The 72089-nt window shown below is 47.8% G+C and overlaps 1 protein-coding gene across 1 annotated transcript; it reads right to left on the bottom strand.

Annotated features, from left to right (window-relative positions):
* Positions 1-41079: 41079 nt before the first annotated feature.
* Positions 41080-44447, bottom strand: LOC147668915 (uncharacterized). Its single transcript, XM_086948346.1, has one exon. The coding sequence runs from the start codon at positions 44176-44178 to the stop codon at positions 43123-43125; it is 1056 nt and encodes a 351-aa protein (XP_086804472.1). The 5' UTR covers positions 44179-44447; the 3' UTR covers positions 41080-43122.
* Between the last annotated feature and the right edge of the window lie 27642 nt (positions 44448-72089).

Genomic DNA, 72089 nt, shown 5'->3' with positions numbered 1-72089 from the left:
TGGGTCAGGATGAAGGGCGATATCAGGAGGAATGTCAAATTACTCCGCCTCCTTCTTCACAACCTATGGTGTGCCTCCCAGCATCAATAGTGACGGACCTGCAATTTCTCATAGCGGACTACAAGCAACGGTTTCCGCCCACTCCGCCTCCTCCAGTAAAGCAACCTACACCTGGAATACCTCACCAACTTCCTCGCCCTAGACCACCTCCACTGGTCATTCGTCAAGATCCTGTCACTTTACCACCTCTACCTTCTTCTGATGAAGAAGAGGAAGTAGTAGAAGAAGAGGAGGGACAGCAAGAGGAAGGAGAAATACAGGACGATGAATGGAATAACTATGTCATTCAGGATCTGGCATCCCCTGACTAGGCACAGGCGGATTCACCCCCAGAGGATATTGGGGGGGGTTTATAATATTGTGGAAAGGGCTGCGGCAAGATTTAAAATCCAAATGACCACTCAAACCCAGGATTGCTTCCTGTATGGCTTTAAAGAGCCATTCAAGAAGGCTGTGCGATCCATCCCTATTATTGATTACATCTGGAATCAGGGGGTAAAGATAATGAATAACCCCTCATTTCTGCTTCCAGTTCTGCCCAGGCTCGACAAGAAATATAAGGCCCCAGACACGGCTCCGGCATGCCTTGTAGGCCAAACGAAACCGGACTGTTATTACGCAGGCTGCACAGCGTAAATCTAGTAATCCGTCGACCGCGCTGACTGCGCCACCAGATAAGGAAGGCCGTAAACTTGATAATATTGGTAAAAAGTTTTCGTCCATGTCAGCCCTTTCTATCTGGGTGGCAAACTCACTGGCCCTCTTAGGACGATACAATCGCCAGATGTGGGCGGATATTGCCCCATATTTAGGAGCAATACCAGAAGAACAAAAATAGGAGGCAAAGAAGATACTCCTTGAGGGCGAGCGATCCGCCTCGGAAATGATAGATGTGGCGATGGATATCGCCTCTATAGGATTTAGACAGATGGCAGGGGCAGCAGTCCTAAGGCGACAGGGGTGGCTTAAAGCCACATCGTCCGGCCTGAGGTACAGACCAAGGTACTGGACATGCTGTTCGATGGAGTACTGCTCTTTGGGGAGCATATAGATGAGATGCTGCAGGGTATCAAAAAGGATACAGAGACCGCGAAAGCCCTGGGTACCCTCCAGTATAAAAATACTTCCTTTCGGGGCGCCAGAAGAAGAGGACAACAAGACAAGAGGTGGCTATCGGGGATACAAAACCTCCTATGGCTCATCACAGCAATACAAGCCGCAATACCAGTAGAGACAGCAACAAGGCCTCTCATCGTACAACAAGTCTTCCTTTCGAGGACGAGGAGGAAAATAGGACAAAGCCTGAAGGCAAGGATCTCTTTCTCCCACAGGCCTCCACTTTTTCTCCGCATTACGCAGTTGGAGGGAAAATATCGAACTTCCTCCACAATTGGCAAAAAATCACAACGGATCGTTAGGTTCTCTAGCTGGTTCGGTTCGGACATACTTTGGAGTTCGTAGAGACTCCTCCTCCGAACCCCCCACGTCCTATGCAGCACAAGAATCTGCATCTCCTTCAAAAAGAACTCTCACTAATGCTCCAGAAAAGAGCCGTAGAAAGAGTTCCCCGAGGTCAGAGGGGGAAGGGATTCTACTCCTGATTCTTCCTAATACGAAAAAAGGAGAAAAAATGGAGACCTATATTGGACCTAAGAAGCCTCAACAGATACCTCAAGAAACAATCGTTCCGTATGGGATCCATTTAAGAGGTGTTACAGATACTCAATTCCAAAGATTTCATGGTGTCCTTAGACCTCCAGGACACCTACTTTCACATACTGATCCACAAGAGTCACCGACAATTCCTGAGATTTGTGGTGGCAGGAAGGCACTACCAATTCAGAGTGTTGCCATTTGGCCTGAAGTCGGCACCACGCATTTTTACAAAATGCCTGTCTCCTGTGGCAGCGTACCTTCGCCAACTCCATCACCAGTTTTTCCCCTACTTGGACGACTGGCTCGTCAAGGCTCCTACTCTGGTAGGCGTAACCAGATCTTCCAACGCCTGTCTTCAACTCTTCCAGAGCCTAGGACTTACTCTCAACCAGGAAAAGTCTGTCCTTCAACCATCGCAACGTCTCACCTTCCTGGGAGCAACTCTAGACACACGCCAGGGAAAGGCCTTCCCTTCACAGGAGCGCCAAATCAAACTAAGATCTCTGGCAAGCCGAGTTCGGACCAAAAAGACCATCAAGGTGCGACTCTTCAAATCATTGTTGGGGATGATGTCCTCCAATATCCTACTAATTCCACACTGCCGCCTCCATATGCGCCCATTACAGGAAGCGTTGTCATCTCAGTGGATCCAGTGCTTAGGGTCCTTCGACGATCTGATCAAGATCACGCCAGTCATGAAGCAGGTCCTGCACTGGTGGCTTCAAACAAAAAATCTGAACCAGGGCCTTCCATTCCTGCTTCCAATCTCACCTCACGTAAAATAACAACAGATGCCTCTCTGGAAGGATGGGGTGCGTTCCTGCAGGAGCTCCGGATCAACGGCCAATGGTCACTGGCAGAAAAGCAGCTGCACATCAACATGCTCGAGTTGAGGGCAGTATACCTGGCACTTCGAGCATTCCTGCCTCGGATCAGGAACTCCCCAGGGCTTGTGAGAACCGACAACACCACCACAATGCACTATTTGAACAAACAAGTGGGTACTCGATCGATGACGTTGTCTCAAGAATCTCAACAAATTTGGAAATGGCTACTCCAACACAACATTTCTCTTCAAGCCGAGTATGTCCCAGGGGCAGACAATACCCTGGCGGACACTCTAAGCAAATGAAAACACTCTCTAAGCAGACAATGCTCCATTTGCCACGAGTGGGAGCTCGACCAACATGCTCTCATCGCAATGTTCTCCAGCTGATGCACACCTCACCTGGACCTGTTTGCGATGGAAATCAACGCACAATGCCAACATTATGCAAGCTGGCTTTCCCAGACAGGATCTCTCGGGGATGCATTTTCGATCGCATGGTGCAACGTCTTTGCTTACGCATTTCCTCCATTTCCCCTGATTCCCAGGGTTCTCCGGAAACTGAAAACAGATCATTGCACCCTGATCCTGGTAGCCCCAGTGTGGCCGCGCCAACACTGGTTTACAGAACTCCACCTTCTATCGCTGGAGCCGCCGATTCCATTCAGGCCATACCCGAATCTCCTAACTATGAACCAGGGGCAAGTCCAGCATCCAGATCCGGCATCTCTCAGATTATCGGCTTGGCTCCTGAGTTTAGAGAGTTCCAGGACTTAGATATTCCTCAAGGGTGCAGAGCAGTCTTGGCCCGGGCTGACAGTACCAACAAGACGTAGTCCCTTAAGTGGAAGAGGATCTGTATGTGGTGTAAACCTAACAAACTGCATCCATTTTCGTCATCCCCGGCGCAAATATTGCCTTACTTACTTCACCTGGCTAACTCGGGATTGGCCCACGCCTCAATAAAGGTCCACCTGGCGGCCATCTCTCGATTTAGGCGCTCTTCGTCTGGAATGTCACTATGGTCCAATAGATTGGTCAAGCAATTTCTGAAGGGGTTATTCAGAATATTCCCTCCAGTGAGACAGTTACCACCTACTTGGCAACTCAACATTGTCTTGGCTCAGTTGATGAAACATCCCTTTGAGCCAACTCATAAAGCAGATATCAAATACTTGTCATGGAAGACGGCTCTCTTATTGGCTCTCACGTCAGCAAGGAGAGTAAGTGAGCTTCAGGCTTTATCTATTCAGGACCCGTTCCTTCAGTTCAAACAGGACAGAGTCATCTTAAGGACCAATCCTAAGTTCATACCAAAGGTTCCGTCTACTTTTCATCTCATTGAACCTATTGTTCTAAAATCTTTCTTTCCGAATCCATCCACGGCAGCGGAGAGATCTCTCCACTCCTTAGACCTGAAGAGATTTCTGAAGTTCTACATCCATAGGACAGAACAGTTTCGAAAATCCAACCAATTATTCATTGCCTTTAGCAGGCCCAGGAAAGGTAATCCGTTGACAAAGCAGAGTATTTCAAGATGGATCTCTGCGGCCATCGCCTTCTGCCACCAACAAGCGGGACATCCTCTGCCTTTCAAAGTTCGCGCTCATTCCGCAAGAACAGTCTCCACTTCCATGGCACTCTTTGCTGGGGTGCCCATTGTCGACTTTTGTAGAGCGGCGACATGGAAGACACCGCATACGTTCACCAGGCACTATTGCTTGGACTCAGAACTTATGAAGGATGCATCAGTGGGACAAGCGGTGCTCCGTCATCTATTTCATTAGAGGTGAGCCTTCTTCCTCTCATCCCACCTTCCTATTGCCTTCTTGCACATTTCTTCCTCCTGATAATGTTTCCAGGTTCATGGTATTGCACTAATGATAAGGTATTATTAAGTGTCTTACATGGTGTATTATACGAAATGTGCTGCCTATTGCTTGCTACTCTGATTCAGGCATGTGAATCTATGAAAGATACCCATAATACTGGATAAGAAATGCGTTACTTACCTGTAACTGCCGTTATCCAGTATTGGTATCTTTCATTGATTCACATGCAACCCACTCGCCTCCCCTGGAAGGGCTCACCTTGGTCCTCTCAGTAGGTACTACTTAGCACTGTGCTTACGAAAATCTGAGGGCTTAGGGCTCCTTCCACGAAGGTTCTAGAGGGTAGTAGCTGATTGGCTCCTGGCCAAAGTTTGGTCCTTTTTCCAAAAGGACTTAGATAGGTTACTAATGTGAGGCCTCTGGCCTATTAGTATGTATATGTCTATATGACATTACTATTGTTATGTTCCGGGGACTTCCACCCCGACGACGGGGAATGATTCAGGCATGTGAATCTATGAAAGATACCAATACTGGATAACTGCAGTTACAGGTAAGTAACGCATTTCTTTCACTTGTTTACCACAGGCAGCCAGTGGAGCTGTTTAGGAGGAGGAGTGAAGCTGTTCTGTGTGGGGCATCAAGGTTAAACGAGCTGCCATGTTTTGTACTACCTGAATGCGGTTCTGGGAGGACTCATTGGGACTGCTGGGATTTGAACCTGTGAACATAAGGTCAAACGCAGACCCCTACAGTGGGTGCCCTAGTCTGCTAGTCACTACACCTGCGTCGGAATTCGATGCAGGGAACTAATGCTTTTGTATTTCTGCAGCAAGGATTTGCCATGCATGTGGTGCTCCATCCTACCAAATAATAATCTGCACTGGCACGTTGAAAAGGAAGTGGGTATTGCCTGCACAATACTGTTGAGCTGGGCTCTAATGCAGGGGGGGACTTGCGTTGCAATCTGCAGGTTCAAGCTTGGATTCTCCCGATGGCACCAATGGTCAACATACCTGCTGCACAGTGCTCCCCCTTGCTGCTGGGTCATCTTGGCCAATTGAAGTGCACTTTGAAAGACTTTGGAAAATGTAATCACACTCTAATCTATAAGTTGTTGTTTGTTTGCACGTAGCTCCTGGTGACAAACAATAGCACATTTGCTATGTTAGGCTTATAGGGCCAGATTCACAAAAGTAATCTGAGACAAAATCCTAACTTTACGATTTTCGGTATTCACAAAGTGCATTTAGGAATCCTAACTTTACTACAAAATGCCCTTTGTGAATACCAAAAGTAATAAAGTTAGAATTTTGTCTCAGTTAAACTTAGGTTTTGGTTTTAAGTTACCAAAACTTACGTTTAACTGAGACAAAATCCTAACTTTGCAACTTTCGGCATTCACGAAGGGCATTTGGGAGTAGTAAAGTTAGAATTTCTCCTAAATGCACTTTGTGAATACCGAAAGTCATAAAGTTAGGATTTTGTATTAGATCATATTTGTGAATCAGGTCCATAGATTTTTACTTATACGCAGCCATACAAAAATACCTCTCAGACCAGCAGAGTAACCCAATGACCTATTCACATTATTTGCGCTTGCGATCTAGCTAGCAACAGGAAAGCCGGCTCCATTTACCCAGCATGCTGCAAAACTCCAACTACTCGCCCCCACATCTGATGCTCTGCTGCCTTTCCCAGCTCCCAGGTTGTCTTTCATTCCCCTTGTGTTTAACAGCAGCTGTGTGTTGCAGATGTTCGATCTGAGATACAGGTTATGAAGACCTCTACGTGTTCCCTTGCGCTTTTGAATCTATATCTCTTTGTTATGCAGATGATGATGCTTTTCCACGCTCTTTCACATATGAAAAGCGCCTCGTGACACTGGAGTTCCAATCACTCTAGCAGCAGTGACTTGTGTTCCAGCACAACCCTCCAGCCACCGCTCACTGGGTCCACACACTGAGCAAAACTAGACAACATGCAATGCAATCACACTGGACTATATACCTACAACCAGCCGCGACTCCCGAGAACAGAGGCTCCCTGCCAGCAACAGAATGAATGAATGAATAGTTTATTGTGTCAATTAATAAAATTGTTAGAAAAAATTCGGATAAAATCTCCCCAGGACTTACTTACTTCGTTACAATTGGTACGTACCTAGTGAGTTTTTGATATATTGTATATACTAAAACAAACAAAAATTATCTTTACAAACGGCACTTAAAAACAGAAAAAATCAATGAACTGGTATTAAACCAATAAATCAATTCAATATTGAAGGGTCCTTCCCCCTGTGTGTAAACTTTGCGAGTCTTGCGGGAAAGGGTTGGAGCCTCCGAGTTATAAAGTGCATTCATAACAGTCTTAAAAAGGTTCAAACCATATTTTAAGTAAACGATTCAATGTTATTGTAAAGTGCATGAGTCCGACAATGGCATGTATAAACCGAGTACTAAGTATACTCAGGCGATTCCATTTCAATAGAGTGCAAAATGTACAATCCTAAACGAAGAATGGGTTCCTCTTACCAAGTAATTTCATTTTAAAAAGGTGCGATGTTCGTGGCTTTACTTAACTTCTTTAGCCTTTTGTGCAAACCTTGGCAATTCCATTGGAGTCTCCAGATTAAAAAGGAGTTTCATAGCTTCAGTACAGGTCTTCACCCCATGTTTTAAGAACAAAGGTTTCAATAAAGTGTGTTGTGCGTGTGACAAACAATGACTTATACAAACCAAATGGGCCAAGTATTCCTCGTATTGGTGGCAAAGTCTACAGGTTGTTATTGCCGCTAAGGCTTTCCAGCGCCTGTTGATTTCTTTAATTAGCAAAACCATAAGTCTCACCATAAACATTTGCTTTAAAATCGACCTATTTAACGCAGTGTCAAGCTATGGCTACTACAGGCGTTCTTAATAGGAACTTGCAAGTATCCCAATATTGCTACTGGAAGAATTCAGTTCCTTTATGTCCTCTTCCTTTGATAATAGTCTAACTTGTTTTTTCAGTATAGACATTAGGATGCCAGGCTGGTGAATAAGATACTGCAGTTTGGTCAGGTCGAGGTGCAATTCAGTACAGGCAGTGTGCAGACCTTCACTCCACGGATTACTTTATTTCATAAATATTATCTTTAAAATTGACTTCATTGTGTGCGGGGACTGCACAAACCCCTCGATGGAGCCGCACCATTGAGGCCCAATGCTCGTAGCTCTGTATTCAGCCCAAATTCCAATCTCACTAGAGCATTTCGGGCATGAGTGGGAATTCTAAAGATTCGCTTATATGCATGACAGTTGACATGTTCCATGATATTAATGAAAGCCGCTGGGAATGCTATCTGACCGTAAGTAATTGACGGAAGCAGTTTGGCATTTATAACCTTTCTGATTGGTTTGGGCGACGGGCTGCTTAACTTGGAGTACAGTTTGCACAGAGCAAATGTCACTGCTTTGGCTTTTGTTTCAACGGAAGCGATATGAGCTGTGGGTAAAATACCTCAAAGTCCTTTTCCTCAACCGCTCCCCCCCCCCAAAGGGATAGCCTCTGCCGCTTCAACGCAAATCTCTACTCGTCATTTCTCCCTGACATTGCATCACAAATACCTGCTCCCTGACCACATCCTGATCCTCCCCCTCCCTAAGGGTCCATCCCAAGACAAAGTGAACTAATCAAGGCTATCTCAGGTGACACGTACTACCTCAACACTGCATAGCCAAATTGGACTTCTCTATCCTATATGTATAACTGCTTTCTAACCTCCTCTTCCTGTTCCTCCCCCTCCCCCTTAAAGATTAATCCCAAGACAAAATGCACCAATCGACGTTATCTCAGGACTCACGGACGAGGTATAACACTGCTCTACTATATGACTCTTGCGAAAAACTGCTGTGGTTCAACCCAAGACTACGTGCACTAATCAGTGCTATCTCAGGACTCATGTACTACCTCAATACTGCACAGCACACTTGGACTTCCGAACCAATATGTATAACAAGATAACAGGCTCTATTATATGGCTCTTAAACTGCTGTAATATGCTCCGATATCCCGGGGTCCGGCCAGCGCTATATAAAACTCCTTAAATAAATAAATAGCCCCACTGGGCACATGAGATGGGGCAACTGAGCTCCCGTGCGCGAGGCAGGCCGGGCCTTGCCAGTACTGACCTTCTCTTGAGGAATGAATAGGCCACTAAGTGCAGGCACTGCTGCCTGACACCGGAGGCCAGCATCTCTGCCCTTTGCCCTGTCCCTTTGGGGAAGTGGAGTAGATTTTCTGCACGACCGGGGCCAGCAGAAGAACGCTTGGGCCTGAAGCCCGGACCTACTGGATACAGCCTATCTCAAACCGAGGCCATGGAGACAGGGTGCCATTGGGCGGGGGACTCTGCTGTGGGCAAGGGGAGCCCTTTTCCACCTTCCCACATCCTGAACGCTTTACCAGACCATGCAGAGGCGCACCTCGAGGTCTGTGTCTACTGGACTCAACTGCTTGCCTTCCTCTAGGAGCAGGGCTTTAAGTTGGATGAAAAAACTGGGGGGGGGGGGGGTCTCCCATAGGGACGTGGCCGATGTAATTAAGGGCGTGACTTAAAATACTTACGCTAAAAATTTGTACTTAGCATAGCCTGCTGCCCCACTGGTATTTTTCTGCTTCTGACCATTCATCCAGATATATACCAAAAGTAAGATTATACCTACAACAAGCCAGGGCTATTGGCTTTGTAAATGGTTGTAAATTGCATAGCAAAACTATGACATTGTTGTATATAATATTGAAAATGCTTCCGTTGTTGTGGGCGAGAGCTACTAAACTGAGAAAGCAGGTTTGAGCCTCATATCGGCTCAACATACTGTGATTCAAAACATGAATATGTCCTTGTTAATGTAACTGGTGCTCATGTTTGCGCTATATAAAACTGAAAAGAGTCTCTTTGAAGTTACGTCCGAAACAAACTACCTGTTACATATAGACGTTATTTTATTTTTTTATTAGTCCTCATACGCCAAAAGATATTCTCGAAGTACATTCACCATTACCAACCACTCACAACAAATGTGCCCGATATAGACGTTATGTATCAATCTCTGTAATGCATGACTGAAATGCAAAATGTCATTATGATGCTAATTGTAAGCAGCTGGATTTTGTGTAAGGTGTTATGTGAAATGTAAATGTAAATGTATAGGCATTTATATAGCGCACTACTTACCCGGAGGGTCCCAAGGCGCTTCGACCGCTGCGAAACCCTTCCTGGCTTCCCTGAGAGATGGTCCCTTAATGGGTATCTCCAGGGTGAGTCCAGGCATCCCCGGCGGTCTGGTGGGGCTGTTAGTGAAGATGAGGCAAGCTAATGCCCAGAGTTGCCGAGTGTGATCGCTGATCAGAGTGGGCACCGAAGCGAGAGAATTATCGAGTCCGCTGACCCTGGTCCAGAAACCTGCCGCGCCGGGAATCGAACCCTGGTCCCGGGCCGTCCTCTGCTCTCGGGTCTGCTGCCTCTAACCAGTGAGCCACACTACTCCACAAGGTGTTGTGGAGTTCAGCAATACAAGAAATGAGGAAATATGAGAAAAGAAAAATAAAGATATTTAAACAAAAAATGAACCTCTTTGAAGTTACATCAAAAGCAGTGACTGGTGGTACTATTGCAGAACTAACCTTTTTTTTCCCCCACCCTGAAGTTAAAACGGAGAGCCCGGTAGGGACCCATCTCGGCACCTGCTTTTAAGAATTGACTGTGCTGAGCACCAGCAGGACCTGGCACACTTAAAGCAGTGTCTAGGAGAGATACCTCTCTGGTTGCTGGGAGGCAGCGGTCACCCTTCTACCAGACCTGCTCTTCTGGCCATTTAAGGGCTCATGAGGGGGAGCACAAACTCAGGGTACCTGGTAAATTACTCTAGCCCATGACGGAGGACCTAGCAGAGTATTGAACTGTGCAGCACCCCGCTGGCACCACAGCTGGCGTCCCACCTTATACAGCGCCCCCCTCCCACGGGCTGGCCTGTGAATTTCACTGCTGCTGACCTACTCAGGAGCGCCTTTTCTCCTGCTTGGCTACCATCCACTCCAGAGGTGGACATAGAGGAACTTAATAGAGCTGTGTGCCATCAGCTCGTGCAAGTCCCTTCATTGCATGTACCCAGGGATTGGAAGAGTGCAGGAAGGCCCGCACTCAGATGCTCAATAATTCACACCTATCAGTTGAACTGTATTGGCACTCCAATGGCGCTGTGACCTCAAAGAAGAAGTCTCCAAAACCACTTGATGACAGCAGCTAACCCACCAGTAACCTGAGGGCAAAAAAGACAATAACTGGCCCTTGAACAAACTTAAAATGAACAGGAATGTGCACCACCAGGAAGAAAGGAAGCTTGGCTCTCTGGGTATGGAGAATGGTTGCCCCTCAGCTGATGAGGATTGCCCCACCTCTACTACAAGCTGGAAATAAAATGCTAAGAGCAATCACTTACACCAGAAATGCCTTGGAGGATAAAACTGAGTCCATGGTGACTGCCTTAAGCCACCTTAGAGAGGATCAAAGAAAGCTCTCCAAAAGAATTGGTCAAACCTCCTAACCAGGACAGGTGAACTTCAACAAAGGGTGGAAGATCTGACCGAGAAGAACAGATTTCTGGAAGTTAGAGCCAAAGACGCCGAGGGAAGAGCTTGCTACAACAATTTTGAAAAAATTGGGATTCCAGAGGAGAGAGAGGAAGCTAGGACTCTACAAGATTCAATGTAGATTCATTTAAAATAGTGGTATCACCATAGAATCGTTCTCAGTGGTTTATCGTGGCAAAAATACAAAGGGTCCTAACCAGGCGTTCTCCCCTGGGAGATCTCCCAAGTCCAATCATCGCAAAGATCCTGTTTGTTTGAGACAGGGAAGCAAAGTTACAGGCATTAAGGCAGGCCGGCCACATGAATGTGTAGAGACACAAACAACGATATTACCAGATACGCTTTGGCGGTCCAGAAAAGGTGCGTCTCTTTCATGGGGTGAAGCTCAAACTAAAAGATATCGGAATAAAATATACTTTGCTGTTTCCTACAAAACTAAAGATCATGCACAAAAAATAACTTGTTCTTGCTGAGGCCACTAGATACCCCCAGTATGTTGTTCAGAGAGGACCAGGACCTGGCCTGGCATCTTGTGGTGGCCTGTTCCAATTGGAGCAGGGTCAAGACCGTTGTGCATACAGCCGAGTCCAAACTGAGGTGGCTGATGTGTAAAATAACAGTTTACTGGGATGCGGCCCCAAGTGATTACCAGTGGCAGAGATTAATTCAAGCATTCCATTCATCACTTTTTTGTATGCCCTTCTGAAAGAGGTAATATTACTGTTGCTTAAACTATGGACCCTTCTCGACACTTATTATTACAGACCCCTTGCTATACTAAACAACGATTACACAATATTTAGCTACACTCTTTCCATTAGCCTCTAAGTGATTCTATCCAATCTGATCTATCTAGATGAAAATGGGTTACACCTGGCAGGAACAGCTCTCTTTACATAAGAACGCTTGTTTATGTATTAGATTATGTACCCGTAGACAGGTCCAACTCAGCACTCCTTGTTTTGGGCCTTGAGAAGGCCTTTGGCACTAGAAGATGGCAGTACATATTTGAGGCCTTGTGGTTTGGCTAGAGAAATATAATACTAGGTTTAGGACTGATAGATTTATTTTGGAAGCAAATAAAGGCACTCAGCAGGGGTTCTCAATGTCCCACCTTCTTATGCCTTGGCCACAGTGATGACTCATGCGGTGTTGCATTATGCTGAGGACATGATGCTATATATTGAGGACCTACCTGCTGCAACAAGCAATATGGCCAATACACTAAGTACATTCAAAAGACTAAGGTTTAACTGGACCAAATCATGCAATTTCCTCTTACACCCCTCTTGTACTGAACACAGAACGGATAGTGGGAGACTTAATTAAACGGGAGCCAACAACCTTTAGTTAAGTGGGAACACAAATATACCACTTAGAACAGGACCCGATGGTAATCTTACGATCCCTAGGATCCCAAATCGAAATTCTGTAAGACAATGTCAGTATATACAATTGGCAGTCGCCCTCACAAAGATGACTATGCTTCCCAGACTGCTGTATTATTTTGTAAACCTGCCTTTACACCGCCCATAAAATTCTTCCATACCCTAGAATAGATGTTGGGTGACATTCTGTGGCGCTTCAACAGATGCAGAGTTTCCCTGGCCAACCTACAACTACTGATAGACCAGGGTGGCCTGGGGCCCCCGATCTTGAGCAGTGCTACCTCAGAGCTCAACTTTATTGGGCCTCCCATTGGCTGGCAGCTCCCTTATCGACTGTGACAAATTCAAAAGAGACTCCTTGTAATCCAACTTATTCAGCAGAATAATTTTTTTCATGAAGCAAACTATGTATGGGCTCTCCCTGACTGCTTTATGTTGCTTAGAGCAACTGTAGAAGGGGCCTGTCATATTCTCGATTCCATGGTCATACCGCTCTATATTATACCCAACGTTACACAGGCACACTTCAAACTCGCCCTTAAAAACCGAGAAGATTCAGGCAATTTGACACTATGAGGTTTGCTTCAGGATAGCTTCTTGATCCTACTTGACATCCTAAAAGAATAAAACTAGATTCATAAAGATCAATTTTTGACTACTGGAGGTTCGTCAAAGCAATACACAGTACTGAAACATAGCTGACATGGAACCCGACCACATATCATAATACAAACATAACACACGATGGGCAAGGGCAAAAAGTGTATTTTGTAGAATAGAAAAGCACACCAATGCCAATCTAGCACCCCGCTGATCAACTTGCGAGAACGCTGAGAAGCTGACATGGCTGTTAATGACAAAGAATGCAAGAGATGGTTGGCTTACCCTCACAAGGTATCGTGTAACACAGGGTTCAAACACATCCAATTCCATATACACTACATAGGGCTTACCTTACTCTGGAAAGAGTCATACGCAATGGGACCAACCGAGAATGATCCAGAGGCCATGCCACCACTACTGGCTTAAAGCACATGGTGTGGGGCTGTCCATAAATACAAGATCACCGGGGCAAGATCACTGACAGCCTAACTACCAATACACATAAAAGCAGTTCCTGACTCTTTGATGACAAACCTGCTTCAAAGTGTTTTATTTTATTTATATTAACTTTAATGACCAGCCATTCCTTTTGTCAACACTTTGGGTAGCCAGTTAGATAGTGGTTTATTTTCTATTAAAGCTGCTGTTATGAAGGGTTTATATCTGTGTGCAATGTGATTGCTTATTTAAGTGATAATATATTCGTGTCTCCTTCGCAAATAAATAAATACATGACACAGCTAAAAAGCTTTTCATTTTTAGGTCTCGCACCTGGCGATGCAGCGCGAAGCGCTGTCGCCAGCGAGACCTATAGTCGTCGGCTATGCTTTCAAGGGCTTAAAGGGAGACAGGAGATGGGCACGTGCACGCTGCAGGCCGGACTGGGGCACGTGCAGGCTGCAGGCCGGACTGGGAATGTGGACGCGCGTGTAGCGCGACGTGCCTGTCCCCTGTCCCCCTTCTGTCCTCACCAGGCTCTCGTAATTTCTTTGTTTTAAAAAAGCGCACGCGCGCTCTAAATGTACATCACAACCTACTTACTAACTCATGTGGGGACAGTGCGTTGGTCTCGTGTCTTCAGCGGCTTACTGCACCACTGCGCGAGGCTCAGTCTTGATCACAGGAGCCCCGGAAGAAATCCTACTTTGGCCGCAGCATGCGGCATTCACGAAGGCGGGTTAGGCTCTTGACGGACTTCTGCTTTGTTTTTCCTTGGGCGCTTTGGCGGCCCCCTCCCTCGTCCACATGGTCCGCGCCGCACTCACTAAAGTGCAGCGGCTTTCCATGTCCGCATGCGCAGCCACCAGGCATGAGCTGCCCGCAGAACACGCGAAAGATCCACGTACAGCGGACAGCCCTCGCTCTCCCAGGTCTCCTCCCGACCCGGAAGCTTTCTATTTCGTTTTTTTTAAGAGTGCGATGTTGCGCTTTAGTAGACCCCCTTTCTACCTTGGGAAGCAAGCGCGTGGGGTGTAGTGTGTTGTGGCACAGCTGTTAACAGGACGCGCCCCTCCCTGCACACAGCCTAAATACACATAGCAACTCTCTACACAACAGCCAGACCCTGCGGGTGAATAACTTCCTCCATGCTGCTCTTCAGGAGTGACGCGATCCTGTCTCTGTGGACACGGTGTAGTGTCGGCGTGCAGTAAGTGCGGAGTTGTAGTTTTTTTTTATTTATTTCATTTATTTATTGTATGCGTTTTTATATAGCGCAGACTTTACCCAAAGGTGTTGGAGCGCTTCACAATAGGAACAGTACTGATACATGAACAGAACATTACAAGTGAACAAATTACAAAAGCAAACGTTATGTTACATGAGGCAAAGGTGACAATTGTGAGAAAACAAAATTGTGAGCACTATTTTATTTATCCAGTTTCTCTTACTGCAGGCGCAGCGTGCTTTGGTGCCTTCTTTACAACATCACCCTCCCTGCCATTATCCGTGCCTTCTTTACCCCCATTCCACCGAGCCTCACCCCCCTCCCTCCCTCCTGTTTTCCTTTGAGAGGTTTTAAAACCTAAATCATGAAATCAACACCTGTAGCTTTTGCTCTGGTGAAATAATCTTTTGAACTGTTAAAAATACACAACACAATGGAATTTATGTGTCTTCTTATTTATTAGAAGTTCATACTTTCTATTATCTACCGCCTACGATGAAAATCTGCAGGCCTGCTGTGAAAAAAAGTGGTGTATGTGGTTGGAGGGGGTGTTAATGCACAATTTATGGTGGCCTCTGCACAGAGTATGGTGGCCTCTGCACACAAGACTCTTCACAAGCTCACCGCCCTACCTTACCGGGACTTGTTCGTTCCTCTTGTGACCCCACTGTCACTGCCATGCGCTGACTTCTCACACATCAAGGGGCCCCCAACACAACATTCTACTTGCCTATGTTGGTAGCGCTGCCCTGTAGCAGTGTAATGCAAAACGATGTGCCCCCCGTAGAATGTAATCAGCCCCCTCACCCCTGAGTCTTGGAGATCTGACAGATATGCACAGGTGGCCCTAGACTGGTGGCCCTCTGAAGGGTTGCCCCTCCCTTCCTGCTGCAGTGCAGGGGATGGCAGTACGTCCCAGCTGCTAGCTATAGCCTTTGCAAGACTACCGTTAAGCACTGTAGGCCCACGGTGATGTACAAGCTCTTCCCACTGCGGTGTGCCGGGCACGTGACTACTGTGGGATGGGAAGGTTGGCATGCTGGCCAAAGCGAGGTGGCCTATGGATACAAAAGGAACCGTGGGGGCTAGAAGACGCTCCTGTATACCTTGCAGTAACATCAGCCATACCAGCATCACCTACTGGGTTCGAAAAATTCTCAGTCACTGAAAAATCGCTTAGATCATATTCCACTCCACTGTTGTTTGTTTGTTTACACATTGTGCACTCCAGACTGAGCAACTAGATGTAAATCAATCTTGAACCTGCTCCAGTATGAACAATTAAACTGCCAGGAAACTGCTCCCCTGACGGGCAACATAAGCAATCCCAGACAGACTCTAGAAACGCCATTTACTCAGTTACTGTCTTCAGTGGCACAAAACAACAAGCATTTACAATGCAATGGTCTCGGCTTTATTAAAGTTAGAGCTATTGGCATTGCAAATGGCATTTTTTTTTCATTTTCCGTTTTTTTAAAAACATAAATAAATGGTATTGTCATTTACAATGGCAATAGGCAGAGCTTTAAATGGGAAAAAATAAGTGCAGGTACTCATTAAAATTAGCTAGATGTGTGGCAAGTGGGCGGGGCTAGGGGTGGGGCTAAGGGCAAGACAGGATGTACATAATGACTTCTATACCAGTTGCAGCGCTTATTAAAACACGGGAAATGTGTTTAAGTAAACAAAACAGGTTAACTCATTACACAAAATGAAAGCTAAACAGGATGATATTTTAACATTTCCTTGTATATAAATATATACCTTAACAAGAAATACAGCAGAGTTTCAATTTTACACACATTTGTGTAAAAATGCAATTTCTAAGCCCCGATTTCAGAACTGAACAAATATCTGGTATTTTTATTCTGAAAAAGTGTCGACCTTAACTTCACCTGTCACCTCACTCACTTTCGTGCATTCCCCCTACCCCATCCTTCAATGCTCACCTTGTTTTTCCACAAACCAGACCCCCTGACAGTTGTCACAGGAGCTCGTTCCTGGGGTGCAGCAGCGTTTCCTCCCATTCATTGCTCCTTGGTTGGGGCTACCTTCACACCCATGGATCCCTCCTTGTGATGTAAATGCAGCCATTAGTGCTGAGGGGCACACAAAGGGAAGCAGCTCCAGCGCTGAAGAAAACAAAAATGAAAAGAAACACGGCTTTGGGGAAGGTGTAGGATTGTGCTGCACTGCTGCTCGCTTTAGTAAGGCCAGTGCAATACCCTAAATAGGACTGGATTACTGACCACAGCCCCAGCCCAGGCCATTTCATGCAGGAGAGGTCTGGGGGCGGGTGGAGGAGGGGAAGGGGTTAAAGCACTTGCACCTGAATGGTCGTTGTTCGCCTAATTAACAGTGCAGGGTCTGCCTGCTCATCACAGTGTGATCCAAGCAATCTCAAACCCCTGCAGTGTGAGGAAATTCAAAGTGCACCTCGGACTTTAGTAGCGTCGGTTTAAAAGTCTACTACAGAGGAGGCTCAGTGCAATTGTGAGATCCGGAAGCAGAGCGGCATCTGTTCTGCGTTGGAGGAGATACCGAACACGAGCGTGCCGTGACATCATTCAGGGTACCGGTACTCTCCCTGACTACAGAAAAGTGCTGGTACTGTCGGCTAGAAAATTTAGAAGTGCCGGTACTCAGTACCGGTGAGGACCGGTCCATTTAAAGCACTGGCCTTATCTGTCCGGCACTGAATTGGTGAAAGCCCCTGCTGCTCTCACCGGGGGTTACACAGCTCAAGTGATGGCTGCCTGCCACTGCTGAGATCTGCTAGTCCAGGTCAGATCGGCGACTGTGCCGGCCAGCTGAAGTATTCATTGCCTCACGTATATAGTAGTTAGTGTCAAGTCTGTTTCGTCACTGAACTTCTTTACTCATGTCGCAACGCTTCACCAGCACGTCCACCCCCTCTGACAGTTCTGAATGCACTTGTTACCTCTCTACTCCTAGGCCCATAAACACTCGAAGGAGGGGGTCCTCTTTGGAAAGAACAGGTTTCACCAGAACATGTAGGGTCTCAAAGAGGGTGAAATATGATCCACTCCTTTATGGCGGCGCATTCGTATTTGCTCCCTACATGTGTACTCATGTAGACCGCAGGAGGCATTATATAAATAAAGACGCATAGTACTGCTTCCATTTCAGGGGGGAGGAGGGCAAGGCAGCCCGTGAGCACGAGCCCCTGCTAAGGGTCGCAGGTGACAGAAAGTCACACATGCTTCCAGAAAAGTGACAGAAAGAGCATCCTACGAGTCCCACTCTCTATCACCCAACCGCGGCCTAGTTGTCCCAGGGGATCGCCACCCCCGCATGACCCAGCACCCGTCTCCCTCGGTGGATATATGCCAAGCCTGTCCACAGAGTTGATCATTGTCAGTTATAATTATTCAAAATAGAACGTGATGTTGGCCATTTGGGGGATAGCATTAAAGTCAAAGGGGTAACACAGGGTCCCTCACAACCTGGGTATAAACAATAAAAAAAAAAATATATATATATTTTTATATTAATAAATTCTGTCGGGGAGAAATAAAATTGCTAAGCAAGCAAGACTGGATTAAAAGGATAACGCCAGCTGCGTTGTTATTATAATAGAGGGCGTGGCTGAAATTAATGTGCCAAAAAAAAAAGAAAAAAGGGGGGGTGCTTAGCTTAGTTTGGTGCATGACTTGTATTTTGTGTCTGTCATTGCACCTATATACATGTCACAAGAAGTAGCAGCATACTGACAAGAAGTCGGGTCATGGACTTTGTCAATGGTGGTTAGTTGCATTAGATAAATAAGCAGCAACTAAGGCTTGAGCTAAAGTATGTGGCAGGGTTGAAAAATTATGCGGCAAAATAAATAAATACATTAAAAATAAATAAAATAATAATAATTAATTATGCAGTATAAGGCAGCACATTTGGGGCATGTGGAGACTAAAGAGGTGAAAGCTGCCGAAAGATAGTTGGAGCACAAGTCAGAACTACAGGTGAAATGTAAAGGGACAAGGGGATGAAGGCACTGGGAGAGGATATTGCTCACTGGCTAGGGCAATAAAATAATGTACACGGGTAACAACGTATGATGCTAGGCAAAATAAATAAATACATTCAAAAAAATTCAACCAAAAAAAATTTAAATAAATAGCCGCTACACCCGAACGAACGGTGTAAAAAAAAACAGCGAAAGAAAAATAAATACATTATTTAAAAAAATAAAAAAAATAAAATATATATATATATATATTAAAAAAACATACATATATTCAACAGGACAAATCTCTTTTACTAAGGATGGAGCTACTAAGGCTACCATAGCGTTAAGGCATGTTGGTCAAGAAATAAGGCAGGCATGCATGAATGGGGGAAGTGATAATGCATATGCAGACTCCCTTTTACAGCACGGTATGTTAACAGAGTTGTTAAGGTATCTCTGCTGTCTAGCCAAAAAAAAAAGAGCTTGGGTAACTTTCCATGGACAGGGTTGTCCCTCGTTACAGGTCACTACAAGGAGGTGTAAAGTAGATAGTTCCCTTCGGAATATTGGCACAGGGGAGGCATATGGCACCAAGAACTTACAAAATAACTCTGTAGCCGGTCACATCAAAAAAATGTCAGGACAGACATTAGCAGATGCCAGGCAGGAGGAGCGGGCTGAACAGTGCCTGCTAGGGACATTTGTAAGTGGTATGGCACAAAAATTCAGAATGAGGTGCCTGTGGCGAGTGTACGGGATAGACGGCCATCATAAGGGGGACTCGGCGACAGGTTGGACAAATAGTACATTTTCAAGCGCTGAGAGGGCCGCATCGCTGCTGTCTGGCTGAGGGAGGATCAGGGGGTCAGGATAGGGAATACTGATCATGGCGCCAATTGGGAAGGCAGAAACATAATCCGAGTTCGAATGAGCTGGTGTAGTAGGCCCTTAAGTAATGTAAGCACTGTAAAGATCAGTATTTTCTTATTCGAAAGGCCAGGAGCTAGGAGCAATAACACAACGTAATACACTTCTTCAACAAATACAACTGTTAATGCAAGGGCTTATGACACTAAGGGCAGATTTAATCTGCTTTCCAGTCCTTCATTACAGATGTAAGGGCAGTGGCAGTACGTTTCTCCCACAGGAAGTGTCCTTCGTGTTGAAGTCGCACTACCCATGTTCATGTAGAATTGTGGTCACTGCTCGTTAGCGAGTCGACAGGAAGTGACAGAGCTACATATTAGGGGGGCTCCTGGCAATAAAATTGGGGGGTGTTGTGGTGAGGGAGGACCTGGGTCCAAACTACTGAGGTAGCAGGGTGTGTAAAAGAATGAGTTTGGTATATGGTCCAACAAATGAATGAATTTAAGTATTCCATTGATCGCTTTGTATACTTAGTAATAGAAATGGTAGTATTCAAACATAACAATACGAAAAGAGTCTCTGATTTAAGAACTAGGAATTCACTAAGATTTACCATCCCTGCCAAAATATGTTTTTGTGGTTTGTTTTCCTAGCCTCAAGGGTAGTTATTTTCAAAATTAGGTGCATGGATTGCATGACAGGTGGTGGTGCGGGATTACTAGCTGTGGTGAAATGGGAAATGCGACTCCACCCCGGCCTTGGGGAGAGGGGCAAGGCTCATGCCGGGGGTTTGGGGTGGGGGATGTTGGGAGAATGATGAGCTTCTAACACCCTCTGCCCCCCTCCCCAGCAGCCTCCATCAATATCGGAGGGGGGGGGGGGGGAGTACAAGGGTGACATGAATTTGGTAAAGGGTCAGTGAAGAGGATAGAGCGTTCTTGGTAGGTCACACGCTGTGTGGAGAAGTGTGGCTCAGGGGTTAGTGGCGGCAGACCCGGAAGCTGAGATCGGCCCTGGACCAGGCTTCAATTCCCCGCCTCGGCGGGTCTTGGGCTAAAAATTCAACGGACTCGATAATTCTCGCTCCGGTGCCTTCTCGTCTCACGGGTTCACACTCTGCGACTCTGGGCAATAGCTTGCTTAATCTCCACAACGGCCCCTCGCGGCGGGATGCTTGGCTTTCACCTTGTAGATACCCTGCCGGGGTTATCTCACAGGGGAATACCAGGACGGGTTCCCTAAGCAAGCGCCGGGAAACCCACTGCGGGTAGCTGTGCGCTATATAAGCTCAAATACATTTACATTTACATTACACGCTGAGAAGTAGTCCACATGTGTTTGGGGTAACAACATAGGGAATGTACGGCGCACAAGGGTTGTGAATAAGAGATTAGGTACTGGTGGTATATTACAGTGAGAGTTATGCTACCATCAATAGACACGCCTGGGGCTCAACACTAGGGGGGTGCCTATAAGGGGACAACGGCCCCCCCAAAAAAATGTGCATGTACGGTTAACAAGGGCGTGTACGACGAAGTCTGGGCACAGGTGGTGCGAATAAGAGGGCTAATATGTTGGTTTTAATTGGGATTATAAGTAAAGGAGCAGTGCATTCGGACAGAGAAAGGGGTCAGTAGTGGTGGAGATCATGGACTGGGCAAAATATATATATATATATATATATATATATATATATATATATATATAAATTGCAGCACATATCAACTTGATAAAGTCGAAAAACGGCAAGCACACAGGTATCCGATTTGATGGAATTTTAATTGCAAACCCCCCTCACCCCAGACAGACGCGTTTCGATATCAAAGCTTCGTCAGTGTCAGTTAGTGTTGAAACATGATCGCCATTTTAAACCCCACCATTCATTACTCTATTCATCAACATAGAAGATGGTAAATCATGATGAAAGCGGTGGCCATCTTTGAGTATATGTATCCACATATAATACAATTGTTAAACCTGGCGAATAATAAAGTGTTCAAGTGCAAAATATTAAAAAACATAAAAACAACACACATTTCATCATTTATGTACATACTGTTAGTTTTGTTCCTAAGGAAACGTGACCGGATCCTACATAGTGTTGTTAGGATATCACAGAATTAAAATTTTAAAAGAAAAAAAAAAAAATATATATATATATATATATATATATATATATAGCGAAAAATGTCAATGGTAGGGCTAAATACTTGTGCTTCCAAAAGAAAAAGGCACCAATGTGAGATGTCTAGTCGAGCTTGCCGGTACAACGTCTTAGTTTGAGGCTAACTACGATGCAGGAGAGAGTATAAATAGATAATTATGCAAAAGAAACACACAGGGAGGGGAGAAACGTATAATTTGCACATAATACTATAGAAGGTATATGGGAAGGCGTAAAAGGTCCAGGTTTATACAACAGAAGAAATTTCGCATGGAAGGAGTGTCGAGTTGACAATGTGGTTATCAAAAAGGGCAAACACGATAGCTGAGAAAATGTTAAGAAAAAGGAGTTTCCTCTACAGGTTCTTCAATGTTCACATGTTAGGAAAGTAAAAAAAAAAAAAAACAACGATTTAGCCTTTAGTTTGTAGGGAAAGAAAGGGCATGCAGCCCGGAGGCAATTAGCTTCTGCCCGGTGAAAAGTGTGAACAGCTGAAGTATGAATTAATTGGTATGGAAATGAGTTAATTCGGACCACACAACATAGCCTTTTCATTAAGCCATATAAAAGAGATCAAATGAGCAAGTAACTCTGAATAACTGTATATAGCGTACTGGTGGATGGCCAGCATTTCCCAGTTAGGCTCCTGGCTGGGTACAGGTAATAACAGGCAGGAGTCCTTTATTAGAGTACATCCTAACTCAGAAATATGGGATACCAGAAGCAAGGGAAAGATTGTGTGGACATCGGTGCAAGAAGTCAAAAGAAAAAAAAATGTAATGCTTAAGCGGTATATGAAAGTAATTCCTAAGAGATTATTAGTCACCATTGCTGTGTTTTTGTTCTACTTCAATGAGTGCAGAGCAGTGTTGGGCGATCAAGTACAGTGACCTTTCCAGGGCTACAGACAGAGCTGGCGGCAATAAAGGGGGAATTCAGCATTGCTTTTCAACGGTCAAGTGTGCACTGCTTGAAGATTAAATAATGCCGCAACTAGTCAACAAATGCTAATGTGATTATTGAGTTCTGTAGGAAATAACTTCCCATCTAAAGGGGCAACTTCTTTCTCGTTATAAAGATATACATCCGAACTAGGAAGGAGCATGTATTACACAAAGTGGGGTACTCTGAGAGTATGCCCTGGAGGTCCCTGGAGGGGGCTCAATGCCAAGGAGGGAGCTATACGGTGGTCGGTTAAAAAAAAAAAAAAAGTACGGCCAAATGTTCTACCGAACATATAGGCAATATTTAATACAAAATGTGGTAGGTGTATTAGTAGAATTCCACACCTGTGTGAAGGACCCGAGTGTTTTAATAAGTCACCTAGGGGGATATGACTTTCCAGGGATGGGGCGGGGGGGAACTACTTCACATGTAAAAGAAGGATCTCACCAATTTAGCTAGGATCATGGACACCACTAAAGTTGTATGGTCCGAAAGAATTCCTAGAAGGGGATAGGCTGGTGCGCACTCCCAAAACGGCAGGGAGATGTCAAGGAAGAGGCTGAACAGCCTCATGGCCAAATTTTTAAAGGGGGTAGGTTAAGGTAGCATCAGGCACACCCTGATTAACTTGCAGCAGCCGCACTATTACAGAGCAGATGGTGTGTACCTATCGGACACGGGAACAGATGTCCTTCTACGGAATATGCTAGCAGCATTGAATGCAAGGGGCTGTTGGTAGTTCGTAAGAATGGGGCCGCAGAAATGGCATGGGGGGGCCAATGGAGAGGATTGGCGGGAGATAAGGGAAGGGAGACAAGGAAGGAGACAGAGTGGGCCACCCAATAATAGGGCTGGGCCAGCTTAGTTGTAAATCTAGGGTTAGGAATGTGGTAGGGAGATAGGGAGATAGGGGTATTTAAAGGTGGGCACCGGGCACAAGGCCCTCTTTCTCTGGGGAATTTTGTCAGGAAAAGACCCGCCCACCCACCCGCTGAGGAACAAGATTTCAGGGGGGGCTTGGAGAAGGAGGTGAGATTTGTCGCAGAGGCATAGTGGACTTGCAAGAGGACCTTTGGTTCGGAAGAAGGGACAGCAGGCGGTACGTACAAAGCGATCCAAGAATAGTACAAAAAGCAGGTTGCGAAGCGGGCACAGACCGCAAACGGGCAGTCAGGACCCAGGGGGTCACTGGCAAGCTCCCCGAGCCCTCTGTGTTCAGGTGAACCGGAAGTAAACAATTACACAACAGAGGGCAGAGCCTGAGACATGGAGGAAGTTGGGGTACCGGTTACAGGGGCACCTCGCAGAGATAGGTGGGGGAACAGCCAACCAGGTTTGGCGGGTGCGAAGCACTTCGGCTTGCCCAGGTAACAAGAGGGTACGCACTGGAAGGGAAGAGGCCCCGGGCTGGGATGGGAGCAAACGCTTACCCGGAAGGAAATGTGTGGACACCGGAAGTGAAAGGTCACCCGGTCGGGTGGGAACCGGCTGGTTACCCGGGAGTGAGTGGGCACCGGAAGCGAAAAGGGCCATCCGGTTGGGTTAAAGCAGACGCTTACCCAAGGAGTGCGTGGCAACCGGAGGTAAAAGGTTACCCGGTCGGGCTGGAAGCACAAGCTTGCCCGGAGTGAAAGGAAAGGGTGCGTCCCCAGGTGATGGGTTTACCTTGGCAAAGAAAGCTGCACTGAATGTAGGGCACAGTGCAGAGAGGATGGTGTAAGGGCACAGGCTCGCCAGACAAAAAATAATGGTGTGTAAAGGATCGCTTGTAAGTTGGAAATGCCTAATAAACTGCGGCCTCAATTCTTCCATAAAAAGAAACTTGTGTGGTCTGAATTTATTGCGTTTCGGTTGGTGCGACCATGTGGGGGGTGCCTCTGCTGTGATACAAGTCATACTTTGGCATGAAGTGACGCGGCAGAGGGCTGGAGAAGAGTGTTTTGTGTCCAGTTCAACACATCGCAAAGTGCTCGCAGTGAAATGTAAAGGCCACTCAGGAGCCGCTGGGATCACTGCAAGTTGAGCTCGGTGGCACAAGCCAGAGGGTATCCCCGGGTGGGAATGGAAGGCCTCCGCCCGCCATGGGCCAATCAGTGAAAATCATTGTGGGTGAAGCTCGCGATCCGTGCTCGGATGTCCCCTTACTTCCGCTGCTGGCAGCCTGCCCGTGTCTCTGGGCGTGGCACCCTCCTTGGGTCACCCCGGAGTTGGCAGTGCCCGCTGGACTGGTCTGAACAGATCGGGTGTGGGACGGTTTTTCAGCAGTTCGTGGGCCTCTTTTTATGGCCAGGTGGGCCGGTTTTTACTGTTAATTTCCTTGATATTACCATATTACTATAAGCATTGCATGCAGCAAACTAATCCATGCAGCCGTCCATACCGTGTAAAACAGCTATTCAGGGTGGCTTTAAAACTTTAAAATAGGCTTGATTTGCAAATGTGGGACATTTTTTTAGCTCCCTGGTGACCCAGGCATATTTTTTGTCCCAGTCCGACCCTGCAGTCGACCTTTAATTCTGCTTAATTCAACCTGCCTGTGCCGGGCTACAGTAACTGTGACGTAAGTCAGTGTACCTGTATGTGTAATAATCTCAAGTTAACCATGCTAGATCCTCGCCAGGTAGTCACAAAAGCCAAAGTTGATGGAAAGGTCAGTGCTTAATTTGAGCCTGTGGTTTCCAGTGCTCAGCGCTGTTCCTTAATTATTACCAGTGCTTTTTATGAGCACCAATTTTGGGAACATTAATTTATGGGGCGATTAAGTGGCTTGCCCAGAATCACAGAATGTTGAGCCAACGCTAAGATTCAGACCTGGTTCCCCAGCTCCAAAGTCGGCAGCTGTGGCCATTATGCCACATACTTTCCCAAATTTCGTGGTTAGTAGTTGGTTGTTTTAGGCAGTGCTAACAGGAGAAATGGCCAGGTACAAGCTGCCTACTGATGGGGGCCCCGTACTTGTATTTTAACAAATTAACCACTTGGAAAGGTCACCAGGTGTTGCAAGCTGGAAGATACACCAGCTACATACTAGCTACAACCTCAAAGGTTTCAGGAAATGGCTTCCGAGTGCTCATACAGACTACTGTTTGAAGGGTCTTAATACAAAAGGGGAGGGAGAGAGGTCTAACAAAATTCTGGTCCATCCTCCTTCACATCGCATACCTAAACACAACAAGCATTGGCATAGCCAATAGGACTCGCCTTTGGGACCTTGTAAGTGTTTAGTTATCCAGAACAATATCCGTGGTGCAACAACCTCAAGTGTTGCATGGCTAAACACTTATTAGGTCCCAAAGGCGAGACCTTTTGGCTATGCCAATGCTTGTTCTAATACCCCTCGGTTGCACTACCCGGCTCCGGCCTTGGCAAGGGACGTTAATGCCCCTATTACGTGCCAGTAGTCTTCATTACTCCAAGTCCTTGTCATAGTCCTAGATAAGGGTTGTTTTTATCACTGGGCCGCGGAGGGGTTCAGTATTTCACAGCAGGAAGTATTTGTTTTTAAGTTTATTTTATTGGTAAGGCAGGGAAATCCCGATATGTGATGCGGAAAACCTCTCAATGTAAGGGCTGGGACTAATGCAAGATATACGGTATGACTCCGTTTTGAGAAAGCCGCAGCTCCGTTTTGAGAAGGCCGCAGCTCAGTTTTGAATAGGCTGCAGCTCCGTTTTGAGTAGGCCGCAGCTCAGTTTTGAGAAGGTCGCAGCTCAGTTTTGAGAAGGTCGCAGCTCAGTTTTGAGTAGGCCGCAGCTCAGTTTTGAGTAGGCCGCATCTCCGTTTTGAGAAGGCCGCAGCTCCGTTTTGAGTAGGCCACAGCTCCGTTTTGAGTAGGCCACAGCTCCGTTTTGAGTAGGCCGCAGCTCCGTTTTGAGTAGGCCGCAGCTCCGTTTTGAGTAGGCCGCAGCTCCGTTTTGAGAAGGCCACGACTCAATTTTCTGTATTTTGACAGAATCTTCAACATGTCTGCCTTTGACGCAGAAGTCATCTGTCCTTATTTTTCCAAGAACTGTGACAGTGTCAAGCAGTGCTTTAAATGGGGAAAAAAAGTGCAGGTACTCATTAAAATGAGCTAGAGGCGTGGCAAGTGGGCGGGGTTAGGGGCGGGGCTACGGGAAGAAATGATCATACATAATGACTTCTGTAAGAGTTGCAGCATATATCAAAACACATGAGAAATGTGTTTGTCAACAAAACAGATTACCTCATTACACAAAATGACAACCAAACAGTGATATGCTAACATTTCCTTGTTTTGAGGTATTTGCTGGAGGGGTGGGCAGCAGCGTCACTAGGGTTGGTGTCACCCAGTGCTGTAACTCATGGTGTCACCCGTGCGGTCTGCACCGCCCTAGTGACGCCACTGAGCGCCGGGGCTCTGTTGGGCAGAATACTAATCAAGCTAGTTCCCAAATGAACTCTTTCTCTTTTGATTTACAAGTATTCATGGTCCAGAAACCTACGCCTGTGAAAGTAAACGAATGCGGCATGCAAGTTTCCTTAGGGCAGAAGGTTCTTTCCTTTGCAGCCTCTCCCCTGATCAGGACAGGAATACAGAAAGAGATTAAATAAATATGGAACATAAATTAATTTTCGTTACACCATTGTTTGTGCCAAAGAAATACAATTTACAGGGTTTTAACTTTGTAAATAATCATTGTAATTAGTTGGTCGCACTATTACCTTAATATAAATATAATGTTTATTTTCTGAAAGGAAAGCTCTTTTTAGGTACTTTTAGATCCGTATCAGTAATCCGATTCAATATGTATGAAAATCCTGGCGTTTTCTTTGATCTGCTTTTAAAGCACGTAAGGAGCTGAGAGGGCATCCAAAGAAGTGAGCTGCGAGAGCCTACCTCCCAAGCACGGAGCCATGGCATTGAACGCAGACCGGGTGGGGGTAGGGGCGCTAAAGCACTTTCATCGCTGCACACCAGATTGACAGTGCAGGGTCTGTCTAGAGACCCTGCCCTGTTAATCACAGTGTGACAAGTGCCCACTCAAACCCCTGCAGTTTGGGAACAATGAAATGGGCGCTGCTAATCTTCAGCAGCAACTCTGCAAAAGGGCGGCTACTTCACGCCTCATTTACTTGCAAGCTGCTCGGAAGCACGGGAGGAGATGGCCTTGCCCTGAGGTGCAGGAGATGCATAACCTGAGCCTGCCGTCATGGTACTGGTACCCTCCTGGTCTACAGAAAAAGTGCCGGTACTGACAGCACAAATATTCGGAAGTGCCGGTACTCAGTACCGGTGAGTACCGGCCCATTTAAAGCACTGGCAATAGGTGAGCATTAGAGAGTAGTAGAGAGTATTAGCGGACACAGAGCCACACACACACAGAGCCACACACACTAACACACACAGAGCCACACACACTAACACACAGAGCCACACACACTAATACACACAAAGCCACACACACTAACACAGACAGAGCCACACACTGACAGAGCCACACACTGACAGAGCCACACACACACAGAGCCACACACACTAACACACAGAGCCACACACACTAACACACACAAAGCCACACACACTAGCACAGACAGAGCCACACACAGACAGAGCCACACACAGACACAAAGCCACACACAGACAAAGCCACACACAGACAAAGCCACATACACACACAGACAAAGCCACACACACACACACACACACACACACACAGAGCCACACACAGACACAGACAGAGCCACACACACACACAGAGCCACACACACACACAGAGCCACACACACAGAGCTACACACACACAGAGCCACACACACACAGACAGAGCTCTCTGCCCAGTAACGCCTTAGGGAACAGAGGCACGAAAAACCGAATCACAAGCAGGGCACAGAGGCACAAGCAGGGAACAGAGGCACAAGCAGGGCACAGAGGCAAAAACCGGATCACAAGCAGGGCACAGAGGCACAACAAGCAACGAGGGGGCAGGGGCAGGAGAGCAAGCACAAGCAACGAGGGGGCAGCAAGCACAAGCAACGAGGGGCAGGGCGGCACAGAGGCACAAACACCGGATCACAAGCAGGGCGGCACAGAGGCACAAAAACCGGATCACAAGCAGGGCACAGAGGCACAACAAGCAACGAGGGGCAGGGGGGTACAGAGGCACAAAACCGGATCACAAAGGCACGAAAACCGGATCACAAGGAGGGCAAAGAGGCACAACAAGCAACGAGGGGGCAGGGGCAGGAGAGCAAGCACAAGCAACGAGGGGACAGCAAGCACAAGCATGAGGGGGCGGGGGGCACAGAGGCACAAAAACCGGATCACAAGCAGGGCACAGAGGCACAAAAACCAGATCACAAACAGGGCACAGAGGCACAACAAGCAACGAGGGGGCAGGGGCAGGAGAGCAAGCACAAGCAACGAGGGGGCGGGGGGCACAAAAACCGGATCACAAGCAGGGCTGCACAGAGGCACAAAAAACGGATCACAAGCAGGGCACAGAGGCACAACAAGCAACGAGGGGGCAGGGGCAGGAGAGCAAGCACAAGCAACGAGGGGGCAGCAAGCACAAGCAACGAGGGGGCAGGGGGCACAGAGGCACAAAAATCGTATCACAAGCAGGGCAGGGCACAGAGGCACAACAAGCATCGAGGGGGCAGGGGCAGGAGAGCAAGCACAAGCAACGAGGGGGCACAGAGGCACAAAAACCGGATCACAAGCAGGGCTGCACAGAGGCACAAAGACCGGATCACAAGCAGGGCACAGAGGCACAACAAGCAACGAGGGGGCAGGGGCAGGAGAGCAAGCACAAGCAACGAGGGGGCAGGGGGGCACAGAGGCACAAAAACTGGATCACAAGCAGGGCACAGAGGCACAACAAGCAACGAGGGGGCAGGGGCAGGAGAGCAAGCATAAGCAACAAGGGGGAAGCAAGCACAAACAACGAGGGGGCAGGGGGGCACAGAGGCACAAAAACCGGATCACAAGCAGGGCAGGGGACAGAGGCACAACAAGCAAAGAGGGGGCAGGGGCAGGGGCAGGAGAGGAAGAACAAGCAACGAGGGGGCAGCAAGCACAAGCAACGAGGGGGCAGGACAGCAAGCACGAGCAACAAGGGCGGGGAGGACAGCAAGCACGAGCAACAAGGGCGGGGAGGACAGCAAGCACAAGCAACGAGGGGGGCAGGACAGCAAGCACAAGCAACGAGGGGGGCAGGACAGCAAGCACGAGCAACGGGGGGCAGGGGAGCAAGCACAAGAAATGAGGGGGCAGGACAGAAAGCACAAGCAACGAGGGGAAAGGACAGAAAGCACGAGCAACAACGGGTGTAGGATAGCAAGCACAAGCAACGAGGGGGCAGGACAGCAAGCACAAGCAACGAGGGGGCAGGACAGCAAGCACAAGCAACTAGGGGGGCAGGACAGCAAGCACAAGCAACAGTGGCAGGGGAACAAGCAACGAGGGGGCAGGACAGCAAGCACAAGCAACGAGGGGGGCAGGACAGCAAGCACAAGCAACAAGGGGGGGCACGACAGCAAGCACGAGCAACAAGGGGGCAGGACAGCAAGCACAAGCAACGAGGGGGGGCAGGACAGCAAGCACAAGCAACGGGGGCAGGGGAGCAAGCAACGAGGGGGCAGGACAGCAAGCACAAGCAACAGGGGAGGACAGCAAGCACAAGCAACGAGGGGGCAGGACAGCAAGCACAAGCAACGAGGGGGGGCAGGACAGCAAGCACGAGCAACGAGGGGGGGCAGGACAGCAAGCACGAGCAACGAGGGGGCAGGACAGCAAGCACAAGCAACAAGGGGGGCAGGACAGCAAGCACAAGCAACGATGGGGGCAGGACAGTAAGCACAAGCAACAAGGGGGGCAGGACAGCAAACACGAGCAACGAGGGGCAGGACAGCAAGCCCGAGCAATGAGGGTGGCAGGACAGCAAGCCCGAGCAATGAGGGGGGCAGGACAGCAAGCACAAGCAACGAGGGGGGGCAGGACAGCAAGCACAAGCAACGAGGGGGGCAAGAGAGCAAGCACGAGCAACGAGGGGGCAGGACAGCAAGCACAAGCAACGAGGGGGCAAGACAGCAAGCACAAGCAATGAGGGGGGCAGGACAGCAAGCACGAGCAACGAGGGGGGGCAGGACCGCAAGCACGAGGGGGCAGGAACGTAAGGGGAGGCAGGACAGCAAGCATAAGCAACGGGGGCAGGGGAGCAAGCACAAGCAACGAGGGGGGAGGACAGCAAACACAAGCAACGAGGGGGCAAGACAGCAAGCACAAGCAACAGGGGGGGCAGGACAGCAAGCACGAGCAACGAGGGGGGGAGGACAGCAAGCACAAGCAATGAGGGGGCAAGACAGCAAGCACAAGCAACAAGGGGGGCAGGACAGCAAGCACGAGCAACGAGGGGGGCAGGACAGCAAGCACGAGCAACAAGGGGGCAGGACAGCAAGGGGGGCGGGACAGCGAGCACAAGCAACGGGGGGCAGGGGAGCAAGCACAAGCAACGAGGGGGGAGGACAGCAAGCACGAGCAACGGGGCAGGGGAGCAAGCACAAGCAACGAGAGGGGGCAGGACAGCAAGCACGAGCAACGAGGGGTCAGGACAGCAAGGGGGGGCAGGAAAGCAAGCACGAGCAACGGGGGCAGGGGAGCAAGCACAAGCAACGAGGGGGAGGACAGCAAGCACGAACAACGAGGGGGGCAGGACAGCAAGAACAAGCAACGGGGGCAGGGGAGCAAGCACAAGCAACGAGGGGGCCGGACAGCAAGCACAAGCAACGAGGTGGGGGCAGGACAGCAAGCACGAGCAACGAGGGGGGGCAGGACAGTAAGCACGACCAACGAGGGGGGGCAGGACAGTAAGCACGACCAACGAGGGGGCAGGACAGCAGGGGGGTAGGACAGCGAGCACAAGCAACGGGGGCAGGGGAGCAAGCAAGAGCAATGATGGGGGAGGACAGCAAGCATGAGCAATGAGGGGGGGTGCAGGACAGCAAGCACGAGCAACGGGGGGCAGGGAAGCAAGCACAATCAACGAGGGGGCAGGGGGGCACAGAGGCACAAAAACCGGATCACAAGCAGGGCAGGGGACAGAGGTACAACAAGCAACGAGGGGGCAGGGGAAGGAGAGCAAGCACAAGCTACGAGGGGGCAGGGGGTCACAGAGGCACAAAAACCGGATCACAAGCAGGGCAGGGGACAGAGGCACAACAAGCAAAGAGGGGGCAGGGGCAGGGGCAGGAGAGGAAGCACAAGCAACGAGGGGGCAGGACAGCAAGCACGAGCAACAAGGGCGGGGAGGACAGCAAGCACGAGCAACAAGGGGGGCTAGAACAGCAAGCACAAGCAACAAGGGGGGGCAGGACAGCAAGCACAAGCAACGAGGAGGGGCAGGACAGCAAGCACGAGCAACAGGGGCAGGGGAGCAAGCACAAGCAATGAGGGGGCAGGACAGAAAGCACAAGCAACGAGGGGGGAGGACAGAAAGCACGAGCTACGAGGGGTGTAGGATAGCAAGCACAAGCAACGAGGGGGCAGGACAGCAAGCACAAGCAACGAAGGGGGGGCAGGACAGCAACCACAAGCAACGAGGGGGGCAGGACAGCAACCACAAGCAACGGGGAAGGGGAGCAAGCAACGAGGGGGCAGGACAGCAAGCACAAGAACAAGGGGGCAGGACAGCAAGCACAAGCAACAAGGGGGCACGACAGCAAGCACAAGCAACTAGGGGGGGGTCGGGAAAGCAAGCACAAGCAACTGGGGCAGGGGAGCAAGCAACGAGGGGGCAGGACAGCAAGCACAAGCAACAGGGGAGGACAGCAAGCACAAGCAACGAGGGGGGCAGGACAGCAAGCACAAGCAACGAGAGGGGGCAGGACAGCAAGCACGAGCAACGAGAGGGGGCAGGACAGCAAGCACGAGCAACGAAGGGGGGCAGGACAGCAAGCATGAGCAACGAGGGGGCAGGACAGCAAGCACAAGCAACAATGGGGGCAGAACAGTAAGCACAAGCAACAAGGGGGGCAGGACAGCAAACACGAGCAGCGAGGGGGCAGGACAGCAAGCACGAGCAATGAGGGTGGCAGGACAGCAAGCACGAGCAAAGAGGGGGGGCAGGACAGCAAGCACAAGAAACGAGGGGGGGCAGGACAGCAAGCACAAGCAACGGGGGCAGGACAGCAAACACAAGCAACGAGGGGGGCAGGACAGCAAGCACTAGCAACGAGGGGGGCAAGAGAGCGAGCACGAGCAATGAGGGGGCAGGACAGCAAGCACAAGTAACGAGGGGTCAAGACAGCAAGCACAAGCAATGAGGGGGCAGGACAGCAAGCACGAGCAACGAGGGGGGCAGGACAGCAAGCACGAGCAACGAGGGGGGGCAGGACAGCAAGCACGAGCAACGACGAGCAACGAGGGGGGGCAGGACAGCAAGCACGAGCAACGAGTGGGCAGGAACGTAAGGGGAGGCAGGACAGCGAGCACAAGCAACGGGGCAGGGGAGCAAGCACAAGCAACGAGGGGGGAGGACAGCAAACAAGCAACGAGGGGGCAAGACAGAAAGCACAAGCAACAGGGGGGCAGGACAGCAAGCACGAGCAACGAGGGGGGAGGACAGCAAGCACAAGCAACGAGGGGGCAAGACAGCAAGCACAAGCAACAAGGGGGGCAGGACAGCAAGCACGAGCAACGGGGGCAGGACAGCAAGCACGAGCAACGAGGGGGCAGGACAGCAAGGGGGGGCAGGACAGCGAGCACAAGCAACGGGGGCAGGGGAGCAAGCACAAGCAATGAGGGGGGAGGACAGCAAGCACGAGCAACGAGGGGGTGCAGGAAAGCAAGCACGAGCAACGGGGGCAGGGGCGCAAGCACAAGCAACGAGAGGGGGCTGAACAGCAAGCACGAGTAACGAGGGGTCAGGACAGCAAGGGGGGGGCAGGACAGCGAGCACAAGCAACGGGGGGAGGGGAGCAAGCACAAGCAACGAGGGGGGAGGACAGCAAGCACGAGCAACGAGGAGGGGCAGGACAGCAAGAACAAGCAACGGGGGCAGGGGAGCAAGCACAAGCAATAAGGGGGCGGGACAGCAAGCACAAGCAACGAGGGGGGCAGGACAGCAAGCACAAGCAACGAGGTGGGGGCAGGACAGCAAGCACAAGCAACGAGGGGGGGCAGGACAGTAAGCATGACCAACGAGGGGGCAGGACAGCAAGGGGGGTAGGACAGCGAGCACAAGCAACGGGGGGCAGGGGAGCAAGCACAAGCAATGATGGGGGAGGACAGCAAGCACGAGCAATGAGAGGGGTGCAGGACAGCAAGCACAAGCAACGGGGGGAGGACAGCAAGCACAAGCAACGAAGGGGGCAGGACAGCAAGCACGAGCAATGAGGGGGCAGGACAGCAAGGGGGCAGGACAGCAAGCACGAGTAACGAGGGGTCAGGACAGCAATGGGGGGCAGGACAGCGAGCACAAGCAACGGGGGCAGGGGAGCAAGCACAAGCAATGAGGGGGGAGGACAGCAAGCACGAGCAATGAGGGGGGAGGACAGCAAGCACGAGCAACGAGGGGGGCAGGACAGCAAGCACGAGCAACGAGGGGGGCAGGACAGCAAGAACAAGCAACGGGGGCAGGGGAGCAAGCACAAGCAACGAGGGGGCGGGACAGCAAGCACAAGCAACGAGGGGGGCAGGACAGCAAGCACGAGCAATGAGGGGGGGCAGGACAGCAAGCACAAGAAACGAGGGGGGCAGGACAGCAAGCACAAGCAACGGGGGGCAGGACAGCAAGCACAAGCAACGAGGGGGGCAGGACAGCAAGCACAAGCAACGAGGGGGGCAGGACAGCGAGCACAAGCAACGAGGGGGGCAGGACAGCGAGCACAAGCAACGAGGGGCAGGGGAGCAAGCACAAGCAATGATGGGGGAGGACAGCAAGCACGAGCAACGAGGGGGGTGCAGGACAGCAAGCACGAGCAACGGGGGTCAGGGGAGCAAGCACAAGCAACGAGGGGGGCAGGACAGCAAGCACGAGCAATGAGGGGTCATCAGGACAGCAAGGGGGGCAGGACAGCGAGCACAAGAAACGGGGGGTAGGGGAGCAAGCACAAGCAACAAGGGGGAGGACAGCAAGCACAAGCAACGAGGGGGGGGCAGGACAGCAAGCACAAGGAACGGGGGGCATGGGAGCAAGCACAAGCAACAAGGGCGCAGGACAGCAAGCACAAGCAACGAGGGGGGACAGGACAGCAAGCACAAGCAACAAGGGGGGGCAGGGGAGCAAGCACGAGCTACAAGGGGGCAGGACAGCAAGCACTCACCAGAGGACTCGGCAGCTTCTCCACTTCTTCCGGCGGCGGTCGGGCAGAAATGGCGTCACAAAAGCTGCAGCATTTTCGCATTTGGAGGCGTGGTTTTTGCAGTTGAGTGACGGATGATGTCACGGCGAGAAAGAACGCAAAAAAAACGCCCCCGAATCCGAAAAGGATGGGGCTTGAATGGAGTGACGCCACTCCCCTCCAATGGCTGGCCTCTTTTTAGGAAGCCAGCCAATGGAGAAGAGGGGCAGGTTCAAGCCCAACTCAAGAAAACATTAATTCTCTGACCGAGACTGCGCAAGCGCAGCCTACAGTCCTTGACCTAAAAAGCTTCTAGTTTTCCTTCCAAGTTTAATTAAAGTACTTATCCCTTGGGCGAGGACTAATTTATCAGCAGAGAGCTAGTCCAAGGTGGCTTGCCGAAGGTCCCTCCATCAGCCATGCAGGCACCTGGGGTAGAGTGGAAATCCATTAATGCAAGTCCAACTTAAACACAAGGATTTTGCCTTAGGAAACGTGGCCTCTCCACTGTGGCTATCCACGCAATTCTGAGAATTTATGCCATGATATTTAAGCATGTCCATAACGAGGTATATGCAAGAAAGAAATGTTTACCTTGGGTAGAACAAATTACATTTGGCTGCTGAGTTACTCTTCCAGAAGAGTCTTAGGGTGGTTGGTCCAGTGTAGAAAGGGTCTGATTACTTGCTATCTATCATTTCATTAAAGTTTGTGCTGATATCACAATGCAACAAACAGTATGTTAGATGTAAGTGGCCAATGGAAACCTCCAATGCCCTCAAACAGGTGTCGAATTCGAACTACAAAGAGCCAAGCCGGTGCCAATTCAAAATGTACTACCGGTCAAAGACAGACTTCGGTCCTCTGAAGACACTCTGCTAACTGCTAACCCTAGAATGGGGCACACAACTGCTTGTTTATATTGGTTTGAGGTGTATTTATTCTTGACCTAGTTGTCTGCCTTTTGGCCAGTGAATATAAGCTGTGCTTCATGAGAAGCACAAAACAATATTGCATTCTACCACTCAGAGTTTTCATACATTGAACAAGACTTCGAACAAGGATTCCAAATTAGGGATGAAGTCTGGACAATTCTAGCCACACTTCAAAGTGGGTTGTGTGTTTCTAACAAACGACCTGGCAATCTTTGACCCCTGACCCTCCTGGTAGGTCGCTCCCCCTCCACGCAGCTCCGACTGTGTGCTCCTGCTGCCGCTGCCACTGCCGCTGGTAAGTGTCCTCTGTCATTTTTGCTTCTGTCCCACTGTCACCTCCTCTTGTGCCTCGTTTTCTGCTCTGTGCCACTCATTTCCCCCCCCTTGTGCCCCATTTTGCCTTCTGTACCACTGTTTCCCCCTCTTTGTGTTTCGTTTTCTGCTCTGTGCCACTCGTATCCCCCCCCTTGTGCCTCATTTTGCCTTCTGTACCACTGTTTCCCCCTCTTCGTGCCTCGTTTTCTGCTCTGTGCCACTCGTTTCCCCCCCCCTTGTACCCCATTTTGCTTTCTGTACCACTGTTTCCCCGACGCTGTGCCCCCTGCGGCCCCGCCCCCTGCCCACTTGCTGCTCCCGCCTCCCAGCTGCTCCTCCCTCCCACCTCCCCATATATGCTGGATGCTGAACAGCCGTGCAGCGGACGCGCGCAGCCGCGCCTAAGGCCAGCCCGTCTGCGCCTGTCCGCGCATGGACCGTGCACAGTGCCAGAACCCCTGGACTCCACGAACGCCACGACACCAGACTCCACTACGACACCAGCACCCTCCACGCACTCAACGCCGGCCGAAACCACACCTGCTTCCAGGCCACCAGAGACACGCATGGTCATGAACTCCATCCACTCAGGATCTCCGTCAGACCCGTGCCCACACCACGTATTCAACAAAGCAGACGCAGCCATCGCACCCCAACTACGGAAGGTCATCAACATCTCCTTGGAAACAGCGACATTCCCGGAAAACTGGAAGCACGCCGAAATCAGCGCCCTCCTCAAGAAACCCAAGGCGGACCCCAAGGACCTCAAGATCTTCCGTCCCATCTCCCTGCTCACGTTCCCGGCAAAGGTCATCGAGAAAATCGTCAACATGCAATTGGCCCACCACCTGGAAGACAACAACATCTTGGACCCGTCCCAGTCCGAATTCAGACAAAACCTCATCACCGCCACAGAAGACATCAGGCGCCAACTAGACAACGGCAAAACATCAGCCCTCATCCTCCTGGACCTGTCAGCTGCCTTTGACACGGTCTGCCATCGCACTCTAAAGACACGCCTCCTAGAAGCCGGAATCCAGGAGACGGCCCTTGACTGGACCACGTCCTTCCTCTCCGGCAGTACCCAGAGCGTCCGCCTCCCACCCTTCCGATCCGAAGCCACCAACATAATCTGGGGCGTCCCCCAGGGCTCATCTCTCAGCCCGACGCTGTTCAACGTCTACAAGGCCCCCCTCACACAAGTGGCCCGCATTCACAACCTCAACATCATCTACTACGCTGACGAGACCCAGCTCATCCTCTCTCTTACCAAGGACTCACACACCGCCAAAACCAACCTCCACGAGGGAATGAAGGCCGTCGCCGACTGGATGAGGAGCAGCTGTCTGAAGCTGAACTCGGACAAGACAGAGGTTCTCATCCTCTGACCCACCCCCTCAGTCTGGGATGACTCCTGGTGGCCGACCACACTGGGAACAGCGCCACCACCCACTGACCATGCATGCAACCTAGGATTCATCCTCGACTCCTCCCTCTCCATGTCTAAGCAGGTCAACGCCATCTCCTCCTCCTGCTACAACACCCCCTGCATGCTCCGCAGGATCTACCAGTGGATCCCGACTGAAACAAGAAGAACGGTGACACAGGCCCTCGTCAGCACAAGACTGGACTACGGCAACGCATTCTATGCAGGAATCCCAGCCAAACACCTACGACGACTACAATGCATCCAAAACGCCTCCGCCCGACTGATCGTCAACGTACCCCGCCGCAGCCACATCACCCCCCACCTGAGAGACCTACACTGGCTCCCAGTCGACAAGAGGATCACCTTCAAACTCCTCACCCATGCACACATAGCACTCCACAACACCGGACCAGCCTACCTGAACAGGAGACTCAGCTTCTACACCTCCACCCGCCAGCTCCGCTCCGCCAGCCTCGCCCTCGCTGCTGTCCATCGCATCCAACGAACGACTTCCGGCGGCAGATCCTTCTCCTACCTCGCCGCCAAGACCTGTAACGCCCTCCCTAACCACATACGGCAGACCCAAGACCTACTCACCTTCAGAAGACACCTAAAGACCTGGCTCTTCAAGCAGTAGCAGCACCCCCCCCCCCCATAGTGCCTTGAGACCCTCACGGGTAAGTAGCGCGCTTTACAAGTACTCTGATTGATTGATTGATTGATCCTTGGTCTTGTTTGGGTGGGGAGCAGTCCAGTAAACTGACTATGCAGCAAACTCCTCATTCGGCCATCCCTAAAAGTGGAGTGCTGGTGTCCTGCTCAAGTACTTCACAGCTCACTCACACTAGCCCTTGGTTACATGCTAACCAAATTCAGGTTCGATTTCAAGATTTATTGCAGCCATAGATAAAGACAAGCATTTACAATGCAATAGGTCTCGCATTATTAAAGTTTGAGCTATTGGCATTGTAAATGACAATGCCTTTTATTCATTTGCATCGGTGTGTAAAAAAGCACTTTGTACTTATAGTCCATGCTTATGAGAAGCAAGGCTGGCAGTCTCTTTTACTGCCAGCCTTGCTCATCGTAAGCAAGGACTATACGTTCAAAGAGCGTGTTTATGCACCTATTGCAGGTTTTAAAAACACATGAATAAAAGGCATTGTCATTTACAATGCCTATAGCTCAAACTTTACTAATGCGAGACCTATTGCATTGTACATGCTTGTTTTTAAAGTCACTAGTAACATGGTCACTTTAGTGAATGCTTTTTACTGAAAATTTTAATGCAACAATAATGCAGCCACATTTAGGTCGCTGCATATATTTTCTAATACGTTCATGGAATATGCTTTCATTAAAACATTTTTTTAATGTAACCATCACACCAACATGCAAGTTAGACCTATTGGCTTTGAGAATGCTTGTTGGTGATGCCACACTTGGCCTCTATTTTGCTCATTGACCCTTGGCTGCTTTCCCTCTCTCCCTTCACAGCCAATCCCCTCTCCCACCAGCATGCAGCTAAATGATGTGTCCAATGCCAATCACGGTCTGCATCCACAAAAGCACAGCAGCATCGCCCCTTCACATGGGGTAGATGGTACATATGGAAGAAGAAAAAGTACTTGCTCTGTGTCTGGCCAGGAGACAGACATTAAGCAATGCCATGATACATCTGGCAGCCCACTAACACACTTAACATAACAACAATGTTGAGTGGCACACTTACACATTAAACAGCCTTTAACATGGGGAGCAGTTCAAGATGTTGAGCAACCAACTAATACAGTGAGCATCTGCTAACACATAGAGCAGCCCGCCGACATGTTGAGCAGTCCAATAACCTGTCGTTAGAAAGCCTTCAATACATTGAGCAGTCCACCAACAGACAACCAACACGTTAAAGTCAACTATCACATTAAGCACCCAAGTACCACATGAGTAACCTGAAAGTATGTGTAGAACCTTAGTCCTCGGAGATTCACCATAACATGTTGTCCACCACCCTCATGACAGCAAAAAAACAAATTAAGCAGTACTGATATGAATGGACGAATAAGGAAAACCAAAATTGCAATGACTGATGTTGATTTAAATTTAATTTCAGACGCTGGTAGTTACTGAGGCCGCATTCAATCCCATTATGCTTTGGCCGATAGACCATTCCAGGCACAGATTAGCCAAGCCCCACGCTAATTAACATCTACATGGCCTCCCTTGCCGCCATCGTGAGACAGCACGGACTCAGCATAATATCCTATGCCGACGACACCCAGCTCATCCTCTCCCTCACCAAGGACCCCGTCACCACTAGACTCAACTTCCAGGAAGGAATGAAGGATGTCGCATCCTGGATGAGCAGCAGCTGCCTGAAGCTCAATTCATAGAAAACAGAGGTCCTCGGACCCTCCCCCTCTGCATGGGACAACACCTAGTGGCCCACCGCCCTCAGCAGCCCGCCCACCACCACAGACCACACACAAAAACTGGGCATCTTACTCGACTCCTCCCTCTCCATGACCCGACAGATCAAAGCTGTTACCTCCAGCTGCTTCAACACCCTCCTTATCCTCCGAAAGACCTTCAAATGGATCCCCCCCCGAATCAAGGAATACCGTCACCCACGCACTCATAACCAGCAGGCTGGACTACGGATATGCCATCTACGCTGGGATCAACAAGTCTCTGCTCCACAAACTCCAGACCAATCAGAACACCGCAGCCAGACGCATCCCCCGACACAAACACATAACCAAACACCTGCGTAACCTCCACTGGCTCCCCGCTGAGAAGAGAGTTACTTTCAAGATACTCACCCACGCCTACAAGTGCCTCCACAACACAAGATCCCAATACTTTGACATGAGAATCTCTTTCCACGCATCCACGTCCGCTCAGCCGCCCTCGCTGAAAGCCTGCGTATCCGCAGAGCCAGAACATGTGGAAAAGCCTTCTCCTACATTGAAGCAAAGACCTGGAACGAGCTCCCGATCGACATCGGAAGCGACCCCCTCCCTTAACATTTTCAAGAGGATACTCAAAACCTGGGTCTTCGACTGAACAGAGCTGCTTAGCCCCCCCAGCGCCTTGAGACCCTCACGGGCGATTAGCACGCTCACAATTCCCCTTATTGATTGATGAGCAATATGCAAACTAGTCTTGGTAATGTTCCTATGAGAACAGTCTACCCTAAAAAGCTATGCTACGTACCCTAAGCAAGGGAACCCAAGTAACCCCAATATTCCCGTCAGCAGCCTTGTGTTGCTAACAGTACACTAATAATAATAGGATGCCAGTGACCCTGCTAATGCTAGTAGTATGTTGGAATAGTTGGTCATGGTATGCTAAAAACAGCAACAACATTGATTTTCGGTTTATTTACCTATTCTCTCACACATACATCCATGACAGAATTTGCTGTATGTCGAGTCAACAGTTAACATGATAGGATAAGAAATAAACAGATATATGCAAATGTAGAAGACCAACATGGCAATATCAAAACATTTTATTAAACCAATCAATAACAAATTTTTATTTACAAAAAAACAACGCATTGAACTCAGGCACCCATGAGCCCTGCTGTAGGTAACATTATCTGTGCACTTCAGTACGTTGTCAGCATAAGGCAACTGGTGGGTCAGGTTTGAGAACATTCACATTCAAAAGCCATATACAGAGCCAGGAAGTTCATAGCTATACCTGTCCTCATGCTACTAATTTCTTTAATCGATCCAGAGTTTGCCAAGCAAGGTTTTCGTTACTAATGTAGATTACTATTTTAACCTCCATAGTAGCTCAGAAGAACTTGTTGCAGGTACGGGGTGCGTACTTAAACACTACAAGACTGCAAGTGTGACCTCACGTAAAGGTGAACTCTAGTGCCATGGCACTTGGGGTGTGGAATAGACTCCTTCCTAACATTTAATATTAAAACTGGGCATAGAAATAACTTCACAATAGTACCCACAGGATCTCCACCAAATCTATAAGATTCCGTTTAAGTAAGAGTTGTAAGTGAACACAGCTAACAGCCAGGCAGTACATTAGGGGAGCTAAGCAGTGCAATCTGATGCAGTAGAGTGTAGGTGATCCTTTAATTGAGCATGCATTATTTAGGTACGAGGTTCCATTTGTCCTGTGCTCAGATAAGAGTTAAAAATAGTCCGAATGCCTCCTAGGCTGTAAGGTACAAGGAAACATCACTGCGATCTAATTTAATTTTTGTGTGCTGAAACCGAAATGTGGATATGTAAAGAACACTATCAAATAAAACAAATGCTACCTACAAGGTACTTCGCAACTGCTTAGTATGGCGTCCAATTTTTAAATGAGATATTTGATGTAAAATGTTCCTAAGACCAAAACTTCATCCAAAACATCAATACTACAACTGCTGAAAACAAAATAAGCTGCCACCGTTATAGGCTGAACAGTTATTCTGAAACATTTTACAACTGAAAATAGACTCCAGTGTAAGGACCAACAGTTTCCAACATTGCATAATAATCATTTGACACGGCAACACAACGCAGTTGCCAACTTACATGCTTTCAATCTCACACTAAAATTAGTTCCATGCCAAAGACTGCAGATAAAAGCTAAACTTTGTAACTTAACCTACTGTATCATATTCGCCCAGTGCCAGAGAAACTGCGCAGAACACAGTGGACGTGGGAGTGCAGGGCAGCATGACAACAAATGTGTGCACATTATCAAAAGATTATTTTTATTCAGCGTAGAAAGAAAGTGTCTTCTATGAAGTTGTTGTGAGGCCACATTATTTGCATATTGATTGGCTGAAGCATCCTTGAAAATCTGTATCTTCATAAGCATAGATTATCTCAAGGACTATGCAAGGCTTATTTCTAGGTCCCATGTAGCCTTTCACTAGACACGTTTTCTGTCACTGTAATTTGTTTTAACAGGAACCCTTCTGTTTGTCATCTGCAGCCGGAGCCCAGACTGAAAGAAAACTATCAGCAGCAATCTGCACTCTTCTAGATGTACTTCAAAAGAAATGCAAGTTTAAGTAACAAAAGTCAATGCGCTACAGGATATGAAATATAAGATATGTAAAAATGGGAATAAAGAATAAAGAAAAATATCTTCCTTAATGTTAACATTTTAGCTCGACCAGTCAAGTCCTTAGCTATAAACTTGGTCAAAATAGTCGAGTGGTATGTTCTTTATAGCTTTACTTTCTAACAAACTTACACGAAGGGCTTTTTTCAGCAAGTCTTCAGCTTTTTGTTGACAGAAAGGTATATTTTCCTGATTTTTGCCATATACCTGTAGGTCTGCTAAACATATCTCCATAAAGGACAACAGAACCAAAAAAATCAATCTTTAAACTATGATGAAAACGACGTTTAAATTGACTTAAAACACAATCCAGGCACGTTATATAATCTGGAAAATGCTGCTGGCATTTGATATCTCTGTGGAGGTGGTTTTCAGCTGTGCACTGAAGGAAAACAGTGTAAACCCAGGATTAGATTGAAAAGCAACCCCCATCCAAAAGAAAGGCGTCTTAGTACCATTTTTCATTCTGGATAATGGATTCTGCCTCCTCCCAGCACATATATTTATCCTTTGGGTGCCTTAAGCTGTGAGAACTTGCACTGCAAAAGCATTCTGTGTTTTCACAAGCTTCAACATGATGCAGGAGGCAGTCTCGACCCACCCATAATGCGGAGGTACCTGGAAGGTGAAATGCAAACACAGGGTTGTTCCACACCCACGGGTCGTGGGTTTGAGGGAAGGGCTTCTTTTCCAGGACACAGTTGGAACGGGAGATCTGCCAGGTGAACTGCTCAGTCATAGACTCTGGCGCCCACATGAGGTTGCCATCCCGAGAGAAAGGACCCTCCGGGTCCACTGTGGGCAGGTGGTCGAAGTCGTTGCAGCCCGGGCTGTGGATGAGGATCCAGTGCACGATCTCGAGGCTGTAGGCCTCGGTGCCCAGCACCCTCAGCACCGGCTTCTCGCCCTCGCAGTGCTGCTCCCTGTACATTTGCAGTAGCATCTTTATCCGGAAGGAGAACTGGAAGTTCCCATAGGGGGATTCTTCTCTCACCGCCGGGGAGTTGGCCAACATATCCTTCACTTCCTCGCCCTCCTCAGGACCGAGATGCTCCCACGTTAGTTCATACCATTCTGTGGCAGTCTCTGCGAATTCCCAGGCGCGTTTCGTCTTGGCGCTATCCACGTCCTCCTGCCAGAGGTGCACCCCCCAGCAGGAGACGCGCAGGCTCCTGCGCTCCCCCTTCAGCAGGAACACCCGCTCGCAGCCCCGGAAGCTCTCCTCGGCCAGGATGCTCATGAAGGCGTCGCACACGGTGACATGCCGCAGGTGGATCACCGGGAAGCGCTTGGGCTCCAGGTTCTCATAGACTTCCAGCACGTCCGGATAGCGCGCCCTAGCATTGTGCATGGTGTGCAGCATGGCCGGGGTCTTCCCCTCTCTGGCCGAATATTTTTCCAAAGCTTCTTGTACTTCATCAATTCGGAGGAGTTTCCCTTCATAGAAAAAAGATTCACTGAGCCACTGAGGGTAGAGGGCATCTGTCTGCTCTATGCGATTCATTGTGGTGGTCGCCGGCCCTCTCTTCCCTCTGCTGGAACCAGCTTCAGGGGCCTGGCCCAGGCAGATTTGCCTCTCTGCTTCCTTCCCTTTATCACTCTGCCTGGCGGTCTCGCTCTCTCTCTGTTTCCACTCCTCGTCTGCTCTTTTCTATTCTTTCCTCTCCTCCTCGCCTCTTGTCTCTCCTCCTCTTCTTTCCTCTCCTCCTCTTCTCTTCTTCCCTCGCTTCTTCTCACTCCAGCCGCTCTCGGTCCCTCCACCACCGGCCTTGCTCTCGCCGACCTCCGACACTTCCGCTCTCGCGCCTCCACTGGTTAAAGAGTGGCGTCACGCGGCCGGACGCTGGTGAGAGTGACGTCACGCAGCCGCAGGGGCGGGACTGCGCAGTGTCTCGCTTGCACAGCCAGGAAGCGACAGGCTACACATTTGGCCAGGGAGGAGGTGCGCGTAATGTGCCTGCTCCGGGGCGGGACTACCACGTAATACCGCGGATGAGCCAATAAGAAGCGAAAGGAAATGAGCAGACGAAGTAAGTAGTGGACGACTTGTGCGTGCGTTACGCACGCGCGGTCTACAACTGATACATAAAAGACGACAACTGGCTGAGATTACTTTTTAACTGTTATTATGGCGTCAACAGCCAAGTAAGGTGGACCCTCCCTGATAGCGAGATAAAGTATCCCCGGTCCTGTCCATGCATGACTGGAGAGACTCGGCACTGTTCCTATTCTTAGAATTCTGATCTTGTTGTCCCTGTTTTATACTTGGCTAACTAAGACTAGAAATTGTAGAATTGTTAATTAATAAACAGGACTGGCCTTACTTTTAACGCATGGAACTGGTAGACCTGCAGGCTATGAGCAAGTTGATCATTAAGTAGAGTGATTAAGGGGCATATGTATGAAAATCCGTTTTTGCGATTCTCAAAGAGCGATTTTTTGAGAATTGCAAAACGGGATGTATTTAAAAATTCACAATTGTTTTGCGATATCTAAGTATTCCTTAATTGCGATTAACAAATTGCGAAATCGCAATTAAGGAATACCTTCCCATTCATTCCTGTGAGCCAGGAGGCCCATATGAATGAATGTGAAGTCATTCTCAACTTGCGTTTCGCAATTTGAGAATCGCAAATTGAGAATAATTTCAAGGGTGTCATAATGACACCCTGATGTACCACTGAAATGTGCATGTGTACGCATATGGAGCACATACATGCCCTAAGGGCATGTATGTTCGCCACATGACACCTAGAAAAATGCCAAAAAGTGAATTTTTTTAAAGAAATCGCAAATTACCACCAACTTGAAGTTGGTGGTAATTTGCGGTTTCTTAAGGAGAAATCTCACAACTTGGGTGCTTGTTACATAGCATTTAACAAATCGCAATTTGTGATTCCTTAAAGGCTTACACAAAATTAAGGAAACGCAAAATTTGCGATTCCTTAATATTGCGATGCAATTTTGCTCATACATCACGTTTTGCTCATTTTTAGTCGCAAACGCTGTTTTTTGGCGATTCGCAGCGTTTGTGACAAAAAATTTGTTTCATACATATGCCCCCAGATCTTGAGAACCAAAAACCAGGAAATTTTGTAAAAATTGAAGATGGACTACAGACTGGATGTGTTCATGCCTCCGGGTTTGACTCTGGGTCTCAGGGATATTCCCGGCACCTTGGAATAAAGAAGTTGCTCTCGACATACATGCAAATAGACTTGATTCTGGAGGGAGTCTACCAATTTTTGAAGCCAAAAGTGACTTTATTTTAACTGTCTCCTGCCTTAACCTCCTCTTCTTCAATAGATGTCAGTAAGGAAAATACATTTCCCTGATTTTTTCCCCCAAAATATCCCACTTCCTCCTGTTCTAAAATGTTTGCATGAATGTCTCAAGATCACCCATGTGTCTACACATTAACTCTACTAGATGATTCCTAATCCTATCAAATGAATCAATGTCGTCAGGAACATTATTGTGCGGTTGTGGGTGTTTGTAGCGTGTGGGATTTGTTCTCTTTTGCATCACTCTATGTCTATGCTTCATTGCTGTTTTGTTGTGTAAATTTTTCCATATTTACCGACCTTATTGGAATCATTGTTCTCAACGTCCTAACACACGATCAACTTGGATGCAGAGCTTTTCAACAGCATTCCACTTGTAGCTGTTGTTGATAGCCACTGGAGGCTTGCAGTCCTTCTTCCTCGCTATGGGCTTCTTTGTGAATTTACTTTATCTATTCCTTTCTGAATAAACTTGCTGCTTGGATCTCAGAGTGGCACATCTAATCTACTTACTCTTCTCAACATGTTGGCGACAGGCTATTTGCATCAGCAAGGGCAGTTTTGATAGAGCAGAGTCTGACAGGCTATTTGCATCAGCAAGGGCAGTTTTGATAGAGCAGAGTCTATCGACAGTATTAAAGGCATAGGAGATTTTGCAGAAATGTTTATGTTGAAAGCTTTGTGCAGATTTATCTTTAACAACGCTACAGCCATTATTGTCTGCTTCTTAGATTGGCAAACATTTTGGGCAGTTCATCTCAGCTAACATCAGAATAACTGTACGCACTCTGAAGCAATGCGTGTGCTCAACTGACACTGTCAATCTCCTGTTGCACATATGTGAAAAAACATTTAGGAAACATATGTTTCCTAAATGTTTTTTCACATATGTTATGTAGACCCTAATTTAGAAAACGTCATTAGGGGGTACCCCTTTTTAATACAAATTAATCTCCTGTTGCCCACCAGCAACAGCCTTTCACAGGATTCTCTTCAGGACAGCATTGTAACGTGCCCACAGTGTGTGAGCAGTCATCAGTTGGAGTGACTAGGTGACGTTACAAGGCATGCAATTACATCGCATGCAGTTGCAACACAAACGTTTACTCCGACTTTCTGTCGGGGGGCACTGGAAGTTGGAATAGATAGTTCCGACAACCTTTTCATATTTGGAGAATGGCCTGTTTTAAAAGTTGATCTTGATAACAGTGGTGTTGAATACATTCTTCAATCCTTTCTTGAGATGTTTGCCAACTGAGTAGTTAATGTGAAAGTTTTCGAGCATTACATCAAGCTTCAGACTCAAGTGTAACCTGTTGCTCATATGGGACGCCCTAAACCGTTAAGTGTACATTATTTATTTTATTTTCAAAGGTTTTATATAGCGCTGCTGGACCCAAGAGTATCAGAGCGCTTTACATGGAATGTGGACAAAGTGAGATAAACGTATAATTGTGCGAAAAGCAAAAAAGAAAACATATATACATAATGATATTGCAATCGGCAGATCAAAGGGGGCTAAAAGAGGATAAAAAGATATAAAATTATGGGGAAAATGAGAATTAAATGTTAGGAGAGTGAAGGGGTGTGGAGAGGGGGGGTGAGAGTATGAAGGAATTGAGAGGGGGAGGGGAGAGGAGTGGAGATGGGAGAAAAGAGTATTGAAAGTTAGGCGAGAGAAGGAGGTGTGGAGGGGGGGTGAGAATATGAAGGGATTGAGAGGGGGTGGGGAGAGGAGTGGACATGCGAGGAGAAAAGAGTGAACATGATCAGGGTCAGTAACATTAGATACCACAATATTTGTTGAGAAGAAGTACTTTGAGTTCTTTTTTGAAGAGAAAGTAAGAGGGGTTGCAGCGAAGATCCTAGGGTAGAGAGTTCCAAATTGTAGGAGCGTTACCAGAGAATGCACGGGATTGTGTCTTTTGACATTTGAGTCTAGGAGGGATAAGGACAAGGGAGTTTGTGCTCCTCAGGGACCTGGAGTATCCTGCTTTGTAAAGTTTGGTTGCAAGGTAAGAAGGGGTGTTTTGGTGAAGAGCGTTGTGAGTGATGCAGGCGATCTTGTAAGTGGATCTTCCTTCTATTGGGAGCCAATTGAGATTTTTGAGGACGGGGGAGATGTGGTCAAATTTTTTACAGTCAGAGATGAGTCTCGCAGCTAGATTGAGGACAGATTTAATCGGAGCAAGATGGATTTTACGAGTGCCGGCCAAAGTGGCGTTACCATAGTCAATCCTGGAAAGGACGAGCGATTGGACAACAAGCTTGAAATTGTCCGCTGGATTAAATGGTATAATTTTCTTGAGATGGAGAAGGGTGAAAAGAGCACTTTTTGCTGCATTTTTATTGTGTGGTATGAGATTTAGATTCTGGTCGATACTGATGCCTAGGGATTTAACGGAATTAGAGGTGGAGAGTGAACAGTAAAGAGCTTTGATGTCATCGATCCAGAGTTGGATGGGAAGGGAATTGTTTTTGGGGGAGAGCAGGATGATTTCAGTTTTTTTCGGGGTCAGTTTGAGATGGTTCCGATGGAACCAGGTTAGAACTCTAGTCAAGGTATCATTGAGATGAAGAATGTCTTTGTGGGATTTGATCTTATAGTATAATTGGGTGTCATCAGCATAGAGGTGGTAACTGATATTAGCTTGTTTGAGGATGAGAGTGAGTGGTTCCATGAATAGATTGAATAGGGTTGGGGAGAGGATGGATCCTTAAGGGACGCCGAGTGAGTCGGGTTGAGGTTTAGAGAGGAAGTGGCTGAGCTTGATTTGCTGTGATCTATTTTGAAGGAATGAGGAGAACCATTGGAATACATTTCCTTCCAAGCCAAACCGATCTTTTAGAGTATTGAGAAGGGTAGGGTGGTGTACAGTATCAAATGCAGCTGAAAGGTCGAGGAGGATTAGTAATGAGGATTCCCCTTTGTCTAGTGAGCGATGAATGTCATCAGTAATGTTAAGCATAGCAGTTTCTGTACTGCATCCCTTTCTAAAGCCGGATTGGAAAACATCGAGGAGATTGAAAGAGACAATGTGTTTTTCTAATTCCAATAGGACATATTTTTCAAGGGCTTTAGAGAGGAATGGAGAATTATAGATAGGGTGAAGGTTGTTAAGGTCATTAGGGTCGGCAGTGGGGTTTTTAAGAATGGGTGTGATTTGACCAGGTTCAAGGGAGGCGGGGTCGCAGCCAGTGGAAAGAGAGGAGTTGATGATATTGGTCCATATAGGGGCAATGATAGGTTTAAGTTCTTGAACCAAATGGGCAGGAAGAGGATCTTTGGAGTGGGAGGAAGGTTTGAGTTTGGCAATGATATTAGTGATCATAGATTCTGATACAGGATTAAAGTCACTCCAAGAGACATTGTTTTTAGCTGGGGGGCTTTTTTCCGGAACGGGGTCTGGTTGGGAGAGAGCAGGGAGGGTTTGAGAAGGATCAAGAGGTGTGGAAATAGTGAATGAAGGTGAGTTAGGGGTCTTGGGGAGGGTGTGTTGGATGGTAAACAGTCAAAATATCGATTGCAGTAATTTCGACCACACTAATATCGAGTTGCAAATATCGATAGGACAGAATATCGATGGCCAGAATATCGATGGCCAGAATATCGACCCTAAGGTAAGTAATATCGAAATTACTTATATCGATAGCATATATATCGATGTAAGTAATATCGAAATCACTAATATCGATAGCATATATATCGATGTAAGTAATTTCGATTTACTAATATGTGTTAGAAATTTTAGTTAAGTATTTAAAGTAATTGTTATAATATGTGTTTAATATGTTTTTATAACTTAAAGAAATATAAAAGTAAATTATATGTTTTACTACCGGAGCGGGTTGTGGGTTTATAGGGGAATAGGGTGGGAAGTAATTTATTTGTAATTAAATAATTATTTTTTAATGATTAATTTATTTTTCAATTAAATATTAATTGCCAATGAATTATTTTAATTGATTAATTGATTTATTAATTGATAATTTATGTATATTTTTAAGTAAATTATATGTTTTACTACTGGAGCGGGTTGTGGGTTTATAGGGGAATAGGGTGGGAAGTAATTTATTTTTAATTAAATAATTTTTTTAAAAAGATTAATTATTTTACAATTAAATATTAATTGTCAATTAATTATTTTAATTGATTAATTGATTAATTAATTGATAATTTATGTATATTTTTTAGTAAATTATATGTTTTACTACTGGAGCGGGTTGTGGGTTTATAGGGGAATAGGGTGGGAAGTAATTTATTTTTAATTAAATAATTATTTTTAAAAGATTAATTATTTTATAATTAAATATTAATTGTCAATTAATTATTTTAATTGATTAATTGATTAATTAATTGATAATTTATGTATATTTTTAAGTAAATTATATGTTTTACTACTGGAGCGGGTTGTGGGTTTATAGGGGAATAGGGTGGGAAGTAATATAATTGTAATATTAATTAATTTTGGGTAAAGGACTACTTTTAGTGTTAGGGTCAGTTTTCAGTTTTTGGGTAAAGGGGTATATTTATGGTTCAGAGTCAGTTTTCAGTTTTTGGGTAAAGGGGTATTTTTAGGCTTCAGGGTCAGTTTTCAGTTTTTGGGTAAAGGGGTATTTTTAGGCTTCAGGGTCAGTTTTCAGTTTTTGGGTAAAGGCGTATTTTTAGGCTTCAGGGTCAGTTTTCAGTTTTTGGGTAAAGGGGTATTTTTAGGGTTCAAGGTCAGTTTTCAGTTTTTGGGTAAAGGGGTATTTTTAGGCTTCAGGGTCAGTTTTCAGTTTTTGGGTAAAGGGGTATTTTTAGGCTTCAGGGTCAGTTTTCAGTTTTTGGGTAAAGGGGTATTTTTAGGGTTCAGGGTCAGTTTTCAGTTTTTGGGTAAAGGGGTATTTTTAGGCTTCAGGGTCAGTTTTCAGTTTTTGGGTAAAGGCGTATTTTTAGGCTTCAGGGTCAGTTTTCAGTTTTTGGGTAAAGGGGTATTTTTAGGGTTCAGGGTCAGTTTTCAGTTTTTGGGTAAAGGGGTATTTTTAGGCTTCAGGGTCAGTTTTCAGTTTTTGGGTAAAGGGGTATTTTTAGGCTTCAGGGTCAGTTTTCAGTTTTTGGGTAAAGGGGTATTTTTAGGGTTCAGGGTCAGTTTTCAGTTTTTGGGTAAAGGGGTATTTTTAGGCTTCAGGGTCAGTTTTCAGTTTTTGGGTAAAGGCGTATTTTTAGGGTTCAGGGTCAGTTTTCAGTTTTTGGGTAAAGGGGTATTTTTAGGCTTCAGGGTCAGTTTTCAGTTTTTGGGTAAAGGTATTTTTAGGCTTCAGGGTCAGTTTTCAGTTTTTGGGTAAAGGGGTATTTTTAGGGATCAGGGTCAGTTTTGACTACTGTTGCACTCTCTGGAGTAGGAATAGTAATTTTTACCCTTATGTTATCCAATGTTTTATATAATTAATTGTAAAAAAATTTTTTTTCATTTTTTATTACTTACATTTTATTTATGTTATTGTTTTATGTTTGTAAATGTTAATTAGTAAATTAAAATATATTTTATTAATTTATAAATTAGTAAAATAAGTATTAATACTTATTGTTCTGTATTTATATATTATATATTTAGTGTATATATTTAATTAATGTATTAGTAATATATATGTATTAATTATTTAATTTTAAACATTTTTAGATACTTTTAAATATGTATAATTTATTTATTAGTGTTATATACTTAATTTTACATTTATATATATTTAAAAAAATATCGATATTTTTAACATCGATATTTTTTACATCGATATTAAATTTTCGATATTTTTGTACTTACCATGTTGTAGATAGGATGTCGATATTTTTGCCTTCGATATTGTTGACTCGATATTCTTGTAGGTCGATATTTGTGATTTCGATATTCTGTCAGTGATCCGTGTTGGATGGGGGGAGGTTGGAGTGAGAGTGGGAGGGAAGACAAGGATAGTTCGATCTTGTTGATTTTGTTAGTAAAGAGGCTGGCAATTTCTTCGCATCTATCAATAGAGGCTAATATTTTAGGAGGGCCAGTGGAGGTTTGTTTTTTAACAATGTTAAAGAGTTCTCTAGGGCGGTTTCTCGCCTGATCAAGCTGTGACCGGAGAAAGGAGGCTTTTTCATTGAAGATATGTTTTTTGTATTGGGCTCTAGCAGTTCTAAGGAGAGCCAGATTATCAACGGTTGGATGGTTCCTCCAAACCCGTTCAGAATGTCTATGGGTCCGTCTTTCATTATTAAGCTCGGAATTGAACCAAGACTTAGGAGGGTTGCTTTTTTGTTGTTTGAGTTTGATTGGAGCAATTTGGTCGAGGGCTTCAGGAATAGAGTTATTATAATGGTTAGTTAGATTGGTGGTGCTGTCAGAGAGCGGGGGGGAGCAGTAAACGGTTCTTAATTGTGGATTCCACTTCGCCAGGAGGAATAAGGTGAAGGTTGCATGTGGGTTTCTTTGGTAAAATGCTGATGCGGTGGGGAGAGTAATGTATCTATTCATGGTAAAAAGGATAAGGTAGTGGTCAGACCAGTCTACCGGAAGTATATTAGAGAGGGAGGCCAGATCACTGCTAGTCATAATAGCATCGAGGGTGGCACCTTTGTTATGGGTGGGAGAATGGCAAAGTTGGGTCATATTGGTGACGTCCATGGTATAATTAAATAGGATGACAGCAGGGTCATCACCTTTATTCTAATGGATGTTGTAGTCACAGAGGAAGACATTTTTAGAGTGTGAGAGTGAAGCTTGGATAATAAGGTCAGTCATCTCTTCAGTAAAGGGGATGTTATTTCCAGGGGGGAGGTAGATAATATGCAACCGTGTGGTGGGGGAGTCAGGCATAACAAGATCGGCGCAAAGGTATTCAAAGGATGAAGGGTCTTGTAGATGGACAAGTGATATGTTAAGTTCAACTTTAAAAATTAGGGCGAGTCCTCCTCCAGTTTGTTCAATTCTATCTTTCTTAATGATAGAGTAACCAGGGGGAATAAGCAAGTCGAGGATGGGAGTGGAGTGGGCGGTGAGCCAGGTTTCAGTTAGGGATGCAATGTCAATGTTTTTACTGAGAATGGTTACAGCAATCTCAGTAGCCTGGCAGGAGGCGGATCGGCAATTAATCAGCATGCAACATAGGGGAGTGGGGTCGGGCGATTGGGAGGGTGGACAGGGGGGATAGGTCTAAGTTGTTGGGGTGGTCTAGGGGAGGTCGGAGGAAGGGGGAGTCTGCTTGTCCCTAAGAGAATTGGGATAGTAAACTGATGAGTAGGGGGAATAGTGGACGAGGGTGGAGAGGGAGAGATAAGAAAGTTTGTGGAAATGTTAACTTCCGAGGTTGTTGGGTGAATACCAAGTTGCTGCGGTGTGGGCATGTTGGCATTGTAGGGAGGGACGATTAAGGAAGGTTGAGCGTGTAAGGAACTGGTTGTATATATCATAGTGAGATATTCCAGGAGTAAACAAATTGAGTTGAATTAAGTTAAAAGCGCCACAATAAAATAACATAACATAACCAAAGGATACGAGATAGAGTGCAAATATAAAAACATTGTATACTGTAGGGGAAAGGTTAGAGGTCAGTCATAATATACAATAGAACAAAATATATAGTAAATGAATTAAATTGAGATAAGTTAAAAAGCGCCACAATAAAATAACATAAACAAACGATACGAAATAGAGTGCACATATAAAGACATGGTATACTGTAGGGGAAAGGTTAGACGTCAGTCACGAGGGGGCAGAGATAGAAAATGGAAAACAGTGAGGCTAACTGATAGAGAGGGGGTAAAGTTGATGAATGCAAGAGCCTGTTGGACCGTGTGTGTGCAGATGGCATAATTAGGTCAATAGACTCTACCAAGTGGGTGTCAGCAATAGTGATAGCACATAAAAATTCCGGCAGTGTACATTTATGTCCTGCATGCTTAATAAGACCAATTTTGCATCATGGGCTACCTAAATCTGACCAAATCTCCTGCCTGAACATTCATGTATGAGCCCCGGCCCTTCCTTCTATCCATTTATCCAGCCCTTTTTTGTATGCATCCACCACGTCCGGTACTTCCTTGAACTCAACAGAAGAATCTGTCACGTTTTATAGCTTATTCAGCAAGGAGCAAGACAAATACCAGGCTTCAGCCTCACACATCCTCAAAAGGGGTCACACTTGTGACACTGTTTGTAGTCCCATATGTGAGTAAATTAACTGAAGCTCGTTTCTCCTTTCGGTGTCTCCCTCAACAGCCAGGTGAATAGATTCAGTAACTATCCTGTTAATTCTCTACACAGAGCAGATTAGTTGTACTGAACACCACACCTGGTTATAAAAAACGTCAATAGTGCCACTAGTCAATTGAAGCACACAAGATGATGGACGGAATGTTGCACAATGGCAAATCATTCACCCCCAGTCACAGAACTGGGTTTAATCCATCATTATTTTGCTCACCAAGCCACCCCAGTTCAGACATGGCCATATGCAAATCAGTCTTGACCCTGTGCCTCATGGGAACAGTCCAGCCCGAACTGCCAAGCCATGTCTTCCCTGGACCGAAATCAAGCATCCTAGGACCGGTTTCTGGCTATCATCCGTCTTCAGCCATGTCTGAACTGGGGTGGTGTGGTGAGCAAAATAACGATGGATTAAACACAGATCTGTGACTGGGTGTGAATGTTTTGCCATTGTGCAACATTCCATCCATCATCCTGTGTGTTTTACTAGTCAATTGAGGCCCATGTCTGAAACAACCTCAGGGGTACCTTCCCAACAGAACACACAATATGAATAAACACCACCCTGGGCTCGGAAGCGACCATGCTTACCATCCCTTCCTTCAGCTACTTGGAAAATAATCATGACAACTCTGCCATAAAGCCCTTGCCGAGGTTTCACTGACAAGGGATCAATAATCAGGAAAAGACACTGGATGAGATGCTACAATGTACGCCTTAGCAGACATATCCTTATGGTGGTAAACATAATATTTGCCGACCCATTCATCTAGTACAGCATCCATTGAAGGCCACCAGAAGTACTCTTTAGCACGTCTCTTTGTGGCTGACATACTCAAGTCTCCCTCATTGAGCACATTGAACAAACCTCTGCTTAAGACTGCATGTGTAACATTCTTGCTCCCTTTTACCAAGATATTATTCTCAAAAGTAAATTCATCATAAACCTTCCAAAATGTGGCCAGTTCACCACACAAGTGTCATTCATCAAGCCATCCCTGGAGCATATGATTAATGGCTGCCATCAAAACAGAATTCAATCTCGTTCTTTTGTCCCACATGTGGAAAATTAGAAAAATTGATGTACATAAGCAGCGTTCATTTGCCCTTTCCCACTCCTCTCCCTGTAAGCACCATGAATACCGTAAAATATTGACCGCATCACTCCGCCAGTAAAAGCCCGTGCCCATATGTACATGACAGCCATTTTAGGCACCCTGGCCTTTTGCCCGCTCATTAGAATCACCGGCTTCCCTTCTGCGCGTATTTGAACCCCCCCCCCCCCCTCTCTCACATGCATAGACCATGAAACCCTCTCCCTCTGCGCGACCCTGACCTGAAAGGCAACCCTCCTGCTTGACCCACGCAAACCCCCCATTTTCTCTTGAAGAGGCATCCTTCGCCTCAGCTGACATAGCCCTCCCCAGCTGCACCTGACTGCCCCGCTCTCTCATGTACGGGTCATAAGACCTCTCCCTCTGTGCGACTCTGTCCCTGTGCACACCCTGGCTCCCCCCCCCCTCCCCTTCTCCCTCACACGGGCAAGTCATAAACCTTCTTCTTCTGCAAAACCCTGTCCTTGGGAGTCACGGCCGCGCCTGACCAACACCTCCCTTCCTTTCGTGAATAACCTCTCTGTTAGTAAACCCTCCCTCCGCGATTGACTGACCACACATGTCTGAGGTCATCGCCTAAGCCAGGAGATACTGTTTACTGCCCCTTATTGTATAGAGTCACTCCTCTTCAAAGGACCCACTATTGATCCTGGCCACCCCACCCCCTGGGCTACGATCAGGCGCACACATCCTAAAAATCGGCGGAACACTCATCTGCGTGATTACCCTCCCCTCTTATCAGCAGGTCAAGGGTCTCTATTGTGAACATATGTGGGGTAGGATTGACACGAGGATTATGGGGATGTCTTTTCCTTGTTTCACAATGTCGTGATTGTGATGCTAAGTGTTTTCTAAGGTATAAAAGACGATGTCTCAGCTCACTTGTTAGAGCACCTCCCGAAAGACACTGCGTTTCGTGTCCGAAATGACAGGCTCTCCTCATGAGTAATAAATCCTGTTCTGGTGACTCCTGCTTCCAGCGCCCGTCTCTTTATTTGGTAACTATTCAGAATGGGAACTAAGAGGCGACTTGCGCCAGCAGCCCGGGCATCGATAGTAATATGGGCTCCTGTTACACAATTGGCGTCCCAACGCGGGGTCCATCAGTGACATAAGGTCCAGTAAGAGAGATCCAGACGATGAGGTGAATATCTAAATGATCGGAGTATACCTGCCTTGAGAGGGCCCTCGTCTGGCTGCCGATTGAATGAACTTCACCGATTCTGAACGGACCTCTCTCGAGTGACCTACTGTCCTGACTGGAATCCCACAGGAATGCTGCATAGAGTAAGAGAACGATCGGGCGCTGGAGGGGGAAGACGAAGAACTATCCGCATGGTCCGGTCCGGGTAAGATTAAATAGGGTGTTTTTACGCCTGATTGGTAGGGTGGTTTTATCCACCTGATTGATTGATTGATTGTATTGGAATCGGTATTTGAATACTGATATTGTTGTTATTGGTTCATTTAGCTTTGGATGCTACTTGAAATATTGGTTCTCTTCTCGAGAACGAGACATTCTCTGTTTGCAAACAGCGGTGAATAGGAACGTTCGTCCCTCTTTGCAGATAGAGAAGGGTAGGTTATGCCCCTTTATGATTCGTCAGGCCTACCTTTCTCCCCACTGATTGTTTGAAATCGATTAATAATCGATTGTTGCTCTTTGAGATCTTCCCTGTCTACAAACAGAGACGAATAGAAATATTCTGTCTTCCTTTGCAGATAGCGAAGGGCAGGTAATGCAGACGTTTGTCCCCGTTGTAATCCGTCATGCCTGTTTTTCTCCCCACTGATTGATTGATTGGCTGGACATTGTTGTCCAAGGAATTGTTTGTTTGAGGTATTTTCTGTTTGCAAACAACTTGGAATAGAAATATTCTGTCTAGTCTTTGCAAGTAGTAAAGGGTAGGTTATGCCCCTTTATGATTCGTCAGTCCTACCCACTCCCCACTGATTGACTATTATTTGGGGGTAGCTCACCTGGTCCGCCCAGGAGGCTACCCTAATGGAGGGACACATGCTCCCCACTCATTGACCACTTATTGGAGGTAGCCCATCTGGTCCGTCCAGGAGGCTACTCTAGTAATTGGAGGTACATCATTTGGTCCGTCCAGGATGATACCCTAATGAAGGAACATGTGTTCCCCTTTGATTGATAATCTCGTTCCACCCCGGACCATTTATTGGAGGTAACTCATCTGGTCCGTCCAGGAGTACCCCTAATGAAAAGGACACATAAAAATATGAAGTGATCACCGTACCCTGTTAACAGAAACTTTAGCTTGAAACACGCTAAGGAGAAGAAGGAAAAATAAAAGAAATCGGGCTAAGTCAGTAACCCCCTGATGAGCTTTCGACTTCACTAAAAATAAGAAACATTAGAAACAGTTCGTAATAAGAAATATAAAATGGCGAAAAGTTTGACAGCAAGACAGCCACGAGGTAGCTAGGTTCCGCTGCCTACTCCTGCTCCAAACATGTCTGCCTCATTGCCCACCACCCCCAAATAACGGTCACATGAAATAGATACAAATCAATAGGTACCTACCCCCATTCCGGAAGCTCCCGAAGTGCAACAGGTCCGCGGTTACGCCCATCCGGAAGGCGAGGCCTCGATGTGTGCAGGGCTCGGCTGGCCGCAGTCGGAAGGGGAGGCTGTGGGGCGGACGGCCCAAAAATCGTAATGACCTCTCCTTTTCCCCTCTTCTGCTGCCCTGCAGGCCACGGGGGGGATGTCTTGCCTCAGCCACCGACCCCCCCCCCCCCCCCCCTCTCTCGCCTGATCTGGCTCTCATCGAAGGCCGAAGCCAAGGCGAGGACGGCGGCGCTTCTTTGCGCAATAATGGCTGCAACTGCACTCGGCCCCGGATAATTGCAGGTAGCCCCGCCACATGGCAACGCCTGAGAGTGACAGGTAGTCCAGCCACACGGCAACCCCTGGATAGTTGCAGGTAGTCCCGCCACATGACAAGGGGGGGGATGTCTTGCCTCAGCCACCGACCCCCCCCCATCTTCATTGCCTGGCATGGCTGTACCAAAGCGCTGGAGACGAGGAACGGCGCGGGGTCGCTGGAGGGGGAGGCGGCGCGAACGAGCCTCCCCCACCTCCCTCCAGGTGGAGGCTTCCAGCGACACCCCAGCGCTCCTGCTTGAAGAAGGGGTCCATATCAAAAAGCGGGTTTCCTTGCCCGGGACGGGCACACGCCCTGTACTCCTCGACCTTGAAGATTCTAAAAGAGCCCGGGGGGCCGACCTCTCCACGAGGCGCCCCCCGCCCCATCCTCCGATGGAGCCACGAGACGTCGGCGCACTCCTGCCGGCGCCAGCCTCAGTTTGGAAATGACTAAAATCCTGCAAAGATACAGATTTGTTCAGTTTCGGTGGAACACCAAAATGACCCGGTAGGAAAAGATTGTTGCCTCCCTCCCCACTTTTTTGACTGATGATTCATATTGTTAGTCTGTCACCCCACTACGAAAACTTTTTGAACTGCCAAAAGAGGTTCTGGTCCAACCACGAGTCATTGGAGACATTCTGACTATACTGGGACCTGCCTGACCTCGCCCAAAATGGCGCCGATACACAAACAAAACTTTCAAACTCCTTGTTCACCCGGATTGCTCAAACCTTGATGCCCGAGATATGTGTGCATTTTCTGGACAATGAAAGTCGATAAGATGGATAGTGATTATGTGCTTAGAAAAGAAAGCGATGTAAGATAGATATTGATTATGTGTCGGGACAATGAACTGATTTAGGGTGGGTACTAATTATGATTGGGAGCAATGAATTGGTGTAATGTAGGCATTGAGTGAGCATTTGGATAAAGAATTAATGAATTAATTGAAAACTTGAATTCTTGACATGCATCATGCTCGCCCTGTAGGAAAGTTCGATACGATTTTATTGCACTGCTGCACTTTATGCAATGAACGGCCACCGACTTCGTTCCTCTTATGTACAGTTCCAGTCTGCTCCGTGGCCGGTCCACTGGGTTGTAGGCCCGTATTTGTACACCAACACTTTTTATTAAAGGTATTTTGAAAAAGAAAGTATAATTGTAGCGGTTGCATTAATGAGTTTTGAATGTGTTACTACTGTGAGCGAAGAATAAGTATGATTAAGGCTGAAGGTTAAAAAGGGCCCGATATTTAGCAGCTACATTATGTGTCACAGGCAGCCGGAAAAGTGTTTTAGACGCCCTTAAACGACACCACAGAAATACCACCTGACCGCCACCCTTGCACGCGACCTAAAGGGGTCACGACCAAGTGACTCATGTAGATACGCAGACCATCAATGATTATCTATCTGACACTACTGGTCCCTCTGGGCTTAAATGCCGAGATGGTAGAGAAATGCACTACGTGGAGATAGGTCGAGTATGTGGTAGGTAAAAACATTTTCGGACTACTGCATGCTGATGTGGTTTGAATGCTGCCCCCACCCCCTTCTTTCTCCTCCCTTCTGCAGGTCGCGTCGGAACGTCGGCTGAAGTATGGAAGAGCGATGATCGAACGACCGACGAAAAGGGAAGGAGGGGATCTGAGCATAGTCCTTATGTTGATGAGTTTTTAAAAGACGTAGACTTAGACATGACTGTTCCTCCTTAGAACGTAGCGACTGGGAGGATGGACTGACATAGAAACTTGACGGGTACTGTATGACGGAAATTGACTCGAAATAGCACGTTAGATAATGTAACTAGACGTTTAACTAGATAGGGAAAGGACAAAGAAGAGTCCTGGGGTAAGGGTTACCCAGGCACCACCCGTCTGGGAAGCTAGAAATGTTGCTGATGTTCAAAATGTACCACCTCCTTCTCACACTCTTATAGATATAGCCAAGCTGTCCGACTGTTCTCCAGATCAATACCCTCCGTTGCCTCAGCCTGGAGAACTTCCTACCAAAGGAAGAAACTCAAAAGTGGTTTAAGATCCAACCGTGGGTAAATAGCCCGACCAGGTTAATTTCTGACCGGCTGACCGAGGTGTAAGTATTGGCAATTGAGAACGCTCGCAAAAATAGCAAGCGAGAGGGAAAAGGAGGGAAAGGTAAAAAGAGCTAAGCACGTAGGTAAATAGGATATTAAAGATACGTCCAGGATGATACCCTAATGAAGGAACATGTGTTCCCCTTTGATTGATAATCTAGTTCCACCCCGGACCATTTATTGGAGGTAACTCATCTGGTCCGTCCAGGAGTACCCCTAATGAAAAGGACACATAAAAATATGAAGTGATCACCGTACCCTGTTAACAGAAACTTTAGCTTGAAACACGCTAAGGAGAAGAAGGAAAAATAAAAGAAATCGGGCTAAGTCAGTGACCCCCTGATGAGCTTTCGACTTCACTAAAAATAAGAAACATTAGAAACAGTTCGTAATAAGAAATATAAAATGGCGAAAAGTTTGACAGCAAGACAGCCACGAGGTAGCTAGGTTCCGCTGCCTACTCCTGCTCCAAACATGTCTGCCTCATTGCCCACCACCCCCAAATAACGGTCACATGAAATAGATACAAATCAATAGGTACCTACCCCCATTCCGGAAGCTCCCGAAGTGCAACAGGTCCGCGGTTACGCCCATCCGGAAGGCGAGGCCTCGATGTGTGCAGGGCTCGGCTGGCCGCAGTCGGAAGGGGAGGCTGTGGGGCGGACGGCCCAAAAATCGTAATGACCTCTCCTTTTCCCCTCTTCTGCTGCCCTGCAGGCCACGGGGGGGATGTCTTGCCTCAGCCACCGACCCCCCCCCCCCCCCCCTCTCTCGCCTGATCTGGCTCTCATCGAAGGCCGAAGCCAAGGCGAGGACGGCGGCGCTTCTTTGCGCAATAATGGCTGCAACTGCACTCGGCCCCGGATAATTGCAGGTAGCCCCGCCACATGGCAACGCCTGAGAGTGACAGGTAGTCCAGCCACACGGCAACCCCTGGATAGTTGCAGGTAGTCCCGCCACATGACAAGGGGGGGGGATGTCTTGCCTCAGCCACCGACCCCCCCCCATCTTCATTGCCTGGCATGGCTGTACCAAAGCGCTGGAGACGAGGAACGGCGCGGGGTCGCTGGAGGGGGAGGCGGCGCGAACGAGCCTCCCCCACCTCCCTCCAGGTGGAGGCTTCCAGCGACACCCCAGCGCTCCTGCTTGAAGAAGGGGTCCATATCAAAAAGCGGGTTTCCTTGCCCGGGACGGGCACACGCCCTGTACTCCTCGACCTTGAAGATTCTAAAAGAGCCCGGGGGGCCGACCTCTCCACGAGGCGCCCCCCGCCCCGTCCTCCGATGGAGCCACGAGACGTCGGCGCACTCCTGCCGGCGCCAGCCTCAGTTTGGAAATGACTAAAATCCTGCAAAGATACAGATTTGTTCAGTTTCGGTGGAACACCAGAATGACCCGGTAGGAAAAGATTGTTGCCTCCCTCCCCACTTTTTTGACTGATGATTCATATTGTTAGTCTGTCACCCCACTACGAAAACTTTTTGAACTGCCAAAAGAGGTTCTGGTCCAACCACGAGTCATTGGAGACATTCTGACTATACTGGGACCTGCCTGACCTCGCCCAAAATGGCGCCGATACACAAACAAAACTTTCAAACTCCTTGTTCACCCGGATTGCTCAAACCTTGATGCCCGAGATATGTGTGCATTTTCTGGACAATGAAAGTCGATAAGATGGATAGTGATTATGTGCTTAGAAAAGAAAGCGATGTAAGATAGATATTGATTATGTGTCGGGACAATGAACTGATTTAGGGTGGGTACTAATTATGATTGGGAGCAATGAATTGGTGTAATGTAGGCATTGAGTGAGCATTTGGATAAAGAATTAATGAATTAATTGAAAACTTGAATTCTTGACATGCATCATGCTCGCCCTGTAGGAAAGTTCGATACGATTTTATTGCACTGCTGCACTTTATGCAATGAACGGCCACCGACTTCGTTCCTCTTATGTACAGTTCCAGTCTGCTCCGTGGCCGGTCCACTGGGTTGTAGGCCCGTATTTGTACACCAACACTTTTTATTAAAGGTATTTTGAAAAAGAAAGTATAATTGTAGCGGTTGCATTAATGAGTTTTGAATGTGTTACTACTGTGAGCGAAGAATAAGTATGATTAAGGCTGAAGGTTAAAAAGGGCCCGATATTTAGCAGCTACATTATGTGTCACAGGCAGCCGGAAAAGTGTTTTAGACGCCCTTAAACGACACCACAGAAATACCACCTGACCGCCACCCTTGCACGCGACCTAAAGGGGTCACGACCAAGTGACTCATGTAGATACGCAGACCATCAATGATTATCTATCTGACACTACTGGTCCCTCTGGGCTTAAATGCCGAGATGGTAGAGAAATGCACTACGTGGAGATAGGTCGAGTATGTGGTAGGTAAAAACATTTTCGGACTACTGCATGCTGATGTGGTTTGAATGCTGCCCCCACCCCCTTCTTTCTCCTCCCTTCTGCAGGTCGCGTCGGAACGTCGGCTGAAGTATGGAAGAGCGATGATCGAACGACCGACGAAAAGGGAAGGAGGGGATCTGAGCATAGTCCTTATGTTGATGAGTTTTTAAAAGACGTAGACTTAGACATGACTGTTCCTCCTTAGAACGTAGCGACTGGGAGGATGGACTGACATAGAAACTTGACGGGTACTGTATGACGGAAATTGACTCGAAATAGCACGTTAGATAATGTAACTAGACGTTTAACTAGATAGGGAAAGGACAAAGAAGAGTCCTGGGGTAAGGGTTACCCAGGCACCACCCGTCTGGGAAGCTAGAAATGTTGCTGATGTTCAAAATGTACCACCTCCTTCTCACACTCTTATAGATATAGCCAAGCTGTCCGACTGTTCTCCAGATCAATACCCTCCGTTGCCTCAGCCTGGAGAACTTCCTACCAAAGGAAGAAACTCAAAAGTGGTTTAAGATCCAACCGTGGGTAAATAGCCCGACCAGGTTAATTTCTGACCGGCTGACCGAGGTGTAAGTATTGGCAATTGAGAACGCTCGCAAAAATAGCAAGCGAGAGGGAAAAGGAGGGAAAGGTAAAAAGAGCTAAGCACGTAGGTAAATAGGATATTAAAGATACGTCCAGGATGATACCCTAATGAAGGAACATGTGTTCCCCTTTGATTGATAATCTAGTTCCACCCCGGACCATTTATTGGAGGTAACTCATCTGGTCCGTCCAGGAGTACCCCTAATGAAAAGGACACATAAAAATATGAAGTGATCACCGTACCCTGTTAACAGAAACTTTAGCTTGAAACACGCTAAGGAGAAGAAGGAAAAATAAAAGAAATCGGGCTAAGTCAGTGACCCCCTGATGAGCTTTCGACTTCACTAAAAATAAGAAACATTAGAAACAGTTCGTAATAAGAAATATAAAATGGCGAAAAGTTTGACAGCAAGACAGCCACGAGGTAGCTAGGTTCCGCTGCCTACTCCTGCTCCAAACATGTCTGCCTCATTGCCCACCACCCCCAAATAACGGTCACATGAAATAGATACAAATCAATAGGTACCTACCCCCATTCCGGAAGCTCCCGAAGTGCAACAGGTCCGCGGTTACGCCCATCCGGAAGGCGAGGCCTCGATGTGTGCAGGGCTCGGCTGGCCGCAGTCGGAAGGGGAGGCTGTGGGGCGGACGGCCCAAAAATCGTAATGACCTCTCCTTTTCCCCTCTTCTGCTGCCCTGCAGGCCACGGGGGGGGATGTCTTGCCTCAGCCACCGACCCCCCCCCCCCTCTCTCGCCTGATCTGGCTCTCATCGAAGGCCGAAGCCAAGGCGAGGACGGCGGCGCTTCTTTGCGCAATAATGGCTGCAACTGCACTCGGCCCCGGATAATTGCAGGTAGCCCCGCCACATGGCAACGCCTGAGAGTGACAGGTAGTCCAGCCACACGGCAACCCCTGGATAGTTGCAGGTAGTCCCGCCACATGACAAGGGGGGGGGATGTCTTGCCTCAGCCACCGACCCCCCCCCATCTTCATTGCCTGGCATGGCTGTACCAAAGCGCTGGAGACGAGGAACGGCGCGGGGTCGCTGGAGGGGGAGGCGGCGCGAACGAGCCTCCCCCACCTCCCTCCAGGTGGAGGCTTCCAGCGACACCCCAGCGCTCCTGCTTGAAGAAGGGGTCCATATCAAAAAGCGGGTTTCCTTGCCCGGGACGGGCACACGCCCTGTACTCCTCGACCTTGAAGATTCTAAAAGAGCCCGGGGGGCCGACCTCTCCACGAGGCGCCCCCCGCCCCGTCCTCCGATGGAGCCACGAGACGTCGGCGCACTCCTGCCGGCGCCAGCCTCAGTTTGGAAATGACTAAAATCCTGCAAAGATACAGATTTGTTCAGTTTCGGTGGAACACCAGAATGACCCGGTAGGAAAAGATTGTTGCCTCCCTCCCCACTTTTTTGACTGATGATTCATATTGTTAGTCTGTCACCCCACTACGAAAACTTTTTGAACTGCCAAAAGAGGTTCTGGTCCAACCACGAGTCATTGGAGACATTCTGACTATACTGGGACCTGCCTGACCTCGCCCAAAATGGCGCCGATACACAAACAAAACTTTCAAACTCCTTGTTCACCCGGATTGCTCAAACCTTGATGCCCGAGATATGTGTGCATTTTCTGGACAATGAAAGTCGATAAGATGGATAGTGATTATGTGCTTAGAAAAGAAAGCGATGTAAGATAGATATTGATTATGTGTCGGGACAATGAACTGATTTAGGGTGGGTACTAATTATGATTGGGAGCAATGAATTGGTGTAATGTAGGCATTGAGTGAGCATTTGGATAAAGAATTAATGAATTAATTGAAAACTTGAATTCTTGACATGCATCATGCTCGCCCTGTAGGAAAGTTCGATACGATTTTATTGCACTGCTGCACTTTATGCAATGAACGGCCACCGACTTCGTTCCTCTTATGTACAGTTCCAGTCTGCTCCGTGGCCGGTCCACTGGGTTGTAGGCCCGTATTTGTACACCAACACTTTTTATTAAAGGTATTTTGAAAAAGAAAGTATAATTGTAGCGGTTGCATTAATGAGTTTTGAATGTGTTACTACTGTGAGCGAAGAATAAGTATGATTAAGGCTGAAGGTTAAAAAGGGCCCGATATTTAGCAGCTACATTATGTGTCACAGGCAGCCGGAAAAGTGTTTTAGACGCCCTTAAACGACACCACAGAAATACCACCTGACCGCCACCCTTGCACGCGACCTAAAGGGGTCACGACCAAGTGACTCATGTAGATACGCAGACCATCAATGATTATCTATCTGACACTACTGGTCCCTCTGGGCTTAAATGCCGAGATGGTAGAGAAATGCACTACGTGGAGATAGGTCGAGTATGTGGTAGGTAAAAACATTTTCGGACTACTGCATGCTGATGTGGTTTGAATGCTGCCCCCACCCCCTTCTTTCTCCTCCCTTCTGCAGGTCGCGTCGGAACGTCGGCTGAAGTATGGAAGAGCGATGATCGAACGACCGACGAAAAGGGAAGGAGGGGATCTGAGCATAGTCCTTATGTTGATGAGTTTTTAAAAGACGTAGACTTAGACATGACTGTTCCTCCTTAGAACGTAGCGACTGGGAGGATGGACTGACATAGAAACTTGACGGGTACTGTATGACGGAAATTGACTCGAAATAGCACGTTAGATAATGTAACTAGACGTTTAACTAGATAGGGAAAGGACAAAGAAGAGTCCTGGGGTAAGGGTTACCCAGGCACCACCCGTCTGGGAAGCTAGAAATGTTGCTGATGTTCAAAATGTACCACCTCCTTCTCACACTCTTATAGATATAGCCAAGCTGTCCGACTGTTCTCCAGATCAATACCCTCCGTTGCCTCAGCCTGGAGAACTTCCTACCAAAGGAAGAAACTCAAAAGTGGTTTAAGATCCAACCGTGGGTAAATAGCCCGACCAGGTTAATTTCTGACCGGCTGACTGAGGTGTAAGTATTGGCAATTGAGAACGCTCGCAAAAATAGCAAGCGAGAGGGAAAAGGAGGGAAAGGTAAAAAGAGCTAAGCACGTAGGTAAATAGGATATTAAAGATACGCAGGATGTAAAAATAGATCTTTTTGGCCAATAATTGTTTTATGTTTTGTCGTGAATGTCTTATATATGTAATACATGTACTGTCTTCCTTCATCTGAGTTTGTGTGTATGTACTGTAGGGGTTTATATCCTCCCTCTGTTTGCGTCTCTCCGTTACCTGACCCCCTGCTGTTCTGTGTTGTGAGCGCACTAAATGACCTATTTTTGTACACGTCTCTCTCTCTCTCTCTCTCTCCCCCTCTATCTATCTCCCTCTCTCTATCTCTCTCTCTCTCTCTCTCTACATGTCATACGTGTACCGAATGGCTCGTTTAGATTGCGGACGACTCTCACTCTCTATGAGAGTATCCCTATTCCCTCTTCCTTTTTGTGGTAAAATTGTGCCCCGCCGGCACCAGTCTGATTGGATACTTATTGAACGCGAAGGTGTTCAGCGAAATTGACAGAAACTAAAATGATTGTATCTCGCCATATTACTACCTCTCCTTTCTGCAAAATGAATGAACTCGAATTGGCTAAGAAGGAAAGGACAGGTAAGACGACTAAGGTCCCCCAATCTGGTCTTTTATAGGGGAACTATATGTCAATGGCACCTTATTTTTTAGTTCATCAGAGACGAACGCCAACGTCTAGATTGACCCCCAATGCCCAGATTGCCCCACCCCCTTTGCACCCAAGCGCGAATGCCCGAAGCATCCCCGCCCCACTTGATTGACCCCAGCTGCTGTCCCCGATATAAACATGATGACCATGAGTAACTGTCGTCCCTCGAGAAAAACCCGTTTTACCCTGACTCTCGATGATAGCGCCCCCGCCCTGTTTGAAAAGGTTAGCCAGCCTTGAAGGGAAATGTTAGACTGTTAAAGGCTCGGGTTTGAAAGGCAAGTCTCCACTGGAGGTTCCGAAATGTTGAATTTGATGAAATGCGCAGTTGATGGGAGTCTTATTTCTCTCCATTTGTGTTATAAATAGACGATGAATAAACTTGGCATGAACTCAGTAGGAATGCCGACATATGCACTGCTTAGTAACAAACCTCTGACTGTGACCGATGAGCGTAGCTCCTAAGTGCGTAGGATTGAGGGAAGAATTCACGTGCATAAATGTCTTCTCCTGCCAGTTCTCTAAAGCTTGTTTTGTACCTATTCAAAGATTTACGATCACCGGAGGAGAAGGGTCGGACGTGACGTACAGCCTGGCTGCAGATCTTGAGACACATGTGACCTCGACCAAAGGTGGAGCTGCAGAGCAACAAGATGCGGGACGAGACAGCAATTTCAAACGTGGAAAATGAAAAATGACGGGCTGCCCTGAAGTCCTCCGTCTGCTAACCCACGTGTGCCTAGAGTCTCCGTCCCCCTTTTTTGGGCCCGATTGATGGGCCTGCCTGCTCGTTATCCTTTGCTCCCTTGGTCCCATTGGTGTGTCCCAGGAAATCTGACCCCACTCCGCCCTCTCTCCTATCGACTATTTGAACCACACACCCTCTTTTCCATGTGACTTCTTGCCAAAAGGAAGAACAGCATTCAGGTGGGAATAGGGTGTTGCCACGGAAATATAGGTGCCGAGCATAAGGCTCCACTAAAAGGATTGGTTAGGGAACAGGACTGTGGTCTAACAGCAGAGGACTGACCGCACCCTGCAACGCGTAAGGATAGATCCGAGCTGGACCAATAGCTCCACCGCCGGTGCTCAACAGCGCCAACTAAAGGACACGGACTAGAGCCTACCAGTGATGGCTCACTGCTAAAAAGACACTGTGACGAAGAGATCTTGTGTATTGAACTGAATTCCGCCCTCAACTACTTGGTCAAAATGTTCATTGGTCACATTTTTTGAGAAAGTCAGAGGCATTTATGCTATGTAGTGCGTTTGAAATGTCAGGAACTCAACAAATGCAATTTCCTATGTGCTGCATTCTGCCAATCCCATCAACTGTCCATGATTACATGCCAAATGTTAGTATTGACAAATGCTAATTCTTCAACGGCGCCTGTTTATATGTACCCCCATCAATTAGAAAAATGAACTCTGTTATGTAAAAAGCGGCGACTGTGGAAAATTAGAAAAATTGATGTACATAAGCAGCGTTCATTTGCCTTTTCCCACTCCTCTCCCTGTAAGCACCATGAATACCGTAAAATATTGACCGCATCACTCCGCCAGTAAAAGCCCGTGCCCATATGTACATGACAGCCATTTTAGGCACCCTGGCCTTTTGCCCGCTCATTAGAATCACCGGCTTCCCTTCTGCGCGTATTTGAACCCCCCCCCTCTCTCACATGCATAGACCATGAAACCCTCTCCCTCTGCGCGACCCTGACCTGAAAGGCAACCCTCCTGCTTGACCCACACAAACCCCCCATTTTCTCTTGAAGAGGCATCCTTCGCCTCAGCTGACATAGCCCTCCCCAGCTGCACCTGACTTCCCCCGCTCTCTCATGTACGGGTCATAAGACCTCTCCCTCTGTGCGACTCTGTCCCTGTGCACACCCTGGCTCCCCCCCCCTCCCCTTCTCCCTCACACGGGCAAGTCATAAACCTTCTTCTTCTGCAAAACCCTGTCCTTGGGAGTCACGGCCGCGCCTGACCAACACCTCCCTTCCTTTCGTGAATAACCTCTCTGTTAGTAAACCCTCCCTCCGCGATTGACTGACCACACATGTCTGAGGTCATCGCCTAAGCCAGGAGATACTGTTTACTGCCCCTTATTGTATGGAGTCACTCCTCTTCAAAGGACCCACTATTGATCCTGGCCACCCCACCCCCTGGGCTACGATCAGGCGCACACATCCTAAAAATCGGCGGAACACTCAGCTGCGTGATTACCCTCCCCTCTTATCAGCAGGTCAAGGGTCTCTATTGTGAACATATGTGGGGTAGGATTGACACGAGGATTATGGGGATGTCTTTTCCTTGTTTCACAATGTCGTGATTGTGATGCTAAGTGTTTTGTAAGGTATAAAAGACGATGTCTCAGCTCACTTGTTAGAGCACCTCCCGAAAGACACTGCGTTTCGTGTCCGAAATGACAGGCTCTCCTCATGAGTAATAAATCCTGTTCTGGTGACTCCTGCTTCCAGCGCCCGTCTCTTTATTTGGTAACTATTCAGAATGGGAACTAAGAGGCGACTTGCGCCAGCAGCCCGGGCATCGATAGTAATATGGGCTCCTGTTCCACACACATTTCTTCGGTGAAGGCAGCCTTACTACCCATACATCCTTCATTGTGCACAAAGTCATTAGCTTTCACGCTACACTCAGATAAAAGCAATCTTGATAAGCTATCCACATGGACATTGTCTCTTCTAGGCATGTATTTGATTTTGTTTTGGTAAGCCTGCAGCTTGGATGCCAATTTGATCAATCTGATGGTCAGATATTAGGGGTCCATTAGGATGACGGGCGGTGGCACCACCGCGGTGCTGGCGTGGCGGAAAAACGCCTTTTCCCGCCCTCGAGCAGCGGTACTTATGTCCGCCACATTAGTATAGTAAAACATAGGTCATTTCCCGTCCGCCGCGGAGCGACGCGCACCGCCATCAAAGTACGCCCGCCACCGCGGCAGTGGGAGCCAATGGAGACTCACTGCCGTGCGGAATGACGTCCGCCCCGCTCCACAAATTAGGATAGCCCAAACAAGCAGGCGCACCGAGGCGGAGACGCCGCCCAACCTGACACGGCGGAAACTCGACAGCGGAGCGCGATACCAGACACCCGGTCATGAACGCCATGGACACAGCCCTACACATGCATCCGGTGATGTACCTGCTACAGCACTATCATCAAATGGGCCGCCGCGGATGCCGCCGCTGGTACGCAACTACACAAAAACAACACACAAGCCGACACAGGGTCCAATTCCTCCACAGACACCCTGCTGGGGGTCACAACACATCCAGAAGGGCACCCACACATGACCCACCTGCCACCAAGTCACCCCTCTGCATCTGGGACACACATCGACCGTGAACTAGCCGCAACGTCCCGTTCCAGCTTATGTCACCGCCGCGGTCAACACATGCGCACAATGCAGAAGGCAGGGCCACTCCAAGGCATGGGCAGGGCACAAAGACCACAGGGACACACCACATCCAACCACACAGCAACACACCCCATCAAGTCACAGGCCAGGTGCCCATCCTGTGCACCCCCATGCACACCAATAAGCACAGCAACAAGCAAGCACAATACACACCTTCACCACACAACAAACAACCAGGGAGACAGCCACTGCAGGAGTGGCTGACAAGGAACATACAATATCAGTGCCAATCACACTGAAGGATGCCTACACTTCCCAGCACAAACACACACAAACAAACACACACCCTGGGTGTAGGTACAAACAAAACACGCCTTGCGGACATGACCATATCACATGTGTGCAAGATTCCCCGGCTCAGCCCAGGATTCGCACATCCTGAGGAACAGCATTGTGCCCCGGATGATGGCAAATCTGGTACCAGAGCATGCTTGGATTGTGGGTGAGTGTGCCTAGTGGTATGGTGTGCTATGTGTGTGACCTGCTGCCCTCTGCCTGTGCAACATTGCAATGTGTGTTTGTCATTCCTAGGTGACTTTGCATATCCCAGTCGGCCATGGCTGCTAAGCCCACTACGAAATCCCAGGACCCAGGCTGACATCAGGTACAATGAGGCCCATAGCAGGACCCGACGTGTAAATGAGAGAACGTTTGGCCTACTCAAGTCAAGATTACACTGCCTTGACAGGACAGGAGGAGCACTGGCATACTCGCCTGGGAAGGTGTGCAAGATAGTTGTGGCATGCTGAATGCTGCAGAACATGACCATTCACAAGGGGATTTCCCTGCTCCTGGATGATGGTGAGGACCCAAGACTCCCGCCTGTTTAGGGCCCTGAGTCCAGTGATGAGGACAGCGGAGAGGAGGAAGGAGTTGACATGCGTCAACAACTCATCACCTGCTACTTCACTTGAAGGTGGATGACGAGGTATGACTTGTACATTGTCGGCTGTGCTTGCTGTTGTTGTGAAGGGCTAGGTGCGGATGGTACACACAGGCACATGTTGAGTAACCTGTGTGTAGAAATGTAGCGGTGACATTTCACATGTAAAGGTATACAGGACTCTGTTTCGTGACACTTGCTGCACATTGTGTTGTCTGCCTGTTGACTTCTGTGGATGTTTTGTGTAGTGTAATGTCTGTGATGCCATACTCACGCCAGTGACTGTTGTTCTGTTGTGTCTCTGTAGGTGCCTCGAAATTCTCCAGGATTACATAGTGTACATCTTTTGGATACATCATGGACAATTACAACAGTGTAGATGGTGCAATAAAAACCAAAGTGCACAAATTCAAGTGTGTGAGGTATTTTATTTCCAAAGTTGACATGTGAGGGGTGCGGGCATATTTACATGAAGGTGGTGATGGAGCAGTGAGTTGACAGTCATGGTAGATGAGATGCAAGAGTAGACACCACATGGATGTGGTGACCCAGTCCAACAGACAAGTGCCATTGACAAGGCAGTGAGGGGAAGGACAGTCCAAACAGTCAATGCAGTGGGGGAGAGGGTTGCCATCAGGACTGGCGTGTGGCTGGTGCTTTGCCTCAAGGGACTCGCAGGCTCTTCTTTGGACGCCCCCTTGATCGCTTTGGTAGGGGGTGGGCCTGCTGCATAGATAGCGGCATCTGAGGACTCACCCCTCTCTGTGGCCGCAGGGGATGATGGTG

The sequence above is a fragment of the Lissotriton vulgaris genome, unplaced genomic scaffold (genome assembly GCF_964263255.1).
Source record: "Lissotriton vulgaris unplaced genomic scaffold, aLisVul1.2 SCAFFOLD_760, whole genome shotgun sequence".
Lineage (NCBI taxonomy): Eukaryota > Metazoa > Chordata > Amphibia > Caudata > Salamandridae > Lissotriton > Lissotriton vulgaris.
Note: the sequence above shows the minus strand (reverse complement) of the source record. Positions and strands in the feature narration are given on the sequence as shown.

Coding starts and splice junctions, on each gene's coding strand:
- LOC147668915 (XM_086948346.1), bottom strand. CDS start 44,178: ATGAATCGCATAGAGCAGACAGATGCCCTCTACCCTCAGTGGCTCAGT.